Here is a 72,089-nt window from a genome sequence, read left to right as displayed (position 1 = left end):
CCACTTGGATAAGTCTAGTAACTATATGCACAAGTACAATTCAATTTGCAATCGTAGCACTCAAAGACGTTGTCAAACTCTGATCTAATCAATCTTGTCCTTTGGATAAGGGATCATACAGTCCTCTGTTAGATATCATGCTGACAATCCTATGGAATGGTTAGTCAAGCATTTAGGTTTCTCGATCTCTGATTTATTTGACATAGAACTTAATCGAACACATCAATTCAATTCTGATCGGACCCGGCACATAAGTCAAATCAAATCATCGAGCGGCCGAGATATCGCTTTTACCTTCTTAGATAAAAGTTACAGATAAACTTCGACTTATATGCATTTACTTATTTATTAACCAACTATACACAACAATGCGTTATATAACATCGAGTTACTGATGCGTTTTCACATTATCAATGTACAATCAATTAACAAATAACAAACCATATATCTAGGTTTTAAGACTATATGATATTATCGTCTTGCGATCACCCTTTTATATCATATTCCATAAGGTGATTCCAGCAAGCGCGGGTTTGTTCCAATGCTCAAAACTAGTTCATAAGCACTCATGAACATTGCAGCAACCCTTTGCTATGTCTAACACCATTTAGACAATCTACATACCAATTCATGACAATCTTCATTCATATCTACTTCCAACATATGAATGATTGTGGACAATTTGAATAATCCGATTATTCTTAATAAACTCGATTATTTTGGAAGTCAAAACATGCAAAGTGAAACAATAGTTAAACAATTAACATAAGATAGTAACATTACTCATAAATAAAACTCCTTTATTTAATCATCAAATGTTAATTACATTTATCTATTACACGTTTCTAATACTATCTAATCTATGCTAATATCATCCTTCAGCCCAATACTCCTAGCATGCTGCAAGTGCTTAACCCTACTCAGTCCCTTCATAAGCGGATCTGCTGGGTTATCTTCTGATGATATCCTCTTTACTACGAGTTGTCCTTCTTCTACACGATGTCTAATGAAGTGATATTTTCTGTCGATATGTCTAGATCTACCATGATCCCTCGGTTCCTTGGTCAAGGCAACCGCTCTTTCGTTATCACAGAAAATCTCCATGGGCTCCTTTATGGCAGGTACAACTCCAAGATCACCAATGAAGTTCTTCAGCCATATTGCCTCCTTCGACGCTTTGCTCGCTGCAATGTACTCTGATTCGCACGTTGAATCAGCTACGGTTTCCTGCTTGGAACTCTTCCATGTCACTGCTCCTCCATTCAGGGTAAAGACCCAGCCCAACTGCGAACGGTAGTTGTCCCTGTCGGTCTGAAAACTGGCGTCATTATACCCTCGCACCTTCAAGTCATCACTCCCTCCGAGGACTAAGAACCATTCCTTCATCCTCCGAAGGTACTTAAGGATATTCTTCACCGCAATCCAATGGGCTCTGCCAGGATTCCCTTGATATCTGCTAACCATGCTCAAAGCGAAGGCTACATAGGGCGAGTACAAGTCATAGCGTACATGATTGAGCCAACTACGGAAGCGTATGGTACTCGGCTCATTTCCGTTATCTCAGTTTCGGTACTCGGACTTTGAGTCTTACTCAACCTGGCATTACTTTGTATCGGTAATTCTCCCTTCTTCGAGTTTTCCATACTAAAACGTTTTAGTACCTTCTCTAAGTAAGTGCTCTGACTAAGTCCAATTAGTCTCTTACTTCTTTCTCTTACTATCCTTATTCCCAAAATATAAGAAGCCTCTCTGAGGTCCTTCATAGCGAAGCACTTCCCGAGCCAGGACTTAACCTCCTGCAGAGTCGGGATGTCGTTTCCTATGAGTAATATGTCATCGACATATTGAACGAGGAAGCTTACTATACTCCCACTGGCTTTGACATATACACATGATTCATCTTCGCTTCGTACAAATCCAAACTCTTTGACTTTCTCATCGAAGCAAAGATTCCATCTGCGAGATGCTTGCTTAAGTCCATAAATGGACTTCTCAAGCTTACACACTCTATTTGGATGCTTCGGATCCACAAACCCCTCTGGCTGAGCCATGTAAACATCCTCATCCAACTTTCCGTTAAGGAAAGCGGTCTTGACATCCATTTGCCAAATCTCATAATAATGAAATGCGGCAATCGCTAGCATCACTCTAATAGATTTTATTTTCGCAAATGATGAGAAGGTCTCATCATAGTCAACTCCGGGAGTTTGAGTAAAGCCCTTCGCAACCAATCGCGCTTTATATGTGTGTACGTTTCCATCCGCGTCGGTCTTCTTCTTGAAGATCCATTTGCACCCAACAGTCTTACGTCCGGGCACATTATCAAGCAAATTCCAAACTTGGTTTTCATACATGGATTGGATCTCGCTATCCATTGCCTCTTTCCATTTCGCAGACTCCGGGCCTGCCATGGCTTCCTTGTAGCTATTAGGTTCATCAAGATTTATTAGTGTACCATCACTAATATACGTGTCCCCTTCAGTAGTAATATGAAAACCATAAAACTGGGGATGAACTCTAACTCTATCGGAACGTCTAAGAGGTAAGGACTCGTCAATTGGTTCAACCGGAGTTTCCTCCTCGGGTTGAGAGCCAGCGGTAGAGGTTCCTTCATCTATCGACTCTTGAATATCTTCAAGCTCGATTTGCCTCCCACTGTCTCCTTGGCCTATGAGTTCTCGCTCTCGGAAAACTCCTCTCCTCGCAACAAAGACAACATTGTCCTTCGGTCTATAGAAGAGATATCCAAAGAATTTCTGCGGGTAGCCGATGAAAATACATCGCTCACTTCGAGGTTCGAGCTTGTCGTGAGTATCTCGTCTTACGAGAGCCTCGCAACCCCAAACCTTGATATGTGCTAACGAGGGAGCTTTCCCTGTCCACATCTCGTGAGGTGTTTTGGCAACCTTCTTAGTAGGGACTCGGTTAAGGATATGGGCGGCAGTCTCTAAGGCATACCCCCAAAAAGAGATTGATAGTGAAGCACGACTCATCATAGAGCGAACCATATCCAATAAGGTTCGATTATGCCTTTCTGCCACACCATTCAACTGCGGTGTCCTAGGAGGCGTCAATTGCGAAACTATTCCACACTCCTTGAGATAATCGTGGAATTCAAGACTTAGGTACTCTCCTCCTCGATCGGATCGAAGCATCTTGATTTTCCTGCCCAATTGATTCTCCACTTCATTCTTGAACTCTTTGAACGTTTCAAAGGTTTCTGACTTTTGCTTGGTTAAATAGATATACCCATATCTACTATAATCATCGGTAAAGGTCACGTAGAAGCGGTTCCCATCCTTCGTGGTTGATCTAAATGGTCCACATACATCGGTATGTATTAGGTCCAATAGACCCTCACCACTTTCACACGTACTCGTGAAGGGTGATTTGGTCATCTTTCCAAGCAAACAAGATTCGCACGTGTCATCTTCCCTAAGGTCGAATGACTCCAACACTCCATCCTTTTGGAGTTGGGCTATGCGTTTCTTGTTGACATGTTCAAGACGACAATGCCACAAGGATGCTTTATCCATACTAGTGGAAGAATCTATGTTCAAAACATCATTTCCTAAGTTATCAACAATCATAACAGTTTCATAAATTCCACGAAATGAAATGATGTTTCTAGCCATTTCTGGCGAATAGCAACAATTGTTCAAATCTAAACATAAATTATTCCTAAGCACTAAAGAATACACTCCAATCTTGGTCACAGGCAACGATCTTATGTTCCCCATGATTAGATTGATCCTTCCTTGCTCCACATCCCTACTTCTTCTTAGTCCCTGCACATTAGAACAAATGTGGTAACCACAACCAGTATCAAGAACCCAAGAAATAGCATGATTAGAATCATTAGATTTAATTGTGTATGTACCTGCGAAAGATGGCTTGATCTATCCTTCCTTGATGTCTTGCAGGTACTCTGGGCAGCTTCTCTTCCAATGACCTATCTTGTGGCAGTGGTGGCATTCTGCCTCCTTAGGGTTAGGGCAGGGCTTAGCGGGATCAACTTTGGTCCCACTAGAAGAGGCACTATCTCGGGCTTTAACCTTGCAATAGTTCTTAGACGAAGCCTTCCTCTTCTTTCCATTTCCTTGACCAATAGCCAAGACAGGAGTAGCGGGTGGATTGGGAGTTGGTGCAACAGACTTGTCTTTGAAGTTGCTCTCAGCGACCCTCAAGAGACCTTGGAGTTTGCTTAGGGTGACCTCCTCTTTGTTCATGTGGTAGGTCATCCTAAATTGATTGTACATCGGAGGCAAAGAGTGAAGCACCATTTCGATCGCCAAATCTTCCCCAAAGTCAACATTTAACTTGCGAAGGCGGTCGACATACCTTTGCATCTTTTGCAGGTGCACGGTAAGAAATTCTCCATGACCCATCTTAACGGAAATCATGTTGGTGAAAATCTCATAACGCTCTTGTCTCGCGTTTTGGTGGTATCTCTCCAATAAGTCTTGATGCATCTCGTACGGGTACATGTCCTCGTAGGACTTTTGGAATTCAGAGTTCATGGTGGCTATCATGATGCAATGTACCTTCGTTGCATCTCGCTCATGAGTTTCAAAAGCGGTAATTTCAGCCGGAGTAGTGATTTCAGGGTTGATTTTCTCGAGCTTCTCATCGAGGACATACTCCTTATCCTCATAGCGAGCAATGGTGTGATTGTATCTTATCCATTCGCTAAAGTCCGTTCCATCGAAGGTGACCTTTTGGCAAAGGCTCATCAACGTGAAAGAACTAGCAGCAACGTTGTTTGCGTTCGACATCTACAAATAGAAAGGACAAAGATAGATTAGAATATGAATCCCTAATTATCACCCAATAAGAAAAATTAGGGCTAGGATCCAACAACAACATTTACATATTAGAAAAGGGATGTCGTAATCTAACATGCAAATAAGTTGAAGGTAGGTGAATGACAATTCACCAATTCTACACCATAAAAACTAACTATAAGTCATAAATGTATTGAGAATTCCTAGGTTCGGATGAGATTCATTGAAACTATTCAATGGCATGTTTAAATCTCGATATGCCCCTCTTGTTTGTGACTGGGATACCGAGGATCACAAAGCGGGTGTGAATTACCATGCAAATTCACATGGTGCCTTCATTGTAACGATCACCAATTCGATGTGCCGGTAAACCACACACACTCCATCGAACTATGATAAACAATGAATCACCCTTTGCCACCTTTGCTTAGAACCAATTAGTGTGCCGGTAAACCACACACACTCCACTAACTTCTTAGCAAGGGTGCAAAGTGTAATTTCATGGGATTGCATCAATTCACTTTTCCTAAAGTAACTAAGATTGGGAAATTTTTAAAAAGTGTAGTTACTTTGTATTACTTATTATACTTTTAATGAGAGGATGAGGTTGCCCTATCCTACCCGTTCGGCTAACGACCCTCCACCGATCAAGCAAGCGGTGGGTGTGAGTGTACACCCATTAAGTGCCATTTTATAGGCCGCAACCTTATACCCACCTTATAGATCGGCTTCGTGAATGAGGCCTACTAACGGTAAGACTAGCATTTTAGTTATACATATATATTAGTATAGGGTTGTATTTTAAACCTTTTAAAATCTAGGGTTTGAAATTTAAATTGTCTAAATTAAAACTTTTAATCACAAAATATAAATTTCAAAACTTGAGGACAAGTTTTAAACATTTAAAACATGGAGGATCAAATAATAAATAATTTCAATTAACAATTAATTTCCTAATTATCTATATTTGATTTATTCAAGATTTCTTTCAAGATAATTACCAAAATAATCAAAATAATTAATTAATTATCATATAAGGAAATTAAATATTTTATTAGTTGATAAATATCTTTAAATAGATCAAGATAATAGTCATATTTATCAAAAAATCGGATTAAGGTTGATCTAATATGATTAAGGTAAGTTTCCATAAGATAATCATGAAGAAATCCCAAATCTGGCCATTCCTGACGCTTGGACTCGCCGAGTGCACCAAGGGACTAGCCGAGTCAGGCCAACTCGCCGAGTCCACTATGGAACTCGCCGAGTCCATGACTCAGAAACACAAAAATCGAATTTTGCAGTTAAGTTTCAAACAAATAAGCAACAATTTAATGAAAACCAAGCTAGGCTCTGATACCACTGATGGGTTTTAGCCATAAGAACTTTCCTATGTGCGCATGCAAAACCCTAATGCTTGGATCTAGGCTTTCTAATTAAACATGCTTTGAATCCAAGACTCCTAATGACTATTTAGGTATAAGAACAATGTTAAAATAGATCTAGAATCATACCTTTAAATCCCTTGTTTGATCTTGTTGTCTTGGAGCTTCTAGAGTCACAACTGTCACTCCTCTAATGGCTTACAAACACCAAATAGCAAGGAGGATGATTTGGGAGAGAGGAGAGGGGAGGAAATCGGACAGGGATTCTCTACTTTTGATGAAGTGCCGATTTCCCTTTGCCATAAGGTCTATTTATACTTGTAGACTCCTTAAGGGTTACAGCTTAAACCCTAATTGGATAATCCTCTCTTAAAACAATCCAAATCCATTCCTTAGATAACCTTTTGGACGATTTGAAGCTATCCATAGCTTCTAGAATCCGTCCACCTCTATCTAATAAGGATTTACAGTCTACAGTTTAACTATCAAACAATTGACAGTTTATACCCTCTTATTTAATTAATCTCTTTAAGTCACCAAATTAATCCCAATTAATTCTATGACTTATATTAATCAAATAACAATATTATTATTCTTTATATTATTCTCATAATATATTAATAATATTTATTCTCTCTTAATAAATCATCCTATCAAGTTACTATGGTGAAGGCAACCCAAAAGGACCATGCACAACTGGGTCAAATACTTGCCTAATATAGTTGCATCCTTAGACACTATTCCAACATCTTTATCATGTCGGAATGTAGTAACTTCAATTTATCAACCATCTCGGAATCTGGGTTGTCTCGATTGTCTAAGGATCACTTGACTTGAACTAACAATCTCCCCTAAGTGACCTTATCAATCCTCAAGCTTCTAAATCTTTTCTCCCAAGTCGAACACATATGCCTTTTGCAGCCAGCTTCTGACTTCAATCCACCATGTGAGTTGCTCGATCAGCTATTTCTTTACTTCTTCAGATGCTTGAAATTTGGCCAATTTTGAAATGAATTTTTGAAGCACATTAGTATGAACTAGGTGCCCGTGCCTAACTCAGAAGAATTCCTTCTTGGATGAGTTCTTATTCTTGTACATATATCCAAGATTTGGATCTCCAATAGGACCTTCATCAAGCAGATCCATTCCTTACAGCTTTATGTTGATGGGATCAAGGAGCTTCTCATTTTCGAATACCAGAGCAAACTCAACATCTGATCGGTCGAATTCAGCGATATAATCCTTCAAAAAGTTGAGAGTAGCAATGTAAGCTCCGATGCAAAGTTCAGAAGTTTGATTGTCCTTGAGGTGGGCAATAATGAATAAGACATCATCATGATTGATAGTCAGAAAGTCTGCTTCTGAGATCTTGATACTCTTCTGAGTATTCCGAGTGATGAAATATCTATAGAGAATGCAGCCCAAACTGAGTTTTCTTAGCACCTTCATTTCGCAACCATTGATTTTAGTAATTCTTCATTTCAACCATGCTTCTTTCACTAGAAGAGCATTGATGGTGTAGAATGAGATAAGCCTTTATCTTTTAGTACGAAAAAGAATTTCCTATTCATATATGGATGCAATAGAGAGAATTTCACGTAGTATCTACTATATAGAGAGATTGGCGGATCGAGTTGTTTTGAGTCTGAATTCAAAAGTGCATAGCTCACAAATGGGACCATGTGATATTCATATAATCTTCCTTTTGAAAAATATGGAAAAATTCCAGATAGAGGATTGGGAGAATCCTTCAAAGCTTGAACATATAGACTTTCTTTTATTTCCTGTAGATTTCATCTTGCTACCAACCCTCGAACATTCACAACGGCTTCATTAGGATGATCTCATCAAATGTAATTTCATTGCCTCTATCCTTGATTGGAGCTCCAAGAGTGACTTGTATAACTTGTTGAGCAGTTGGAGTCACAATCACTTCCGAAATTGGTAAGATCAATTTAGGAGCAAGAAGACCATCATCAACTTGCATTGGATATCCTTCATTGATTTCCACAAAGTTTACAGTGGGGATTGGAGGCAACACAAGTTGAGTCGCCTAGAAGGCGACAATAGACAGTTTGGTCTTAACCTTTTCTCGCTTCATGTTGTTTTTGAAAGAATAAGGTAGATTTGATGGCCAGGAAGACCAGTTCACTTTCTCTTCATCAGAAATGATTTTTCCGAAAGAAAGTGGCTCTTTATCGAAATGGATTGCTAAGATGGCTTTATCATTCACATTTAACTCATCATCATCTTCTTCTTTAAAGGTTTCATCTCGGAGTTGAAATTCCAAGCTCGATTTCCAGCCAAACACATGGGATATCTGAATCAAACATTAAAGGTTTTCAAGATGCGGCAAACCAATTTGCCCAAAGTTAATCCCATTCTAAACAATGATGATGATGCGGTCTTCTTTGATTTTCCCTCCGATGATGCAAATATCTTTGATACCAATTGTGAGAACAAGGGATATCCGAAGATATCTAGGACAAGTTTCAAAAACTTAAATCTTGATATAAACACAACAATATAGGAAAATAATCTTTTCCAGTCAAGTCTAGATGATGCCAGTCAAGCCTTGAAGAAATAAAACAACAAAGTATTCAAGATAGTAAATAATAACAATATTAAAAGTATGAACAGGAACAAGAACAAAGAGAAAGATTGACTAAATGATTCTTTGATTGATGATTCAAAAGGATGTGTAAAGGTGTGGAAGTACATGGGGTGATGGTCCTATTTATACTAACCTAGAACCAATCACAAAAGGAGACACTTATACTAAAAGTAAATTGCAGATCAACCACTTGACGTATCATTATGGTAGACCTTGTCTCCTACAGACGTTACATCAAACAAGACAAAATACAAACTAACAAAACGTTACTAATCTCGGATTATTCAATCGCCCTTAATACCGGAATCTCTATCACGTCGGAATGTAGTAACTTCGGATTATCAACCATATCGAAATTTGGGTTATCTAGAATTGTCTAAGGATCACTTGACTTGAACTAACAAACCCCTCGACTTTAGCTATCCCAAAAATGTACCCCATTTCATTGTTAATCATAATGCATATTTTCGAATTTCGTATATAAAGAAATGGAATAGAATCCAAACCAAAATCTATTTAATAGTATCACACCCCTTGACCAACATCCTAGCAAGAAACCCTAGCTTCGAGCTTGGAGAATTTTGACCAAACATATTTGTTAGTTTCTTTGGTTTCTTAAACACAAGGGATAAGTCAGCAATGTGATGATTCCCTTTAGGATTTTTGGAGCATCTAATTTTCTTTTTCTTGTCACTATTTATAGGTGTAGACGTTAATGAAAATATTATTATTTTAATGCCTCCAAAAATCCAAATAATAGTATAATAACCTTTTGTTATCATTTCCTTATTTATCCCACTTAATTATTTATTAACTCTTAATAGATTAGTAATCCATTAACCGTTAATTGTTTAATAACATTTAATAAATGATAAACTAATCATATTATTTTTTTAGTTATTTACTAACATCTCAATAAATAATAAACTAATTCCTTTTTATTTTGTTAATTCTTGATTTTCATCTTGGGTCAAGTTGTAACTCATACAGGCTCATGAACTCAATTGTGTCAACAACATTACATAGGTTATGTATTCCTCACAATTGCTTAGATCTTCAGAACCTTTGGGTTTAATCTAGCTCCATGTAAGTAAGAAAACATCATTTTTTCTAGATATTTGTATGAACGTGAGACATGGAATTCGCGTCTAGCTCTTACGTTCAAAATTATGTTTCTCAATTGAGATTCATGGTGACCTAAGGAAAGATTTCATGATTGATTGTCAATCATGTTTGAGTTTAGCTACACATTTACTATCAACAAACAATCAACGAAGGTCTCAAGGACATCATTTCTACCAATGGTCATAAAGAACAAATCAACTTTAACTAACATGCCACACTTGAGCGTACTCAACATTGTTGTAAGTTACGAATAACGTTGGAGGACGTCAACGCATAATAGGTTAAGGTCAAGTTCCATATATCCCCATTTCGGAGAAATAATATATTACCATCTTAGAATTACCAGTGACTAATTTCCATGAAGTGATACTCTAAGTGTGGGTTATTTCAATACTTAATCAATATCAAGTACATGTACGTATTAGCACATTACTATGTCATATCCAACACTATAGATAATCTACTAACACCTTGTGGCAATCTTAGTTCATCACTTACCTCCTTAAAGTATGATCAACTGTGGAGATTTTGAATTTAGGTTAAGTTGTAACTCATACAGGCACATGTAATCAATTGTGTCAACAAGATGTTATGTAGTGGGCATATATACAATAGATTCTCACTTGCATACATCACATCATTTCTATGTTCAAACCTATATCATTACATCGTTTATGTATTATTAACAACTGCTTAGATCTTTAGAACCTTTGGGTTCGATCTAGCCCTAACCAAGTAAGAAAACATCATGTGTTCTAGATATTTGTATGAACGTGAGACATGGAATTATCGTCTAGATCTTACATCTAAAATTATGTTAATTGAGATTCATGGTGACCCAAGGACATACTGCATGATTGACTGTCAATCATGTTTGAGTGTAGCTATAAATTTACTATTAGCACATAATCAACGAAGGCCTCAAGGATATCACTTCTACCAATGGTCATAAAGAACAAATAAACTAGTAATTGGTATTCGGGAATACTCCTTAACAGTGGTGAGTTATATGTCCAAAGTACACAACAATGATTAACATTTGCGTTCTTGTCTCCTGGTGTACATTTGTTCACAACTGGTTGTGGCCATTGGATTTGTTGCATAGTCGGGCCTCCAAAGATGTTTGATGGTATGTATACTTACGAGCCTGGTTGAGACCAATATGCTTGATATTGTGCATATGGAAGTGAAGATGACATCAGTACATAAGGTTGTATGTTATGATTATTTGGCATATTGTTACTGTTAAATGTTATTGCATGATAGGTGGTAAAACTTGCATAACTAGTTTATTATGCTTAGAGGGTGATTTTGAAGGTTGCTTTGACATGTTCGATTGCCTTGTGACTTCTGGTGAAGTTGCTTTCCATTTCGATTGTGGCTGAGTTTGCTTGCCTCATCTTTCTTTTTTCTATCGAAAGCTGAGTATTCATTCCTTTGTCGTTATTTGTATCTTTTGGTGGGGATGTGTATGCAACCAAGTGAGATGGTGTTGTTTTCGGTTGCATCGTTCTTGGTGATGGATTTGACTTTGTTGTGAAGAATGGCTAATAAATAGAAACAACCAAACAGCATCGTTCTTGGTGATGGATTTGACTTTGTTTTTGTATTGAATTCGACCTCAACAATAATGATACGTTCAAATTACACCACCTTCCCGCCCAATGAGTACAATGCAAAACGCAAAGACAAAGGTACATCCAAAAATTCGGATGAGTTGAAAGCGATGGAACCAAAAATCAAGGATTTAAATGCAAGAATAGACAAATTTTTAGATTTCTCCACAATAAGAGAGCGTAAGAAACAAAAAGATAATGACATGAAACTTTTAATGTAAGACACTAGTCACGGGATGAGTGTGAATTGGCTTTAACTGTAAAATTCAAAATTAGAAAAATATACTATAATCTTTTTTTTTGTTTCTCAACACATGTTTGGTTGTTGATTTTTATAAGTTTTTAGGTTTTTTAATTTTGTGTTGTGTTTTGTTTTTGTTTTTGTTTTGTTTTTTTTTTAGACTTTTAATTTATGTTAGTATTTTTAATTTAAATAAATACAATTAATTTTTTTATTTAAACTAAATTGTTTTTAAAAAGTAATAATTAGTTAACACATATCATATTAACCATTTTTTATGTATGACAAGAAACTATAAAAAAAATATAATAAAATAAAAATGGCAACTAACATGATGAACACAAATGTGTCTTAAAAATGGCAGCCCCACTTTCAACCTTAAAAACCTACGTATTTATCTTTTTGTTGAGTAAATTTTTGTTACCGTTGCATTACTTTTAAATAAATCTCGAAGCTTTCAATACTACTTTTATTGGAAAAAAAAGTGGTTGGTTCCCACGTGTAAAATAAATAGTTGATTTTTATTATTTTCGTTGATTATCATTTATTTTTCTCCAAAACTCTTTTCAAAATACTGCTTTTCCATTAATAATGATTTTGTCAATAGCTTTTTTATGTTTTATATTATAAGAATGTCTAAAGTAATATATTTAATAATGTAAGGGATTAAATCTTTAAAATCGAAAAACTAAAAACCTATTTTAGCGATCAACTAAGCATAATGATAAAATTCATTACATAAATATTTAAGCTTTTAAATCAATAAAACGAAAAAATATTTTGTGTTTTTATGTAAGTCATCTATTTTGCTTTCTCTTGAACTTGATTCTCTATGTAAAGGGGTCAATAAAGAACTCAAATAATAGATAAAACTAGATAACTTTTTTTCATATTGATTTTTCAACCAAACCACATGCACTATCAATCTATCGTTTTACAAAAGCACATAATTTAAAAAAAAAAAAATGCACATACACTCGTGTGTATAAAAGCTTTTTTTTCTTTGAATAGATTTTGCATGTAGCCATTAGAAGTGTTTTTTTTTTTTTTGCATATATATATATATATATATATATATATATATATATATATATATATATATATATATATATATATATATATATATATATATATATATATATATATATATATATATATATATATATATATATATATATATATATATATATGCAAATCATGAGGTGTTGAGGGAGAGCAAAGAAAACAGTTACATGTGACTTAATTTCTGGGGGTCTAATTTATGGATGAATATGTAAGGATATGCTTACTAATTTTCTTCTTATTATTATTATACATGTTTGTTCTCGTTGAAAAAATCTATGAAAAAACAAATTTAATCCTTCTAATATATCTCTTTTAAGAACCCATACTTTCTCGCAAACCAATCTTAAAATTCTAACTTTTTTGTATAATAGTTTTTTCAAAAAAATGAGAAAACACCACATTGGTCTTATAGAAACATGTTCGCAAAAAAATCACAAAAAAAAATATACATATACGACATATGCAAAAAAATCACAAAGAAAAATTTGCTGCTTAACGTTTCAGTTTACTGGCATAACTCATCAAAAATGATTCAAGATATGTCGTTTGTTTTACAAAATATTAATTATATACTGTATGATTATGTGTGTATAGGGGAGGTGTTTGATGTGAAAAAAGGCAATAAAAAAACAAGTTAATTAAAAGGTCAGTTAAAATGTGCACTTCTATGCATAAAACTACTATAACCAATAAATAAAAGGGTTGGCCATCCGTCCCGAGATGGAATCTCTAAAGAAGTCGAAGAACCTTATTTTGGGGCAAAGACCTTTGAGTTTGAAATGACAATAATGACTTTACCTGTTTTTTCTCTATCTCACGTTTTTAGTGAGAATATTTCTTTAAACCCTTCAGTTATTGCATTAACTACATAAATTACCCCTTGCATAAAGCAGACTTGCGCTAAATCAGTAAATCCCCTCTAAAATGTGGTATGTAAAATTTCCTTCTGAAACTTCTTTTTTTTTTTTTCTAAAAGTAAAGATGTGCCTTTAAAAACATTATTACAAAATAATCTCCTCTTGTTTTGATAATGGAATGACTTTGCAAATTGTAAAGTATTATCACAACATCATTTTTTTGAGGTATAAATGGTATTACAGGTCAATCCTAACCTAAGAGGTTAGTGTGATTTGTGAAACTTACGGGGCACTTGATAGCATCATATGATCTCTATTTTTACAATATTAGAGAGTCTATGTGGAAATTATTCAACATTTGAAAATATTAATTTTTTTCAGTAGTAGTAATAATAATAATAATAATAATAATAATAATAATAATAATAATAATAATAATTCAATTGAGAATACATTTGAGTTATCATCGTACAACGAATAAGAAAGCAAACGGACAACAAGTTGCGTCGCTAAGCCTTTTTATATGGCAAAGTCAATTCTCTTGAAGACTACATTCATAGATCTAGGAAACCAAACTTATCAAATACAAATGGTATGAACACGTGTTGATTTTTCATGCACGGTTTTCAATGTTTAGTGACCTTGCATATAACAGCTTTTAATGTACCTTGTCCTGTCATGAAACCCCCGACTCTCAAGCCTACAAGAGTGGATACCCCTGTAAGGTCCACACATGTATATTTCCCTCCAACCCATCCAAAAATCAAAACATCAGTCGGTCTAAGGGTTGATCTTCCTTCTGTTGGGTCAGTCAAGAAATTAATAGGAGTCTCTTTCTTGGCGGAAACCTCGGTACGCTTAAATATGTCAACCAAAACATCCCTAACCATATTGTGCATGTATTTAAACCCTGGGAGTTCTTTGCAATGAACTGCATGCTTTCCAAAAGAGTCCAAACATGCATTGCAGCACACCAGACATATCTCGTCGGTTGGGAATATTGGAATCATGAGTTGATATTTGAGGATGGTACGATACTCCACAGGAAACATATGTTGGCCAAGCCCATCTATAGGGATAGCTAGAAGAAAATCTTAAGCATTTGGTGCACATAAACACTAGAAAACTGCTTTCTACCGAACCGTCATGTTGAAATGCCCTTCCATATATTGGGCAATTTTACTAAAAATGGCACTCGCTAGTGTATTCTAGGATTTAGGGGGCGGTGTCCTTAGTAGTAAAACTGCTAAGGTCAATGTCCGGAAGTTTGTTACGAGGAGAGGCTAAGGCACAAGCATAATCAGAATCCATGCCATAAATGTCGCTATCCTGTAAGATGTGGTCTTGAAATACCCAAAATTGGGCCCTTGAGGCAACAAAAGCATATAAGGTAGCCTCTATTGCCGAGTATAAACGCAAACCACCAAACTGAATAAGGTAAGGAAGCAAGTGGCCACTGTATGTCGCCAACGAAAGGGCCACCACAAACCACAATGTCCTCAATCCTCCCGTGCAACCCGTTATCAAAGAACAAAGCCGCCTCCTCCATGTGAACGGGTTGGCATGTCCTCAATACAAAGAAAAGTTTCGCAATACCCATACAAGACCGAAGTAGAAGGAACTCACTCTGCGGATCAAACAAATGTGGAAGAATGTGCATCAAATTACAGGGTTTTCAACTCTCTTTATGGCTAAGCTGCTAATGAAATTAGCATCTCTATTAACAGCTCCCTCGAGAAGTTTCACCCCTAATGGCGGTCTCCCGATGCCAATCGGAAATGACCCCTCAAGCAGCTTCCTACCATCACACGAGGGCCAAAAGAGTTCGTTTTCTTGATATTCAATTGAAGGCCCAATTTTAGGCCCATAACTTTAATAATGTGTAACACTTTAGCCACCTCCTCAAAATAGTGTGCCATCATCAAGGTACCATGCATGGAGAAGAAGCTTGCAATTGTCTTTAATATTATGCAAGAGTGGGTACAATACAAGGTCAAAGAGAAGTGGTCCTAAGGGGTCCCCTTTCTAAACTCCAATAGAAGACCAAATATGTGTGTCTCTTAAATACAACCTTGTTGCTTGACCATATAGGAATTCTACCCACAAAGATATAGAAGGGCACCTCAATCTGACCTCGCAAAGTAATGTGAATCTGTCAACAAGGTTAAAAGCATTGGAGAAGTCCACGATAAGCATGGAAAGAGACCCGTCATTGAGGCGCTCACTCAATGCCCTATTGGTGCTATGTAATACGGCTTTAGCGCTACCAGACACCCCGACCCCGAACTGAAAATCATTGAGATACTTGGCCATTTCTTTACCAACACCTTTCATAGCCAGCTTGGAAACCAAACGTCTCTATATAGTACCTACTACAATAGGTCGTATTCCCTTGTCAGGTTTTAAGAGCGGTGTTAGAGGAGCAGATGCAACAAATTTTGCCAAACTCGAAGGGCATCTTCCCCCTAGCCATAGATTAACCACAGAAGTAATAGCACATAGGAGGTCTTTGGCTATAGCTGAACTTTCTCCACAAAGAGCATCTAAAATGTGTTAAGCTCTCAACCCATTTCTCCCACAAGAGGTTCCTTTAGGGAATGATTTAATGCCCCCAAGGACATTGTCAATATCCACCACAAGGGAAGGTCCTGAACATATGGTACTCGGCATAGATGGTGGTGGCTTGTGGGGATGCTTATACTCCAATGCCTTAGTGGTAGCATCTTTGTATGGAGCAACCCCCGAGGAACATAATACTTTCACTGCTGCTGTGAAATACCCATCTGCAACCTTACGAAGACATTGCCTGACGTTGGTGTCACCCCATGTTCTATCCTCCTGAATGTACTCTTCTTTTTTGTCTTGTTGCTCCAGCATTGCGTTGTCAACCAAGTTTTTAACATGTTTGGCTATACCATCTTTTGTACCCCAAGTAGCTAATGCGCTTAGGATGTTACGATGTTGCAAGGACTTCCTATTCCCATACCTACTTTCTTGCCTATTCTTGGGCCTGAACACCTGAAGAGTACACCTAGGAAGAATTAACAATGTAACCCATGCTTCAACGGATCCGGGATGAGCAGCCACCTTGGATAGGGCTGCTTTCAAAGCCTGAGAGAAAGCCATACGACAATTATGAGGGATGCTTTTGACTGTGGTGATAGGTAGCTTAAACACAAGATCAAGGAGTTGAGCATCCAACACCAACCCCTCATTAAGGTCGGCCTCTGGTACATTGGGTGGCGGCTTTTGAATACCAACAATATGTCCGCTCATGTCATCAACCTCGCCATTAAATTTAACAAGGCCATCTGAGTGGTGACACGAGCGGCTTAGGGCATGTAGACTCATATAATTCCCACATATCCATTGACCAAACTCCTTCAATGTTGTTGCCACTGACATAAACAATCCAAGGTCTAAAGAAATTGCCTCTCGCAACATAGCTCTATGCTCATCTGTAGGGTTGCAAGCTCTTGATATGAGAAATCATACAAGAGATCCCCTTACCGCCCACTTCAACATTGGATTTTTATTGGTATTGAGATTAAAGTAAAGTCTAAAGGATCTAACGAAATTTGTGCTTTGACACTTTGTTAGTTTTAACTACAAAAACATATATAAGTAGACATCTAAAGTTTTCAAGCATGAATGTTGCCTAAACAGTAAAGCATGTGTATTTACAACTCTTTGTTGGGGCTAACCATGAACTAAAATGACCAAACTAACCTTTGAACACCTACTCCACGATAACAAATTTCTTTTTAAGATGGTAAATTTTGTTCAATAACGCAAACATTTGCATTGTGTTTTGTTTTTTGGTTCAAGTGCTAGGGCAAAAAATAAACTTTTTGTATTTTCTTATAATAGTCAATGGTAAAAATTAGATTTATCTAATTTTGTTCAATGTTAAATACATACAACTTAAAGGACTTAAAGAAACTTTAGCATGTCAATTTTAAATTTTCTATACATTATAGGGTCAACATTAACATAAAAAATATTATAGAAGATCGATGTTAGAAAAGTTTTATTCAATCACTTAAAACCTTAACCACTAGTGTGTTTATAGTTTCTAAAACTCGATTTTCAGCATATTCCTATGACAAAAAATTATGTGCTAATGTTGACCAAAAAGATAGAAGATTGTTTGATCAAAGGGGTACACAACGGTCATAGAGCATTGTTGTGTGGTTAAGTCATATAGTTGGAGGACATGATTGTGAAGGGGAACATGGCAGGTTAAGCACAACCTGATTAAGAGCTATTGTCAAGTCCTTTATGAGTCCATGATAAAGCAAAACCATTTGGCATGTGTATTTTGGAATGTTGGTCTCAGTGTCAAAAGGGAGCATAAAGATGTCATACTAGCATGATGACCATAAACACTCAATATGTAACACGTTGTTTCAAAGTTTAATTTGAAAGTGCAAACAGAAAGAAGACATTGCATGGTGGCAGGGGATAAAGTTGTAGTGCTCAAAAGTGGTATGTCAAAAGACAAAACTACAAGTGTTCAAAAAAAGTATGATGTCAAGATTCTCTTTCCAAAGGCCCAGAATTTGATCTACAAGCGTTTCAAACTTTTTCACAATATAATAGTTTAATAGTTTAACTCGAAAGTGCAAATAAAAAGAAGACGTAGCAAGGTGTGAGAAAGATAGAAAGGGGGGGGGGGGGGATAAAGTTATAGTGCTAAAAAAAAAGGGGGTATGACAAAAGACAAAATTTCAAGTGTTCAAAAAAACGTGATGTCAGGATTCTCTTTCCAAATGTTTAATGTGTGAGGGCAGAATTTAATCTGTAAGCATTTCAAACTTTTTCATAATATAAAAAAGTCAAGAGCAATTTTTCTCCTCGAACATGATGACTAGTTGCAAGTAGGGTGTGGGAGATGTCATTTGTTTAGACTAGGGATCAAAGAGAATGCATTAGCCATAAGATATCATTTGTTTAGGCAATGTTATGATCAAGTTGTACAAGTCCTCTGAAGATGACCATAATAGGTTAAGCACGACTTGTCGGTAGTTATCATTGCTTCCTTCATGTGTCATGGGCAAACATATGTGTAAAGGTTGGTTTTGGGATCATATTAGGTAGTTGGCCAGGGTAGCACACATACATTAAGAGAGTGTTTAAATCTCAATTTGTGCTGGTACGCAAACTTAAATGCAACATGTATACAACAACTTTAAGTTCTATGTGTATTTCAATTATTTTTAGATAAGACACGTCGATGCTCGCACCATATCACATGTCTTGTAATTTATAGGTATTATTTTTAGCAACTAGCTTGAGATAAATGATACCACGTGTCATGTAATTTACAGTTATGCTTACATGACAATAATATGTTACAAAAAGAAGTCTTCTGGAACACACCGCTTTCTAGTCAGTTTCATTTACTTTATTTTCGTCATCTGCGGTTTTCAGTCCACAGTTTTCAATGCACGATATCTATGACATCAATGGAAAACTCCCAACAACTTTTATTTATTCTCACTAGTTTTACAAGATTTAGCTTATATACAAAAAAAATAAAAAATAATAATCAGTTACGACAAACTTATTCTACACATAACATCAACGTAAAAGTTAAATAAAAGTGAAATGCCGAAAATAGCCATTCATATTCATAGGTATATGTTTTTACCTTTAGATAATGTAATAAACGAGATTTACCAACTTTTTAGTAATTTCTTTCTACTTACATAATGTAATAAACAATATTAACCAATCCCATATTTTTTAGTCGTATCAACCGCACCAAATTTGCCAACCTAAGTTAAGTTAACATGGATGGCCAAAAGGAACATGAAAGATAAAATAATCAATGACAAAAATGTCACATTCCAACTATAACTAACAATTTATGCAAAATAATTTGGTCCAGATTTAAATAAACTAAAATATTTAGTATTTAATATGATTCTGTAAATAGAGATTTACTCATTATAATCATTAATAGACGGGTAAATACAGTAACATTTTGTCTGTTTTGCAATAAAAACATAGTAAGTTCGATTAAGGGTAGTAAAGTAATTTTCTTTTTAACTTATGGACCTTTGAGGTCCGAAAGGTATTTGACCATGAAGAGTATGCCCCTATGAACAGCAAGACTTGCCCACTGTGTCTCATATACATTAAATTTAATATATTTTTATTTTAATTATTATTATTATTATTATTACTATTATAAATTAGAGATAATTTGGTCTTTGGTCATTTAAAAAACAAATAGTTTTGTTTTTAGATAACGTATCTGTTTGTTTCGAATTTTTATACTTGCTCTTATGAACCGTCTAACATCATGAATATGATTATTGTTTAAATTTGTACCTTGATTAGTAGTTTTATAAGAATCTTTAAGATTTTGCTCAGAGTTATTTATAGATTCTTGGATTTGCTGTATTTTTAAAAGAATATTTCTATTAGGAATACAATTCATCAAGATTTTGTTAGACATAATTAAATGATTTAAGCATGAATTTGATTATTAAAAACGAGTACTATTTTAACAAAAATTTCAAATCTTGTAGAATTAATAGTTAGAATAACTCGAAATGAAATTATCATAGAAAAATAAAAACAACACAACGATAAAATATTTTAGATAATACCTTCTTGAATTAGGCTTGAATTACAATCAGTACATACTTCTGGAGAAAGAATTATTTGAAAATCTAAAGACTTTGAACATCTACTAGTAGAAAGAGAGACTCTTGGGGATTTTTTAGACATGAGATGAACATTTTTTAGAGAATGAATTTTTTTTTCTTCAATTTTAACTAAATGCTCGGTAATACTAGATAAGGTTTCATTTGCATAATTATTTTGGTAAATAATTTTTTGAAGACCCTTTTCAGTAGTTAATTGGTTTGGGGCTTGAACTAAAGGAGTTGCAATAAACATATCGTTAATAATAATTTCTCCTTTTGGTGGAAAATTAGCAATAATTTCTTTATTAGAAATAATATCTTTATATTTTTTCTCAAAAATAGGAGTGATAGAATCATTTTTAAATGGGTAATTTATTTTATGTTTAGGGGCATAAATTAATTCAAACCATTGAAAAAAAGGAGAATGAATTTTATTTGATAAAACATAATCTTCCCAAAGGCCTAAATGGAAAAATCTTAAGTAGTATGAAAAATTTTCTTCATGCCAAACTCTTTTTTTATGGTTATAATCTTTATAATATTCAATATCTTTTAAGTAATCGAAATCAACTTGATATTCTAAATTCGAGAAATTCATTTTAACAGGTTGTTTTTGTTAGGATTGAGGAAATATGCTTTATCGATTCTAAATTATGACTTCTTGATTTTTCATATTTTTTTATGCCTATCTTTAGCCTAGAAATTTTTTCTATTTGTTTATTATATTTATTAGTATATGGAGGTATTTTGAATAAATTATAATTTTCATGAGTTATAGTTTGTTCTAAATGTTGAATGGTTTTGCATATATTAGAATTTATCTTCCAATGCCTTTTTAACATATTAGCCCAAAGCTTATTATTTTGTGAACAATTAATTTGTATTTTAGAACTCATAATTGTTGTTTAAAATTTTGAAGTTCATCAATAAAATCTGATTTAGTAGGACTAGGAAGACTATTTTCACTATTTTGATCATCTTGATATAATGGTTTGGGAGTAGAATTAGTATAGTCAACAGTTTTTAGTTTTAAAGATCTCGACTTTAATAATGAAGATTTTGAAGAGCCTGTTTCTGCGATAAAAGAAGTTGATAATCTGGATGATGAAATATTTAAGGAAGAAAAATTTATATCTACAGAACCATCATTATATTCAATAATATTTGAGATTTGTTTTGAAGAGTCTAACGGTTTTGGATCAATAACATTTTGTAAGTTCCAATTACATGATTGAGTTATATCAGACCATTTTAATCTTTTCGGTGTATGAACTTTGGTATGGTGTATATATATATATATATATATATATATATATATATATATATATATATATATATATATATATATATATATATATATATATATATATATATATATATATATATGCACTGTTTATCTTGTGAGCACTCTCTTGTTTGGTTAAACAAAAATAAATAAAGAGAGAGAAAGAGGAAAGGCTGACTTGGCTCTCGGACATTGACTTGTTCTCCGGCGAATTACACCACCGGAGATGGCGGAGCCAGAGATCGGTGAGCTGAGCTTCACCTGATACATGATTTTACCGATTCTTTCTGATACGTTGCATTTTTTTCTCTCAATTTAATGTTTTTTGCAACGAAAACCCCAAAGAAGTAGGTGTGATTCACATTTTCCACCAACGGGATTCTACTCGGATTTTGTGGGGTTTTAATCCGATTTCTGTAATCAAAATTGAAACCCCCATTTTACAATATTTGGAATTAAATCCTCTAAATTTACTCAGATTTACCAATTATGCTGTTTTCGATTTGGTTGTTTCGATTGACTTACATCTTCTTTCTCTCTCATGTTTTTTCTTGGATTTTTTATGGCAAATTGTTTGCTGATAAGCAAAGCTACCTGGGATTTTCATAAATTAATTTTATCAGTTTTTCCTGGCATTAATTGCTTGCATGCTATTTCTGTTTTGATTCTCATGACTATTAACCATGACTATCTGTAATTGTTATTCAATTGTACATGTTAGGTGAAGGATCATCTCTGTGAGAAAATGCATTTGGGGGTTTTTGGCAGGTTAGCAAGGAATGAGAATTAGGGTTCTTCAATTGGGAATCGGAATCCACACTTCTCTTCAGGTCTCAATAATTCTTCAATTAGGGTATATACAGGCAGAAACGAGTTAAAGTTTCCAAATTTTTCAGTGATCGTTTGAGATCAGGCATGAACTATGGGAGAGGTTCTCCACTCCCTTATTATGAAAAAAGTAATTCATGGACTCCGGCAACAGCAATTCCACCGGAAAACGGAATTGGGCCTCGTAGGGGCTCTTGGACTGCAGCCATGCTTGGAGGACCGATTCCAGGTGTTGGTGGCTTAGGTGAGACTCAAGGAAGAGCAAATCCTGTGGATGATGAGGTTATTTGTGGTAAGGAATCGGAATCATGGATGACGATTCCAAGGGGAAATGGGATTATGGGTCATAGGGATTTGTTGACAACTATCCATCAAAAGAACGGCATTGTGTCAAATGGGCAGAATTGGAATCCGGTTATACCCGGTGGAAGTTCTTGGACTCCGGTGACTCCAGGGAAACCGATCTCTCAAAGATCAAATTTGATTACTGTCAACAAACCCACAAATCAAATTGAACAAAATGAGAATTGGAGGGATTTGGTTGGAATGTACAAAGATTTATTGCGAGAAGAAACACTAAATTTGAATGAAGTTGCTCAAGAAGTTTATCCGATTCAAAACAATGGAAATCAAAATCAAAACCGTGTTTCACAAATGAACTTGATCCCAATTCTAAATTCAACCCCGATTCCAACCCCAAACCCAAACCCAAACCATGATTCCAATCCGGTCTCATACTTCCCTTACGAAGACCGGAATTGGGACAATAATCTTTTGTCAGCTATAGTGAGACCCAAGAAAAGCTCGGAAAATATTCCGTTTATAAACACACCACAAAACAATGGTGTTCATGATCTGAATATAATTCCTGTTTCAGATTCAACTATTCAAGTTCAAAGTAACTTTCTGTTCAAAAATCAGCAATCCCCCACATTTGCTTTGGACATGATCAACGGTTACAACTCAAAGCAATTGCATTCAGGTGATCTATCCTTCTATTTTCTCAAGTTTTTAGTATTTTATTAATTAAATAAATAAATAAAAATTTCAGGTCATCATAATTTAAATCAGGCAGCAGGTTACATATTATTGTAACCGGTATATTACTCAACAATAATAAATAAATAAAATAATAATTTGAAAGTACATTGCTATTTCTTGTATTAAACCATTTTTTCAACAGATGGATTTCCAGTCCCTTACAGGCCCTCTTACAACCTAAACTCACCACCAAGATCAGAACCGGATGCCGCCTCTGGTGTCACGGGCCCGCTTCCATTTGCTCCAATTACTCCAGATACCGGGAGAAAACAAATTGAAAATCAATGGGTACCCGTGAATAATACGCGAGAAAGTCAAAGTCAAAGTCAGAGTCGAAGTCAAAGTCAAAGAAATGAAAACACAGATAACCATGATAGCGAGCTGTTACATAACATTGTGGAATCCACATCATCTGCGGTTTCAACAACACAAAAAGATCCATTACTTTTCGAGGAAGGGGGCGAATTGGGTATCGACTTAAACAAAACACCCAACCAAAAGACGCCAGCAAGGCGGAAAAAGCACCGCCCGAAGGTCATTAGAGAAGCGAAGCCTAAAAAGACTAAAACGCCCAAAGATCCCACCGAGACCCCGGTTAAAAGGAAGTATGTGAGGAAAAAAGCTGTGGATGTTTTGGAAACTCCACAAGGAAATGAGGTTCGTGTTAAAAGAAAGTATGTGAGGAAGAAGGGAGTTGAAAACACAGACAGTAAAAAAACCGATGTGGAAGAAATTACGGGGCCCATTGTCAAAACCCCGGTCAAATCGGTCAAGAAAAAATTGAATTTTGACTTGGAGGAAAGTCAAATGAGAGAGGGAGAACACGGTGGTGGTATTAATTTGAATGTGAATCCACAGGATATAGAACAAGAAAGAAGGATTAACAGTGTACTCGAGAGATCAGCAATGAAAGTAGCACAAAACAATGTTAATGATCCTGCTATTCATATGGCTAAAGCAAGAGACAATGCTTTGAATGTTCTTGCAAGAAATTTGACAATGCAGAATGGATATAATAACAAGGTGGGTCAAATGGTCAACTTGGATGAAAGAAGAGGGATAAAGAGACAGTTTTTTGAGCAAGTAAATCCTCGTATTCTAAATGCAATGGATTCTCTTGTAATGTACCAGAAACTATTGTTAGGGGGCGATGTTCGTGTTGACCATGGTCAAGATTTAGCTAGTATTAATCACTTGGAAAGTCATAAGAAAACCAAGACACAAAATGACGGTTTCGCTCCTGAAGATAACTCAAGAGTTTATCCAAGTGTCCCGGCTTTGCAGTTACTAAATTCTTGCAGTCAAAGAGTAGTCAACCCGCCTTATCACACGATGAATGGTGGTGGCCATTTCCGTCCACCCGTGGCGGAGGTTACGCAAAATTTACAGAAGCATCCGGAAGCTTCTGGAATAACTCAAAGATCGATTCAGGGGGGTAGAGTTAATCCTGTAACCGCAATGGTTAGCTGGAATCGACCGCCTGCTACTCCACCAAAAGATCCCCTTAGATCCGCAGTTGTAACTTACCCTGGTACTATGAAAGATAAAAAGAAGACCACAACACCAAAATCATCCAATAAAATTCAAAGGTCAAATTTGGAAGTTCATCAGCAATCAACAAAGCCAAAAGGTAAACGACTTTTTAAAAAAGTTTAAATAAAAAATTAGTGATTAAAAAGTTAAGCGAAATTTGTTATTATTTGTGCAGGCGGGAGAAAACAGAAGGTTTCAGTTGCGGTTTCGGTTGAGGATGTAACGGGTATGTTAGAAGGGCTTTGTATATATGATGAGAATGAGAAAATGCGGAAAGCAATTGTTCCATTCAGGGGTAGTAATGTCATTGTTCCATTTGAGCCTGTTAAAAAGAGAAAGCCAAGGCCAAAGGTGGATCTTGATCCAGAGTCAGATAGACTTTGGAGACTTTTGATGGGTAAAGAAGGGAGTGAAGCCAATGAGACTTTGGATAAAGATAAAGAAAAATGGTGGGAAAATGAAAGGCGAGTGTTTCGTGGTAGAGCAGACTCCTTTATTGCCCGTATGCATCTTGTTCAAGGTAAAAAAAAATGTATCTTTATATAGTATAAAACTTGAATTATAAGCATGTAAATAACTATAGGATCGTTTATTGGAAAACTCAATCTCAGCCCTTGGATGAAATTGATCTGATGGCTGAGATTTTTAATTGCCTAACTGCTTTGTACAATTTTCAGGAGATAGACGATTCTCACGATGGAAAGGATCTGTGGTTGACTCGGTAATTGGTGTGTTCTTAACACAAAATGTTTCAGATCATCTTTCAAGGTATATTCAAAGTCTATGAGGTGTTTTTTTCTAGATTAAATAAACCATCTGAATGAAACTAAATGACCAATTTACCCTTCACATCTCAAGGGAAACAAATTTCACAATATTTATTGAAATTAACGTTAGATAAGTTAGGAGAAAAAAAAAAAAGACAGATAGGTAATGGGTTAGTGTCTTAATACATTAAGGCATGTTTTTCGCTTAACCCATCAAGTCAAAAAGAAACAGACTCTAATTATCTTAAAAGTAATAAATAAATTAATAATTTTGTTAATTTTCAATGTCTGCAGTTCGGCATTCATGTCTCTTGCAGCAAAATTCCCATTTAAAACAAGCACAGATGAGACACGCTGCCAAAATGGGACCCGCATACTGGTTGAAGAGCCGATTGAATCCATAGTAGAAAAACACAACAGAACATCGGAATCAGTGATTCTATCTCAAGATTCCCTCGATTCTTGTACAATTCAAGCTGTTGATGAAATTAGATCGAGTTCGGGATCAAATTCAGAAGCAGAAGATCAAATAACCGGATTTGAAACCAGTAAAAATCCGATTCAACCAGAGAAAGTTAACATGTTCAATAAACTATTCAGTCATGATAACATGAACACCGCCAGGTCACAATACATACATGATGTTGAAATACCAAAAACACCCCTGAGTGGGTCCCTTGGTTTTGGGTTGTTAGGAGGAGAAAGCATATCTTCATTGCCTTCGATTAAGTCACGATACCATAATACAAGTAATATAAGTTTTCAACAACAAAATGAAGCGAATTCAAAGGAGGTGAATTACACTTCTCCTGAACGTTTAAATACAGCAGCCACAAAAATCTCAAGGGAAAGAAAGGGAGCAATTGAAGATGAAAAGAAGAAGTCGTTTGATTGGGATAGTTTGAGAAGAGATGTGTTATTGAAGTGTGAAAAGGGAGAAAGAAGTAAAGATGCAAAAGATTCACTTGATTATGAAGCGTTGAGATGTGCACATGTGAATCAGATTTCAGATGCTATTAGGGAACGTGGCATGAATAACTTGTTGGCTGACAGAATAAAGGTGATAATAAAATAACAATTGATTAATTTCACATATGAGTTAAATAACAGATAGCATTACAATTGCTTTAAGTTATTATTAATATTAATATAATATAATAAACTATGCAGGATTTTCTTGACCGGCTGGTGAGAGACCATGGGAGTATTGACCTTGAATGGTTGCGAGATGTACCACCAGATAAAGCAAAGTAAGTGGTAGAGAGTAAATTACCATTTTACCCTTACATTCCAACAAACATATTTCACAATATTGAAAAGAAACAACCATTTATAGCTGTATGTCTGAACAAAGTGCTTAACCCAATTAAATCATTAAGTCAAAAAGAAACAACTCCTAAGCCCTCTAATTGCAAGAATTATGACAGATGAGCTATAAAAGTATTCATAAATCTTTATATATTATGTGTTCTGTTATCTATACTAATATAGTAATATATAAAAATGCAGGGATTATTTGCTAAGTATTCGTGGATTGGGGCTGAAAAGTGTGGAGTGTGTGCGTCTATTAACACTTCACCATCTTGCCTTTCCGGTATGTCATCAGTAAAGCAATGAATATAAAATAAATAAATAAATAAAAGAACTTTCGGTATTGGAAGATATTTTATTAAAAAATATATCTTTTTTTCAGGTTGACACAAATGTTGGAAGGATAGCAGTGAGACTGGGGTGGGTCCCACTCCAACCACTACCAGAATCACTCCAGCTTCATCTCTTGGAGATGTAAGTAATACATAGAATATATAAATATAAATATACATATATTGTTTTGTTAAAAATACTTCTAAACTTACTTTTTCACACAGGTATCCCGTGTTGGAGTCGATTCAGAAATATCTCTGGCCTAGACTTTGCAAGCTGGATCAGTTGACATTGTAACCAACCAACCCTACCCTAAATTCATTCCTATTAACAAAACAACATTTAAAACATTAGTTTTATGTATATATCATTTTATGAAAACTTTAAGCTAATTAACATATGCTTAAATAACAGATACGAGCTACACTACCAAATGATCACATTCGGAAAGGTAAGAACCATTCTAATTTTTAACTTCAAGAAAAGAGATATGAAGTTTTTGATGTCTTAATTTATTAAAAAAAAATGCAGGTTTTTTGCACAAAGAGTAAGCCAAACTGTAATGCATGTCCTATGAGAGCAGAGTGTCGTCACTTTGCAAGTGCTTTCGCAAGGTAAAGTAAATATACATATATTCAGGTGCTCTGAATGTGTTCAGATGAGAATCAGGACATTTAACTATAGTGCCACACTTGTATTAAGTTTAAGCAATGAGCATAGTGAAATTGTTTCAAATATTATAATAAAACAAGTGATATCTGAATGATGCAGTGCAAGGCTTGCTCTACCAGGACCTGAAGAAAAGAAAATAGTACCTTCTGTTCCAAATGCAACTGAATCAAATCCAATTCCTCCTCTATTCACAAGGCCAATGTCATTACCTCCATCTGAAAACAACTACACTTCAAATACACAATCTTTTGGGAGACAGTGTGAACCAATCATTGAAGAGCCAACAACTCCAGAACCAGAAACTGCAGAATTATCATTAAGTGACATTGAAGATCAATACTATGATGATGATGGAGATGGAGATGAAATCCCTACTATTAAACTTGACATGAATGAATTCACAATGAACTTACAGAAAATGCAAGAAAGTATGGACATTCAAGGTGATATGTCAAAAGCTTTAGTTGCTTTGAATCCACAAGCTGCTTCTATACCTACACCAAAGCTTAAAAATGTTAGCCGACTGAGAACTGAGCATCAAGTGTAAGCCTTTTATATTCCCATTAAAAAGATTGTGAAACTTAACAACATATATAAATAAATTCAATTTAATTTACTCCATAACTATGATGCAGGTATGAGCTTCCAGACTCTCATCCAATTTTAGAAGGGGTTAGTATTACGACTTTCTTGTACACGTGTCATTATGTTACATATAAACTAAAAAAAATATTTCATTTTTTTCAGTTGGATAGAAGAGAACCGGATGATCCAAGCCCTTACCTCCTTGCAATATGGACGCCAGGTCAGCATGTTTTATTAATCTTGGTAAATTCCAAATTTGCCCTTATGATCTGATAATTGAACATCAACTTCCAGGTGAAACTGCAAATTCCATGCAACCTCCTGAAAGAGGATGTCAGGCGCAAGAAACAGGTGTATTGTGTGATAGGACAACGTGTTTTTCATGCAACTGTATCAAAGAAGCAAATGCACAAAGGGTTAGAGGAACTATTTTGGTGAGAACATTTTTTTTTTACTTTCAAGAAACTGTAAATAACTAAATATTTAATCAACTTATGTTTTACATATGTGGCTACTTTCAGATGCCATGTAGGACAGCAACACGAGGGAGTTTTCCACTCAATGGCACATACTTTCAAGTTAATGAGGTATGTTAGAGTTTTGAAATTTAGTTTTTAAACATGTAATAAGTCCAGATCATGAGATTAGTTGGTGCCATGTCATCGATCTATGTGCAGATGTTTGCTGATCATGCATCAAGTTTGAATCCAATTGATGTTCCAAGGGCATGGATTTGGAATTTGCCAAGACGAACAGTGTACTTTGGGACTTCTGTATCAACAATCTTCAAAGGTATCAGTAATTGGGATATACTTATGCATCTCTATTAGGGTTTGATTGGTATAATGGAATCATGGAATGGAATCACAAGGGAATGGAATGGATCATTACATTCCATTATCATTAGAAAGTAAAAGAAATTACACATCAACATATTCCATCTCATTTGATATATAATATGTATATATTTCAAAAAATCAAAAAACATGTATTCACCACTTTGAAAAAATTGTATACAAAACTAGAAATTTAGATACCATGAAATCTTAGAATAGAACTATAAAGGAAAAAAGCACTTTTAGTTATTTTCTAAAAAAAAGAAAAAGTAATGCTTAGGTCTCCGTACATTTTAATACAAGCAATTAATTAAACTATGAAAACTGGTTCTTGTAGGGCTGACTACTCAAGAAATTCAACAATGCTTTTGGAGAGGTATGTAGTACTTCAATTCATAATGCTTTTCAAATAATATCAATTATTAGCTTAATGATATGACATGGAACATTTGCAGGGTTTGTTTGTGTGAGAGGTTTTGATCAGAAAACGCGGGCCCCAAGGCCTCTAATGGCAAGATTGCATTTTCCAGCAAGTAGACTAGTCAATAAAAAGAACGAAGACAAATAGGTTCTCAAGGGCAAAGAGGTCAATGACTAACAAACTGTTGTACATTCATCTATCCATCATTTAACATGACCCATGGCATCATGCATTTTTGCATGTAACTTAGAGAGGAAAGAAAGAGAGAAAAAGTTGAGTAAAAGTGGTATCATCCACAAACCACCTGCAATTAGTTGATACAAGATTTCTAGTATCATAAAATTTTCGTTTTTCTTATGCTCCAAAACGAGCCATTTTTTATCAGTTAGAACATTACAGAAGAAAGAAGAAAGAGATTAGTTGAGCAGTAGTTATTTTTCTTTTTCTGATTAAGTTATGTATTTTCAAACAGCTTTGAAATAATATGATGATCTATATGAGAAGCCATTGCTTCAAACATTAGTCACCATATACATGTTTTGGAAATGAAAGAAAATGACATATTTTTGGTTGAATTACAGAATATCTAGTTTTTCACTTTTTTGTTAGGTCATCAATTCATTAAAGATGATATCATTCACTAAAAGACTTAAAAGTTGTAGGACCATTAAAAAAAGGGGGGAAGTACTTTCTACTATTATTGTGGTCCAAGAATTTGACTTGCTTTCATAAAAAAATACCAAAAAACTATTTGGTTAAAAAGAAAATAAACAAGTCAAATCATGAAAACTGAAGTCAAAAAGAATCATCCTACTAGATAGTTTTGTCATTTTCATAAATGATAGTTTTTTTGTGTGTTTAACAAAAAGAATGAACTTATAAAGAACAACTTTTCCCATTACGATCATCAGATCTGTGCAATATAAAATCTACTCATCACCATTATGAGACAACTGCCACATGGAAGTTAATTGTTTATTATTCATCCCATCACGTTTTGTTTACCCCATCTCCACACTGTTCCACCACCCTCAATCGATCGCCTTATGCTTGAATGAATGTGAGCAAGATAAAAGTAATACACATCATTAGAAAGCCTAAATATATACACGCAAGGCTAAACAAAGAATGAAGAATACGATCCTGAAAACAGATATACGGTGACTTTTCAAACTATTAAACACGGTGAACCACCAATATGATCAACAAAATAGCGATTGCGATCAATCAAATCGATTCAAATATAAACTATACAATAATTTGTAATTAAGTAATCACAGAATATGGAGAATTTACCTTATAAGCATTACAAAGAAGAACCAAATTCTGCAGAAAGATCCAAATCTGGACACGAGAGAAAAAGTTGGATTTAGTATGTATTTGGATTTTGGGTTGCCGCCTTTTAGGTTTCCTCCCTGTTTCCGCGCAGGTTTATATAGTCTTTAGATATTTACATTAACACCCATTGATTATGGTATAGTGACAAGTTTCCCTTAATGTTAATGTATTTTCAAAAAAGTTTAATTATATTTTAATAAAAATGGACACCAATACAAGTTTTGATATAATGTAAGCATGTTAGTAAACATTATTGTCTTTCTGTTTCATTTAAACTAATAGTCCTTTTAAATTTTGAGATTTATATTATAAATTTTAGTTAAATTGAAGTGAAAACGATTTCATTTATGTATTGAGTATATTTTCCATAAGTGCCTAGTTTAAAAAATAAATAAATAGTAAATAAGAAAAATGCAGTAGTATATCTATTTATTTTGTCATTTTATGGAAAATCAGTAGCACGGAAATATACCAACATATTTATTTATTTCATTTCAGTTGAATCAGGATTGTCGACATCCATATCCTCCTACCTTACTCCAATGGAATTGTTGTTCTTGTTGGCTGCGGTGGTGGTGTATGTATATCGTCGTATCCAAACAAACGTAGTTTCGTCTTGCTACGGGCATACTCGCTTTACAGCTTGTACGCTAAGCCTACCGAGTGGTACGTTCCGCGTACTGCCTAAGCACCAAAATGCAAACTTTTCAATAACAAAGGCAAAATAAGAAATATACCAAGATTCAAGTGTTACATATTTATTGAATAACACATAAGTTTAACGATAAATCCTATAAAAAAATAACAAGATGGTTGAATATCTACAAAAAAAAATAGTTAATTACTTGATAAAATAATTTTCCTTTAACTATTTTATGTCGAGCGGTCATTAAGTTCCAAAAAAAAATTATAACATTATACTAAAGGTGTGTACGTGGCGGTTTGGTTCGGTTATAGGCTAAAAACCGAAACATAACCATTACATTTGGTTAATATATTTTGGCAGTCATTGGGTATCGGTTAATATTGGTTATGGTTAATGTTTTTAATTGGTTAATGGTTAATATCGGTTAACCATAATGAAAAAAATGATATCGAAATTCAAAATACATTGATATAAATAATTAAAAAAACATATAGTTATTGCAGTAATCGAATACATGAATGAAAAGCTAATATACTATAAATTGATAAACTCAATGGAAGAGCAAAAACTTAATAAACATTTAAATGGTAATGTTTCTGGTGATAAGAAATGTCAAGAAATGCGACGTAAATGTGTAAATTTTAACAAACTCAAAAACACAGGTTTTCCAATTTGAGATTTCAACAAAATATGAAATATATAGAACTCAAACCTCCAACCATACATGTGAACTTCCAAGTTCAAGTTAATTTTTTTAACTCGACCAATTAAGTATTAGACATGATTGGAAAACATTTAGCTTTAGCTACACCGCTCTTAAAACCTGATAAAGGAATACGACCTATTACAGTAGGCAATATATGGAGACGTTTGGTTTCCAATCCGGCTATCAAAAGGTGTTGGTAAAGAAATTGTCAAATATCTCAATGATTTTCAGTCGGGGTTGGGGTGTCGGGTGGCGCTGAAGCCGTATTATATAGCGCCAACAAGGTGTTGAGTGAGCGCCACAGTGTCAGGTCTTTTTCCATGCTTACCGTGGACTTCTCTAATGTCTTTAATCTTGTTGATAGATCCAAATTACTTAATGAGGTCAGATTGAGGTGTCTTGCTATATCATTGCGGGTAGAATGCCTATATGGTCAAGCAACAATGTTGTATCTAGGAGACACACATATTTTGTCTACTACTGGAGTTCAGCAAGGAGATCCCTTAGGACCACATCTATGTGCCCTTGTGTTGCACCCACTCTTGCATAATATTATAGACAATTGAAAACTTCTTCTCCGTGCATATTACCTTGATGATGGCACACTTGTTGGAGATTCGGAGGAGGTGGACAAAGTGTTAGACATCATTAAGGTTATTGGCCCAAAATTGGGTATTCAGTTGAATATCAAGAAAACCGAGCTCTTTTGGCCCTCGTGTGATGGTAGGAAGTTGCGTGAGGGGCTATTCCCAGTTGCCACCGGGAGGCCGCCATTTAGGGCGAAACTTCTTGGGGAGGAGTTGTTAGTAGAGATGTTAGTTTCATTAGCAGTTTAGCTATAAAGAGAGCTGAAAACGTTGTGAATTTGATGCGCCTTCTTCCACAATTGTATGACCCGCAGAGTGAACTCCTTCTACTTCGGTCTTGTAAAGGTATTGCTAAACTTTTCTTTGGGCTGAGGACGTGCCAACCCGTTCACGTGAGGAGGCGACGTTGGTCTTTGACAATGGGTTGCGCAGGGCGATTGAGGACATTGTGGTTTGTAATGGCCCTTTCTTTAGTGACATACAGTAGCAAATTGCTTCCCTACCCATTAAGTTTAGTGGTTTGGGTTTATACTCAGTAGTAGAGGCTACCTCATATGCTTTTGTTTGGGTATTACAAGACCACATCTTACAGGATAGCAACAAATATAGTATGGATTCTAATTATGCTTGTGCCTTGGCTTCCCTTCGTAACAAGCTTCCAGACATTGACCTTCGTAGTTTTACTACTAAGAACACCCCCCCCCCCCCCAAATCCTATAATACATTGGCGAGTGCCCTTTTTAGTAAAATTTTCCAAGATATGGAAGTGCATTTCAACATGACGGCTCGACAGAAAGCAGTTTTCCAGTGTTTACGTGCACCACATGCTCAAGATTCTCTTTTAGCTATCGCTATAGATAGGTTTGGCCAACATATGTCTCCTGTAGAGTATCATACCATCCTCAAATAGTCAAATATTGACTAATGATTCCAATATTCTCAGCTGACGAGATATGTATGGTGTGCCGCAAGGCATGTTTGCACTCTTTTGGAGAGCACGGAGTTCATTGCAAATAACACCCAGGGTTCAAATACAGCCACGATATGGATACAGATGTTTTGGTCGACATATTTAAGCATGCCGGGGTTTCCATCCAGAAAAGAGGCTCCTATAAATTTATTGACTGGTCCCACAGAAGGAAGGTCAACCATTAGACTGACTAACATTTTGATTTTTGGATGGGTTGGAGGGAAACACACATGTGTGAACCTTACAACGATATCCCCTCTCACAGGCTTGAGGGCCGGGAATTTCACGGCGAGACAGGTTGTATTAAAAGTTGCTATATGCGAGGTCACCAAATATGAGAAATCGTGCATGGAAAATCAACACATGTTCATACCATTTGTATTTGATACATTTGGTTTTCTTGCTCCGGATGCGGTGAAGCTTCTTAATAGAGTATAATAGATCATGCATACCAATATTATATCCCATATATCTATGGATGTAGTATTCAATATAACTGATTTTACCATACAAAAAGGTTTAGCGGCGCAACTTATTGATTGTTTGCCTTCTCATTCGTTGTACGATGATAACTATGATGTTAATTGGTTTTCAAAAAAAAAGTTTTATAAATTTTTTTGGTACATTATATATATATATATATATATATATATATATATATATATATATATATATATATATATATATAGGTTGAAATGATTCCAACAAGTATTGTGCGCCTCTAACAACCAATAAGAATTAAGAAAAAATAAATTCAATAATAAATAATAAAAATGGTATAATAGTAATATTGACAACATTTAATTATGGTAAATATTTAAAACATTTAATATCCTTTAAACTAGGGGAATTAGTTTCTCAACCCTACAAAAACACCGAACCCTCGTCACCATTAACACACGTCAGTTTTCACCCCACAAACATCCATTATCGTCTTCTTCATCACATACACCATGTCTCCATCTTATATCCCTGAATTCCGAACTAATATAGATCATCCCTTGCTGCAAATTTGGGTTTTATACTCTTCTTCATATGCTATTCTTCATGTGTGTTTTCTTGAAATAGCTAAAAGGATAAGATGTCGGCGGTCCATAGATTGACGTAAAAAAACAAGGGACGCAAGATGATTCATGAATAAAAGTTTGACATCGTGTGGATATTTTCTCAAAAGTTTACATCAAGTAAGTTTTGTTTCTTTTGATTCTATCTTTCAAAAGCATATTCTAATAATATATATATATATATATATATATATATATATATATATATATATATATATTAAAATTGTTGTCCCTTAGCTACGGTAAACTTGGTGCCTTTTGCCATCTTTGATCCATTTCTTTTTTCGATTTATGGTTTTGTCCCTATAATTGTCTCTTTTTTTAGGGGGTCATTTTGTGCATTTTTTTTTTGTATAAACATGTAGTTTTCATTTTGTTTCACCCTTTTGTCGACCAATCAGGTTTCCTATTCTGTCACCGTCTTCCATCCTTCGAGACCTCTCTCTCTATTCCTCCGGTATAGTCTACTATACACAAAAATCCACCGCCTTATCTCGATCATTCATCAATCCTCTATGACCGTTTCCTCTTCTACCACCTCCTTCCTCCGCTCAAGAAATCTCCATTAATACCCGTTTCTTCTTCTTCTGACCTCAACCAACTCCTACCCTACAAAGTGGCTTTCAAATCGTCGGAAGAAACTTCCATCGGCTACACGTTTGATTACTCTGTAAATCGGAAGAACGCTGCAACTATTCTCAATTTTCTCCAAGCCCACATCACACTCTACTGGCGATACGGTTGTTCGTCTGGTATCCGACGTAAACAATTTCGTCTCCATCGACGACGACGTTGTCGATTACTGATCGGGTCTCATTCCAAATAAACATCAGTTCTCTGTCAAGTTCTTAGCTTACCGTCCATGGATTTCTCCACTCACCGCTACTCAAAATCTTCGTCGATGGCGTCATTGAATATAGAGGACGTTCGGTTCTCAGATTCTAATCATGTTGTTAGCGGGCAGCATATTTTACCTTCTCAACAATCATTAACATTCGTAAAAAACATTCACCATTACACCGCCTCTTTAGAGGACGATCTGCGATTTCCAAATAATACGCATTTATTTCCAATTTGAAGTAAGGTACGGTTTGATTTCGGTGTAAATTCTTTCCTGTTTTTTAGTTTTGGAGTCGTGAAGGTATTAGATTCAATTTTAAAGTTTTATTAAAGGCTTAATTTGGGGGTTTTTATTGTTGGATACCGATAATCACTTTCACATGCTAATATTTTGGTTGGTACTAAATTTTTACAGCTATGTGATTTATCATGTATATGTAAGGTCTTGTGTCACACCCCCAAACCAAGGATGGCGGAAACGTCCGGGGGTGGCGGACTTCATGTATAGTATCACAACAACGAGTATAATATTGCTCGAAGTAAATGTTGGAATAGTGTCTAAGGCTGTAACTATATTAGAGAAGTATTTGATCCGGTTGTGCATGGTCCTTTTGGGTTGCCTTCACCATAGCAACTTGATAGGATGATTTATTAAGAGAGAGTAAATATTATTAATATATTATGAGAATAATATAATGAATAATATATTTGTTATTTAATTAATATAAGTCATAGAATTAATTAGAATTAATTTGGTGACTTAAAGAGATTAATTAAATAAAGGGGTATAAACTGTCAATTGTTTGATAGTTAAGCTTTAGACTGTAAATCCATTGGGATATGGTATGGACGAATTCTAAGAGCTTTAGGATAGCTAAAATCATCCATATGCTTATCTATGGAATGGATTTGGATAGCCTTAAGAGAAGATTATCCAATTAGGGTTTAGGTTGTAACCCTTAAGGAGTCTACAAGTATAAATAGACCCTATGGCTGATGGAATTCGATACTTGACCAAAAATTAAGGAACCTCTGGTCGAAATTCCTCCCCTCTCCTCTCTCCTAAATCATTCTTCTTGCTTTGGTGTTTGTAAGCCATTAGAGGAGTGACACTTGTGACTCTAGAAGCTCCAAGACCTCAAGATCAACAAGGAACTCAAAGGTATGATTCTAGATCTGTTTCAATGTTGTTATTTAACCTAATTAGTCATTAGAAGACTTGGATTCAAAACATGTTTATTAGAAAGCCTAGATCCGAGCAATAGGGTTTTGCATGCGCACATAGGAAAGTTCTTATGGCTAAAACCCATCAGTGGTATCAGAGCCTAGCTTGGTTTTCTTTAAATTGTTGCTTGATTAACTGAAACAAACCTGCAAAATTCGATTTTTAGGTTTCTGAGTCACTGACTCGGCGAGTCCCAAGGTGGACTCGGCGAGTAGGCCTGACTCGGCGAGTCCCCTTGTGCACTCGGCGAGTCAAAGCGTCAGGAATGGCCAGATTCGGGATTTCTTTGTATTTATCTTATCTAAACTTTCCATAAACTAATTAGATCAATGTTAATTCGTTTTTCTGATAAATATAACAGCAATCTTGATCTAATTAAAGATATTTATCTTATAATAAAATATTTAATTTCCTTATATGATAATTAATTAATTATTTTGATTATTTTGATAATTATCTTCAAAGAAATCTTGAATAAATCAAATATAGATAATTAGGATATTAATTGTTAATTGGAATTATTTGTTATTTGATCCTCCATGTTTTAAATGTTTAAAACTTGCCTTTAAGTTTTGAAATTTATATTTGTGATTAAAAGTTTTAATTTAGACAACTTAAATTTCAAACCCTAGATTTTAAAAGGTTTAAAATACAACCCTATACTAATATGATACTAGAATAATATATATATATATATATATATATATATATATATATATATATATATATATATATATGTATAACTAAATGCTAGTCTTACCGTTAGTAGGCCTCATTCACGAAGCCGATCTATAAGGTGGGTATAAGGTTGCGGCCTATAAAATGGCGCTTAATAGGTGTACACTCACACCCACCGCTTGCTTGATTGGTGGAGGGTCGTTAGCCGAACGGGTAGGATAGGGCAACCTCATCCTCTCATTAAAAGTATAATAAGAAATATAAAGTAACTACACATACTTTTAAAATTTCCCAATCCTAGTTACTTTAGGAAAAGTGAATTGATGCAATCCCATGAAATTACACTTTGCACCTTGCTAAGATGTTAGTGGAGCATGTGTGGTTTACCGGCACACTAATTGGTTCTAAGCGAAGGTGGCAAAGGGTGATTCATTGTTTATCATAGTTCGATGGAGCGTGTGTGGTTTACCGGCACATCGAATAGGTGATCGTTACAATGAAGGCACCATGTGAATTTGCATGGTAATTCACACCCGCTTTGTGATCCTCGGTATTCCAGTCACAAACAAGAGGGGCATATCGAGATTTAAACATGCCATTGAATAGTTTCAATGAATCTCATCCGAACCTAGGAATTCTCAAAAACACTTAGGACTAATAGTTTAGGTTTTGTGATGGAGAATTAGTGAATCGTCATTCACTTACCTTCAATTTATTTGCATGTTAGATTACGGCATCCCTTTTCTAATATGTAAATGTCATTGTTGGATCCTAGCCCTAATTTTCTTATTGGGTGATAATTAGGGATTCATATTCTAATCTATCTTTGTCCTTTTCTAATTATAGATGTCGAACGCAAACAACGCTGCTGCTAGTTCATTCACGTTGATGAGCCTTTGCCAAAAGGTCACCTTCGATGGAACGAACTTTAGCGAATGGATAAGATACATTCGCATCATTGCTCGCTATGAGGACAAGGAGTATGTCCTCGATGAGAAGCTCGAGAAAATCAACACCGAAATCGCTACTCCAGCCGAAATCACCGCCTTTGAAACTCATGAGCGAGATGCAACGAAGGTACATTGCATAATGATCGCCACCATGAACTCCGAATTCCAAAAGTCCTACGAGGACATGTACCCGTACGAGATGCACCAAGACTTATTGGAGAGGTACCACCAAAACGCGAGACAAGAGCGGTATGAGATTTTCACCGACATGATTTCCGCGAAGATGGGTCATGGAGAATCTCTTACCGTGTACTTGCAAAAGATGCAAAGGTATGTCGACCGCCTTCGCAAGTTAAATGTTGACTTCGGTGAAGACTTGGCGATCGACATGGTGCTTCACTCATTACCTCCGATGTACAACCAATTTAGGATGACCTACCACATGAACCAAGAAGAGGTCACCCTAAGCAAACTCCAAGGTCTCTTGAGAGTCGCTGAGATCAACTTCAAGGACAAGTCTGTTGCACCTACTCCCAATCCGCCCGCTGCTCCTGTCTTGGCTATTGGTCAAGGAAAGGGAAAGAAGAGGAAAGCTTCATCGAAGAACTATCGCAAGGTGAAAGCCCGAGATGGTGCCTCTTCTAGTGGGACCAAAGTTGATCCCGCTAAGCCCTGTCCTAACCCGAAGGAGGCAGAGTGCCACCACTGCCACAAGATAGGACATTGGAAGAGAAGCTGCCCGGATTACCTGCAAGCAATCAAAGAGGGAAAGATCAAGCCATCTTTCGCAGGTATATACACAATCAAATCTAACGATTCTAATCATGCTATTTCTTGGGTTCTTGATACCGGTTGTGGTTATCACATTTGTTCTAATGTGCAGGGACTAAGAAGAAGTAGGGATGTGGAGCAAGGAAGGATCAATCTAATCATGGGGAACAGAAGATCGTCGCCTGTGACCAAGATTGGAGTGTATTCTTAGTGCTTAGGAATAGTTTGGTTTTAGATTTGAACAATTGTTGCTATTCGCCAGAAATGGCTAGAAACATCATTTCATTTCATGGTTTATATAGACAAGGATTTAGATTTTCTTTTAATAATGAGAATGGTTCTATTTTGGCTTTATCTAAATGGTGTCTTTTACTTTGAAGCTATACCATGTAATGGAATATATGAAACTGTTATGATTGTTGATAACTTAGGAAATGATGTTTTGAATATTGATTCTTCCACTAGTATGGATAAAGCATCCTTGTGGCATTGTCGTCTTGGACATGTCAACAAGAAACGCATAGCCCAACTCCAAAAGGATGGAGTGTTGGAGTCATTCGACCTTAGGGAAGATGACACATGCGAGTCTTGTTTACTTGGAAAGATGACTAAGTCACCCTTCACAAGTACATGTGAAAGGGGCGATGGTCTATTGGACCTAATACATACCGATGTATGTGGATCGTTTAGATCAACCACGAAGGATGGAAACCGCTTCTATGTGACTTTTACCGATGACTATAGTAGATATGGGTATATCTACTTAATCAAGCAAAAGTCAGACACCTTTGAAAAGTTCAAAGAATTCAAGAGTGAAGTGGAGAATCAGTTGGGTAGGAAAATCAAGATGCTTCGATCCGATCGAGGAGGAGAGTACCTAAGTCTTGAATTCCACGATTATCTCAAGGAGTGTGGAATAGTTTCACAATTGACGCCTCCTAGGACACCGCAGTTGAATGGTGTGGCAGAAAGGCGTAATCGAACTTTATTGGATATGGTTCGCTCTATGATGAGTCGTGCTTCACTACCAATCTCTTTTTGGGGCTATGCCTTAGAGACTGCCGCCCATATCCTTAACCGAGTCCCTACCAAGAAGGTTGCCAAAACACCTCACGAGATGTGGACAGGGAAAGCTCCCTCGTTGGCACATATCAAGGTTTGGGGTTGCGAGGCTTTCGTAAGACGAGATACTCACGACAAGCTTGAACCTCGAAGTGAGCGATGTATTTTCATCGGCTACCCGCAGACATCCTTTGGATATCTCTTCTATAGACCGAAGGAAAATGTGGTCTTCGTTGCGAGGAGAGGAGTTTTCCAAGAGCGAGAACTCATAAGCCAAGGAGACAGTGGGAGGCAAATCGAGCTTGAAGAGATTCAAGAGTCGATAGATGAAGGAACCTCTACCGCTGGCACTCAACCCGAGGAGGAAACTCCGGTTGAACCGATTGACGAATCCTTACCTCTTAGACGTTCCGATAGAGTTAGAGTTCTACACCAGTTTTATGGTTTTCATATTACTACCGAAGGGGACACGTATATTAGTGATGGTACACTAATAAATCTTGATAAACCTAATAGCTATAAGGAAGCCATGGCAGGCCCGGAGTCTGTAAAGTGGAAAGAGGCAATGGATAGCGAGATCCAATCCATGTATGATAACCAAGTTTGGAATTTGGTTGATAACGTGCCCGGACGTAAGACCGTTGGGTGCAAATGGATCTTCAAGAAGAAGACCGACGTGGATGGGAACGTACACACATACAAAGCGTGATTGGTCGCGAAGGGCTTTACTCAAACTCCCGGAGTTGACTATGATGAGACCTTCTCACCAGTTGCAAAGATTAAATCTATTAGAGTGATGCTAGCGATTGCCGCATTTCATGATTATGAGATTTGGCAAATGGATGTCAAGACCGCTTTCCTTAACGGAAAGTTGGCTGAGGATGTTTACATGGCTCAGCCAGAGGGGTTTGTGGATCCGAAGCATCTGAATAGAGTGTGTAAGCTTGAGAAGTCCTTTATGGACTTAAGCAAGCATCTCGCAGATGGAATCTTTGCTTCGATGAGAAAGTCAAAGAGTTTGGATTTGTACGAAGCGAAGACGAATCTTGTGTATATGTCAAAGCCAGTGGGAGTATAGTAAGCTTCCTCGTTCTATATGTCGATGACATATTACTCATAGGAAACGACATCCCGACTCTGCAGGAGGTTAAGTCCTGGCTCGGGAAGTGCTTCACTATGAAGGACCTCGGAGAGGCTTCTTACATTTTGGGAATAAGGATAGTAAGAGAAAGAAGTAACAGACTAATTGGACTTAGTCAGAATACTTACTTAGAGAAGGTACTAAAACGTTTTAGTATGGAAAACTCAAAGAAGGGAGAACTACCGATACAAAGTAATGCCAAATTGAGTAAGACTCAAAGTCCGAGTACTGAAGCTGAGATAGCGGAAATGAGCCGAGTACCATACGCTTCCGCAGTTGGCTCAATCATGTACGCTATGACTTGTACTCGCCCTGATGTAGCCTTCCCTTTGAGCATGGTTAGCAGATATCAAGGGAATCCTGGCAGAGCCCATTGGATTGCGGTGAAGAATATCCTTAAGTACCTTCGGAGGATGAAGGAATGGTTCTTAGTCCTCGGAGGGAGTGATGACTTGAAGGTGCGAGGGTATAGTGACGCCAGTTTTCAGACCGACAGGGACAACTACCATTCGCAGTCGGGCTGGGTCTTTACCCTGAATGGAGGAGCAGTGACATGGAAGAGTTCCAAGCAAGAAACCGTAGCTGATTCAACGTGCGAATCAGAGTACATTGCAGCGAGCGAAGCATCGAAGGAGGCAATATGGCTAAAGAACTTCATCGGTGATCTTGGAGTTGTACATGCCATAAAGGAGCCATTGGAGATTTTCTGTGATAACGAAGGTGCGGTTGCCTTGACCAAGGAACCGAGGGATCATGGTAGATCAAGACATATCGACAGAAAGTATCACTTCATTAGACATCGTATAGAAGAAGGACAACTCGTAGTGAAGAGGATATCATCAGAAGATAACCCAGCAGATCCGCTTACGAAGGGACTGAGTAGGGTTAAGCACTTGCAGCATGCTAGGAGTATTGGGCTGAAGGATGATATTAGCATAGATTAGATAATATTAGAAACGTGTAATAGATAAATGTAATTGACATTTGATGATTAAATAAAGGAGTTTTATTTATGAGTAAGGTTACTATCTCATGTTAATTGTTTAACTATTGTTTCACTTTGCATGTTTTGACTTCCAGAATAATTGAGTTTATTAGGAATAATAGAATTGTTCAAATGGTCCACAATCGTTCATATGTTGGGAGTAGATATGAATGAAGATTGTCATGAATTGGTGTGTAGATTGTCTAAATGGTGTTAGACATAGCAAAGGGTTGCTGCAACGTTCATGAATGCTTATGAACTAGTTTTGAGCATTGGAACAAACCCGCACTTGCTGGAATCACCTTATGGAATAAGATATAAAAGGGTGATCGCAAGACGATAACATCATATAGTCTTAAAACCTAGATATATGGTTTATTATTTGTTAGTTGATTGTACATTGATAATACGAAAATGCATCAGTAACTTGGTGTTATAAAACGTATTGTTGTGTATAGATGGTTAATGAATTAGTAAATGCATATAAGTCAAAGTTTATCTGTAACTTTTATCTAAGAAGGTAAAAGCGATATCTCGGTCGCTCGATGATTTGATTTGACTTATGTGCCGGGCCCGGTCAGAACTAAATTGATGTGTTCGATTAAGTTCTATGTCAAATATATCAGAGATCGAGAAACCTAAATGCTTGACTAACCATTCCATAGAATTGTCAGCATGATATCTAACAGAGGACTGTACGTTCCCTTATCTAAAGGACAAGATTGATTAGATCAGAGTTGACAGCGTCTTTGAGAGCTACGATTGCAAACCGAATTGTACTTGTATAGTTACTAGACTTATCCAAGTGGGAGACTGTTGGAATAGTGTCTAAGGTTGTAACTATATTAGAGAAGTATTTGATCCGGTTGTGCATGGTCCTTTTGGGTTGCCTTCACCATAGCAACTTGATAGGATGATTTATTAAGAGAGAGTAAATATTATTAATATATTATGAGAATAATATAATGAATAATATATTTGTTATTTGATTAATATAAGTCATAGAATTAATTAGAATTAATTTGGTGACTTAAAGAGATTAATTAAATAAAGGGGTATAAACTGTCAATTGTTTGATAGTTAAGCTTTAGACTGTAAATCCATTGGGATATGGTATGGACGAATTCTAAGAGCTTTAGGATAGCTAAAATCGTCCATATGCTTATCTATGGAATGGATTTGGATAGCCTTAAGAGAAGATTATCCAATTAGGGTTTAGGTTGTAACCCTTAAGGAGTCTACAAGTATAAATAGACCCTATGGCTGATGGAATTCGATACTTGACCAAAAAGTAAGGAACCTCTGGTCGAAATTCCTCCCATCTCCTCTCTCCTAAATTGTAACGCCCGGGTTTCAGGGCTAAGCATTTTTGTCAATGTAATAGTCTAGGTCAACTCTTGTAACTCTTTTTTTTTTGAAGTAATAAAAATGAAATATTTGAGTATTATGTGTATTTATGTGCTTATAATTTAATTATAAATGTATAATTAATAAATAATAAAAATAAGCGTCAAAATTAAAGTATAAGATAATCCCGATATCTCTACATAAAGTTGTAGAATATGTCTCAAGGTTTTCGTACATATAAAGAATGCCGAAATCCGAGTTATAACGAAGAAGTTATGACCCGTCGAAGTTTTACGGCAAAACCGGCACGGCACCGGGAAGCGTAAATAGTGAATTTACGATAGAGCGAGATTTAGCCTTAGCAATCTAAACAAAAGTTGTAGAATATGTTAAACTAAGAGCGTCGATAAAAAGAACGCCCAAATCTGACTTCGTATGAGGAAGTTATGATTTTTCTAAGATTCGACTTAGCAGTGCACGACCCGAAACTCGAATTTTAGTTCGAGCGGTTTTTGGCCTACGCAACCTAAATGAGAGTTGAAGATCTCATTAATAGGAACTCAACGGTAAAAAGATGGACGAAAACGGAGTTCGTATGAAGGAGTTACGAATTCTTCGCGGTCATTTAACAGTCTAAAGGCCTCCTACTGTTAAATTTGAGATCGGTCAAGAATTAGCTGACGGAGTCTAAACGAAAGTTGTAGAGTACGTCTTCACCTACGCGTGGATATAAAGAACGTCAAAAACGGAGTTCGTATGAACGAGTTACAAATTATAATAACATATTTACGTATTAAAATAAAGTATAAATCATGTATACGTACACATATATATACATATGTATATATCATTAGAAAGGTATCGACGATGCGGTCATTATAAGACTAATGTTGAGTTCTTTCGACATTAGTTTAGTACAAATATCATTAAATCCATTTATAATAGTATTATAGAGGGGTGTTTAGTTGTTTATATAACTAAAAGGTCATTAAGTAATTATGGAGGGTAGTTTTTGAAAATTCAATTAGTATAAATAAGAGCCTTGGGTTCTCATATTTCTTGCACCATTCTCTTGATTCAAGAGTCTTTCTCTCCTTATCCCCCGAGCATTTCGGTCCCTCGTGATTCGACTTCTCTTTCTGTAGCTTAGTATAGTAAGGTGAGCGCTGAAGCGCTGCACGAATCTTTCTTAGAAAGATTCAGCGACGAAGTTCTGCCCCTGCAGAGCCCGACTCCTAGCTAAAACCCCCTTGTAAGTAAGTTATGCTTACCTTATTTTAATATAGCTTATATTTAAAATTAGTATTGTTATTATGAACTTATAATAAATATTTGAGCTATTATTATAACTTATATAAGTGTCGGTATAATATTTTTTTTTAACTACTCGCGGTACGGGGAATCTGGTTTAAAGGGCCGCATAGGGTTGTTGGATTTCAGAAGTGCTATATGCCAAAATGGTCATGCCCTCCGGTGTTTTATGTCTGGCCCCTGTCTGTACATAGTGGTTGGAAAATATTGTTTAACGCTTATATAATAATAATAATAATACTAAGACTAATAGTTGGTCACGGTAAATATTAGACTAAAATTTAGCGATAATAATGTTAGGTTTCGTCGAAGGAAAATAGAATCGTTAGAAGCAAGCGCTGCCCGATTTTGGAATCATCACCTTAACAAGTGAGTGCATAGTTACTTTCAACTTACACATAGATATGAAGTATTTTATATAAATTACGTGTTATGTGTGCATATTATCTGAATACTTGCTATCTATGCTAGATGAACATTGTTATACATGTTTTCAATGATTTAAACTGTATATATATTTTATATCTACGAAAATGTTGGGGTAAAACATGGGTAGATGTAATAGCTGATGTGTGATAAAATGATGAGAGGCCTCGATGTTGATGTTGTTGATTCTGTCATCTAGCGGAGTATGGATGACGACCACAGACTCTTCTAGACAGTCCAGTGGAACACTAGCAGGCTCGCAACCTGTAGGTGTTTGTGAACGATATGTTCACCGGTGTACTCCATCCCCCACATGGTTGCCTTTAGGACATTTATTGCTGAGGAATCCCCTTAGCAGTAGTGTCCGTCCCGATGATGATCCTTAGGCTAGGTCCCTTATGATAGGTGTTTAGGGACGTAAAGTGAGGATAACGGGAACGGGTAATCGGGTTATTGTTGATTGAATTAATAAACTTATTTATTGTGGGTTGAAAACCCTATGTGCTCACCAGGCTCCCAAGCCTGACCCACTCAGTTTTATGTATTACAGGTAGTGGCGCATGAGCATAGGTGTGATGTTTTGGACGAGGGATTACGGATATAGGCCTGTAGATATGAAATAATGTAGTAAGGCTTATATTGTATTGTTTATGCTTTTGATCTGTACGAACATGACATCCCGAGTCTTTTAATGAAATACATTTCTATGGAAATGCTTTTGATAAATCTTTATCATATTTTTGTTTTGGGACAAATTCCGCAACACTTTCATTTAAAATGTAACTCTGATTTTTAAACAAAGCATAAACAAACCGGTCTTTTGTGGTCGTGATTTTGGGGATGTCACATAAATCATTCTTCTTGCTTTGGTGTTTGTAAGCCATTAGAGGAGTGACACTTGTGACTCTAGAAGCTCAAAGACCTCAAGATCAACAAGGAACTCAAAGGTATGATTCTAGATCTGTTTCAATGTTGTTATTTAACCTAATTAGTCATTAGAATATTTGGATTCAAAGCATGTTTATTAGAAAGCCTAGATCCGAGCAATAGGGTTTTGCATGCGCACATAGGAAAGTTCTTATGGCTAAAACCCATCAGTAAATACAACCAATCATAAATATAATCAGAAAAGAATTACATGGTTTCAAGTATTACATATTTCAATGGTTGATCACGGTATGATATAAAAATAGTTGTTCAACGCCGTAGCGTTCCATCCTCAAAAGCTTGTGGTTACTTGGTTTCGTTGACTTCCTGAGAATACAAGTAGTTTTGAAAAAGTGTCAACAATTAAGTTGATGAGTTCATAAGCTTTTTAGATAAAGAGTTTGAAAACCGTTCTTTGTAATGTGTTGTATGTTACCAAGAAAAATCCAATATTTTCCTTATAAAGGTTATGTGATCCTAAATACCAGGACCGAGAATAAACAAGTATTTGTCATACTTAAAGATATAAAAGTGATTTTAAATCGGCATAAAACCCTTTTTAATTTGAGAAAAATCCCGTAATTAATGATGTGTAGTCTTAAATACCAAGACCAAAAGTGTACAGTAATATTCGTACTTATTGATATAAAAAGTGATTTTAAATCGACATAAAACCCCTTTTGATTTATAAAAATCCCCGTAATGAATGATGTGTAGTCTTAAATACCAAGACCGAAAGTGTACAATAATATCTGTACTTATTGATATAAAAGTGATTTTAAATCGACATAAAACCCCTTTTGATTTATAAAAATCCTCGTAAACTTTATGTGTTGTTAACTCCCTATGTGAGTCGCTATAACCATACTATGACTGAATGAACCTGCCACGACATTTCTCAGGCGTCGAAAATGTTATGACACTTGTCACCCGGAGACCTGCAGGTCCCACTGTAGCTAGCAACAAGGTGTGGATGTCAAACCCAATATATATCTATACACAACTATCACGTTCTCCCTACAAGAGACTTTGGTTATAACTACCAGGAATTTTAACCCGTACTCTAGGAGTACTGAGAAGAATGTATCACAATTTAAGTTAACAAGTTTACGTGTGGTGTGTGTGAGTGTAAAACCTTTTTCTGTGGGAATAAAACCTTCCGAAATGTGTTTGTTGTGTTAATGGAAACATAAACCATACCTATTATAGTTTATCAAAACGTTTAAATGTAATGGTTATAACTTTGTTTACTATGGTTAACTATTGAATTTGTGAAGGTAAAAACCCTTTTGTTTACCGATATGTATATATAGCTTTTACTAAAGTGAAATAACATGCAATATAACAACTAATTAATTACCATACTTATGAAGGTAAAAATCCATTTGTTTTCTGATGTATGCCAATACACTAAGACGAATGACATGTAATATAAAAACATATATTCACATAACAATACACACCTTTCTCATCAAGTTACAAGGTGCAAATGAAGTTGATAGCATTTTTCTAGTGTTAACATTTCTATTACTGTTCTTAGAAAATTTATAGAAAAATCATCAAAGGTCCAAATCAGAATCCGTAAATTTTGAGAGTTTGGGAAATGAGTCTAGTTTGTTCATAAATTTTATTATGATTTTTAATGACCTCCAACTTGTGTGAAAAAGTCCATAATCACAGCCTGGTCCGGATTTGCTCTTGAAATGATATGCAGTTTTGTAAAAATCACCATAAATTGTAGAAAAATCATATGGAGGTGTGCAAGTAGTCATTTTAAAGCTAAGAACTGGAACTACTTTCACCTAAAACAGTTTTGAAAACTAAAATGGTTAAGTGGATCAAAACAGTTCGTGAATGGAGTTAAACTTTTCTAATGAAAGCTGTTGGATGGGTTTAGTTATGTTCTTGGTGTTTTAACTTGTATCCCCCCTCCCCCCCTTTAAAACTTAATAAAAACATGAAAAGATAGGGGGTATGAACTCACCTTGAGTGATTTCAGTAGATGGATGATGGAGAAAGGTAATGTTCCACTCAAGAACACTAAGAAGATGTCTTGAAGGTTCGAAGATCTAACACTAATGTGATGGAATTTGTGTAAGCAATCTATGATTTTGAGTAAAAGGAAGTGAAATAATTATATGGAGGATGAATATACTTACCAAAAGTGGGAGAAAAGCTTGGAAGAAGGCCCTTGAATCTCGAATTTTAGTGAGATGATTGAGAAAGAAAAATGTGTTTAATCTTTGGTGGAAGAATGAGAAAATGAGAGAGTGTGTTAGGAAAGATGATAGATTTCAGCCTTGACCAAGAATATGGTTGGTCAAATGGTGGGGAAAGTACTCTTGAATGACCAGGTATGGTGGAAGGACAATAGCTGGTCATGGAGTGGGCATGGGAGTGGTTGCTTATGTTACACACTAAGGTAAAGTCAACACTCCACCTCAAATATTCACCCACTAAATTTTATTATTGAATAAATATTTCCATAAAAAATATGTTTAAATTATGAATATTTAGGGTCTTATATGTTAAAATATGATTTTTGGAGAAAATACCGCGATAAAAATAATTAAAAACAGGCTTAAAACGGAGTCGTGGTCGAAAATCGGGTGAAAAGTGGCAAATCCGAAGTCAGGAGGGTGACTCCGGCCTTAACAACATTAGATCCGAAGTGGGGTTAGGCCGCTGAGGTGGATCCGAAGGGAAAAGGGGTTGCGGTCCGAGGAGGGTCCGAAGCAAAGGTGGCTGCGGTGCTCCGGTTTGATGATTGCGGCTCGCTGGCTGCGGCTAGCTTGATGCGGTTAGACCAGAGGACTTCGGGCTTGGTCCTTGGGGCTTCGACTCAAGAAGAACTTGGTCCTCATAGAGGGACTTCGGTCCAAAAGGCAAATTTTCCGAGGAATCTTCCCATTTCGAGTGGTTTTTCACCAAGTCAAGTGTCGGGATGCCCCAAGTGATTAAAATAAATCAAAAGGGGTTTTGGGAGAGATTTGACATACTTGGAGAGATTTCACATACGGAGAGAGATTTGGGAGAGATTCCACATTCTTGGAGAGATTTGGGAGAGATTTGACACACTTGGAGAGATTTCACATACAGAGAGAGATTTGGGAGAGATTCCACATTCTTGGAGAGATTTGGGAGAGATTTGACACACTTGGAGAGAGATTTAGGAGAGATTCCACTTATGACCTTTTTGAGCATCTGACTTCGCAACGCAAGGTCCGTAAACCCCGTTAAGTCATGTTTTAGTATCCTACACACTCCCGATGAGTGTGATATAGTGTTTTATCGCTTTGGTTCATTGCTTACCATAATTTTAGGTTAAGGAAATCTAGATACACGAACTTTTCAATTGATGATTTCTCATTAGAATAGCGAGTTGTATAGCAATTACCTAACGAAGCCCTAGTACACAAGGGTTAGTTGAGTCAACCGGTTTGACTTGTTGACTTTAGTTGACTTTGATTTGACCGGAAATTAACGGTTGTCACATCTTGGAACTCTAAAACAGCTAAAATCTGAACCCACATCTCGCGTGGTCATTGTCACTACCTGATCAATTTGGCTTCGACAAAACAGAAGGAACATAATTCATGTGTGTATTAGACATATTTCAAAGGTAAGTCTTATTTCTTTAACCATCATTACCAGTTTTATATATAGGTGGTCCTTCAATTTTAATTGTTTCATCCGCCACAAAATTAGTTGTTTTTTATGCACACTAGGTGTTTGATTAACTGCTTGAGCCAAAATACATATTATTACGCTCCTGTACCAGGTACGGTAGGTTTCATCGTGTTATTTTTGAAAGATAACTAATAATCATGTTTTGAAGATGATGTATATATTGTTTTTGTCAAATTGATGCCTTCAAGGTTATATTAGTCATTATTTTATTTTTTTTACAATTTTATGTGTATTCTGTATGCATTTTTTTTATCTGTTTCTGTACAAATGGATTTGTAAAAATAAGTTTTTAAAAATTCCAAAAAAGAAATTATCCAAAATCCAAAAAATTTTAAAAATACAAGTGGATTTGTAAAAATAAGTTTCTAATTCGTAAGAAAACATTTGGATTTTTTTTTCGAAAATGACGTAATACTTGGAGTAAATTACTAAAAATGGGCCCTAATCTTTCTTGTTTTTACCGTGTTCAGTCTAAAATTGAAACATTTTCCGGTTTTGGTCCATGGAATCTTGAAATAAGGAGCAAAACTGGAAAAAAAAGGTTTGAATCTTGAACTAAACATGTCAGAAAGCATAAGGACTATTTCTATAGTTTATTCTAATGGATTATGTTTCTTTTTGGACAAAACTTTCTTGATTGGATATCGCAGGTAGAATAATTTGTTAAATGACCAAAATACCCTTTAATAAGGGTTTGTAAGGACAATTTGATTTGGGAGAATGGAATTCAAATCCGTCTTCCATTCCTAGAAATGATGAAATCCCTTCATATATGGATTTTGGCATATTCCATCAGAATTAACTCAATTCAATTGCGTCAATTGGGCGACCCAGAAATTGGAATATATGATTCTATTACATTGTGTTTTTCTCTATTAGATTTATATGGATTTCTGTTGATACGTATGTGTTTTAGCTCATGAATTGCAGCTTAGTCCAAGGTAATCTAATTGAATGTGTTTTAGCTCATGGATTACCACTTTGGCATATATGATTCTATTCCATTGTGTTTTTCTCTATTAGATTTATATGGATTTCTGTTTATACTTATATTGCTTTAAAAGCCACTTTATTGATCATCGTTCTTATATAATTCAGGAACTTTGGGCTTTGTTTAACTTTTGTTGTCCAGAGCTTTTGAGAGACAAGAAATGGTAAGATTTCATTTTTTTTCTTTTTCTTCTTATTGTTATGTTATTTACTTATTTATATCTATTTTCTTTTTAGTTTTAAGGAAAAATATGAGTCAGCAATCCTACGTGGAAATGACAAAAATGCATCTGATAGAGATAAGTGCATTGGTTCAGGTGTTCCACGGGTTATTAGTTATATTTCCCTAAATGACAAAATAGTTCATAAATATTAAGGCAATAACCTTTTGCTATGATTAAAACTATAAAAAAAAAACATTTATCCAAACTTACAAACATGATTTAAGAAATTGCATTCAACCCTATTTTCTTAGGCGTTTGAAAACCGAAGTTTTTCGTGATAATGATGCTACAAACACTGCCAAGCTTTCTAAAAAGAATGAGATTATTGTTTGGTTAAGATTATCCAAATGTCACGTGCTTACATTAACTGTTTTTATATTCTTTATTTTATAAATACTCAACTTACATTCTTTTTATCTTTTTTAAATTATAGAGACAACTATACGAAGGCTTTTTGAACAATAAGATTGTTCTTTCAGCCTTCGATGGTTCACCTTTAGCTGCTCTCACGGTATTGTAGTCTTTTATGAGAAGGATATTTCTGTCTTTTGCACGTAAGAGAGATCAACAATGCAATTTTTTTGTTCTATTAACATCACTCTTAGTTTTTGGTGGACTTTTCCTTTAGTGAAAATTAATGTTTATGATTTACATTTAATAGATATTGAAAAAATATGTGATCATCCAGTTGTATTAACAAAAAGAGTTGCTGAAGATCTTCTAGAAGGAATGGAAACAGGGCTAAATGAGGAAGATCAAGGAATTGCTGAAAAATTAGCAATGCATATAGCACATACTGCAGAGAAATATGACATTGGGGAAACTCATGACAAGCTTTCTTGCAAGATCTTCTTTATTATGTCTTTACTGGTTAGAATATTACATATTACATACATACCCTTAGACCCTTATTTTTTTGTTATATTTTAATACCATTTGGATAAATAATGTTTAAAAAAGATATGAGAAAATCAACCTAAACTTTTTTTTTAATCATCCATTACAGGAAAAACTGATTCCGGAAGGTCATAAAGTTCTTATCTTTTCCCAGACACGCAAAATGGTTAATCTTATTCAGGTTTAGATTTTTTCCAAAGGTTTCCTGAAATTTATATTCAACCTGCACAAGAAATGGGTTTTACGTTTTTGCTATATTTTTCATTGCAACATCTACCTATTATAACTCTTATATATATATATATATATATATATATATATATATATATATATATATATATATATATATATATATATATATATATATATATATATATATCTACTTACTAGTTCTATAAGGTCATAAAGTTCTTTTTCATTGCAACATCTACCTATTCTAACTCTTATATATATCTAGCAGTTTGTTGTGGCAGCAGATGCAGTGTCTGATGGTGAAAGTAAGGTGGCAGATTGTGTGAAGTGAAGCAAATTTGAAGGTAATAGAGAAGAAGAGCTAAAGATGCTGTGGAGTTTACATATGAAAGACATGCTCCTCAAGAACCCAACTGCTAGGAAATGTGTTTGCTGCCACCTCTAGAAATCGAATTTCAGTCTGAATTATTGCGTTCTTCTGTCTACTACTGGAGCATACATACACATACAAAGGAGACGGACGCCTATAACGGATCCTCTTCCAATCCTCTTGGCTCTTACAATAAAAAGGGTTTTGGTGGTGTTGATGGTATAAATGAAACATCTAACCCCCGCAACGCGGGGGCCACTTTACTAGTTGTTATTATTATTATTATTTTAATGGATGTTGAGTAATGTCCATGACTTTTTGTAGAAGAAACTTTAGAATCAAGACCTATTAGACACAAACTACAAAAAAGTATAAATTGAAGATTTATGCAACATAATGTGTTTTGACTGTTGTTTCACTTTGTTAATATTAAATGGTTTTATAAATAATCATAAAAGTTTAGTGTTTTGCAAATTACATATTAGTAATTTCCTTACACAATTTCATGTTTTGAAAATTCTAAATTTCAAATTGTAAAAATGTATTTTGGTATTATAGAATGTATTATGATAATACCTAACAAGTGTTTGTTGAAATGTCTGAAAGAGAAGCTAAAGAATTTAACTTTGTGGTATGCATTATGTCAGAATTACTGACAACACATGTTTTATGTAATTGTTTAAAAATGTAATTAATTTGTCAGTGTATTATTTTGGTTCAATTTTTGATATTGAATTCCAAATTGTATTGTCCCTCGTTATTATATATTTGGAATATAAAATTATATTAATAGTAAATACGATGCTTTTGAATGTATTTTATGTATTTTGTCAGAATGTTTCTTCAATAATATTTTAATAGAATAAAATTCTGAAAGAACATCATTGTAACAAAAAAAATATTCTAACAGAATAAAATCAATTATGTAATTACTTTAGAATTAAAATTGAATTAATTAAAAAAATTCAAATTTTAAAAATTAGACAAAATTAATTATCCCTAAAATACGAAAAATTCCTTTTATAAATGCAGTTAATTGTCCAGAATACCCTTTTGTTAAAATTTGTGTGATTATATGATACATGTTATCCCATTGTAATACCATACACTCTCAAATCATGTTCAATGATTATTTGATAATGGATCGGTTACATTATAAAACCAAAATCGAATCGCTTTCTATCTGTTAACAAAAAATCGAAAACGAACCAATGGTTTTAAAAATTGTTCGATTTTCGGTTAATTTGATTATTGTTTGGTTTTTTGATTAAACAAAACTGCAAAAATGGTCCCTATGGTATGCATTTTTTTGGGGTTTTAGTCCAAACCCCGACTTTTTTTGGCTTCGTGGTCCTTTTGGTCATGTTTGTACATAAATTTGGTCCCTCTTAAAATTGAAATGACTGTAATGCCCTTTTGATCTATATTTTATGTTTTTCTATTTAATTTAAATGATAAATAAATAATTAATTAATTTGGGCCAACATCTCTCTCTCTCTCTCTCTCTCTCCCTCTCTCTCTCTCGGATGGAAATCCATTGCTTTTGTTGTTGAATTATCATCTCCTGGACTTTCTTCATGAACTCTTCTTGTTTTGTTCTTCCTCTTTAATTGTTGCAGATTCATGAGTTAATGTGCTAAATACAAGAAATTTATAAAAGGTACAAGTGTTGTAACTTATAAGTGAACTTTCTTCATGAACTGTGAGGTAGCCTTGAGTGTTAGTCTTTTCCATCTACTGCCTCCAAAACTTGAAGATGATGAATCCGTTTCTTCTGCTTTAACAGAAATTTCACAGCAGAGTTTTTAGATGATGATCAACCAACCTCCCATGGCTGCCATCAAGTGATGAACACAGCCATAGATTTTCTGTAGTAAGTAAGAGATCAGATGGGTTGAATGAAGTAAAAAAGAATCGTCTTTCAAGATTGTTGTTTGTCTGATCTCCGAGTTCATCCTCATTTGAATTTGGTAATGTGAGAATATTCTCGAAGGCCTTGACCAAATGCAAAACTCTTCCAGATCCAGGTTTAGGAATTGTCTTTCTTGCTTCATCCAACAATTTCTCCTTTCTCATCTTATCACCGGACATCTCAAAAACGTCATCTTCTTCGGATTTTCCTTGAAGACCTACAGGTAAACTAGGGTTTTCTTCTTGAACAGAAACTTCACTCCGATTGAAAAACCCTTCCTGAGAAGCCTTAAGAGTATCATAAGCAACACACAAACATTTTTCTGAATTACCACTAGCCTTACACTTACAATCGATTGAAATCGGGGTTTTATCGTTGTCTCTCTTCGAATTCTTCTTCGCCACCACAAACCTACTCTCCCGAATCTTGTTCTTGGGAGAAGGCGAAGAGATATGATTAGGTTTCTTCATCGCCGATTTATGGACTTTAGTCGCTGATTTGAGTAATGGGGAATTCAAGGCTTTCAGATTAGGGCTAGTAACGTTAGGGTTTATATTCTTTGGTAGCTTTGACTTGTTGGAATGCTTCGACTTCGATGGTGTCAGTGGCACTGCTCCGGCGTTCTTGCCGTTCGGTTCCATCGGAAAATCATCGGAATAAGGAGGAGATTAGTTGTAGAAAGAGATGATGGGGCTTGTGGGATTCAGTTTATCCGGGGGGGGGGGGGGAGTATGTGGGCCCTTATTTTTATTTTTTATATATAAATATTTATAGGAAAAAAATGAAAAATAAATAAAATAAGGACAATTTAGTCTTTTCAGTTTACCGAATAACCAAAATCACAAGCAAACTACCTCAAAATGACCACTAATCTTTTCATTATTATTCTCACCCTTACATTGAATTGGAATGGCATGGTTTCCATAACACTCAAAATGACCACTAATCTTTTCATTATTATTCTCACCCTTACATTGAATTGGAATGACATAAAAAAAGACGACCACAGTGGGAGTCGAACCCACGACCTTTTGATCCGAAGTCAAACGCGCTAATCCACTGCGCTATGCGGTCTTATATGAATTGTCATCCTTGAAAATCTATATTTACTATTTCTACTAGAGATTAGCAGTCCAATTCTTTGCAGTATTTTGTTATAACCCAAACCCAATCACGTTAATTTATTCATACAAATTGTCATTTAATAATATAATTCTTAGTTTGGATAAAAGAAAACATTTGAATAAGAATTTGTTAAACATCTCAACTGTTTAATAATAGTTTCAATAAAATATGACAAGTTACATAAAAAATACGTAATTTATATAATTATAGAAATAAGTCCGTATAATTAAGAAGTATATATATATATATATATATATATATATATATATATATATATATATATATATATATATATATATATATATATATATATATATATATATATATATATATATATATATATAGGTTATTTTGTTTTTACTAACTATTGTGTGCCATAATGCATAAATCTAGACCAATAGATGGAATTAATCAATGTACATGTTTTGAGGGTGTATGATATTACAATGGGATAACATGTACTATATAATCACACAAATTTTAGCAAAAGGGTATTTTGGACAATTAACTACATTTATAAAAGGAAATTTTTGGATTTTTAGGGATGATTAAATCTCCTAATTTTAAAAATCTGATTTTTTTTAATTAATTCAATTTTAATTCTAACGTGATTTGTATACATAACCGATTTTATTCTGTTAGAATATTTTTTTGTTAGAATAATGTTATTTCATAGTTTTATTCTATTAGAATATTATTGAAAAATAACAACATTCTTGAATCCGAGGTTGAAAAATAACAACATTCTAATATATATATTCTTATACATCTGAAGTTAAATGCAAATTCATACATATTCCTACAGATTAAAAGCCTTATACATTTTAATATAATTATACATATTCTAAAAGAATATCAACAAAAATGAATAAAAATCTTAAAAATTATCAACATTATAAAATTGTGAATATGATCAAACATTATTCATTCTTCAAGTTATTCCTATTAGGTCTTCAACGCAATGATAGCAACTAATGCAGCCCCATTCATCTTGTCAAACGGTTTGAATAAATGCACTTAATCTTCTTCAATGGTCCAAAGAATCAACTTGATTCCAACTATTCTTACGAAAATGTGATGTATTATCGTAAGAATGTAATTCTTCAACCCATTCTTCCAACCATTCCTATCACAAATAAAACAAAAACTAAGAATGGTTAAAAGCATGTTACTTGCAATCTCCATCACTTAATATATTCTGGAAGAATACATAAAATATGATAGAATACATTCTGGCAGAATACATAGAATAAATTCTGACAGAATACATAGAGTACATACAACTATTTTCTTATTCCGGTAACATACTAAGCAACACACATATTCAAAATCCACTGAAATTTGAAATCAAAATCCACTTTGCCAAAACTCAATCAAATAATATTGAATCGTGCAGGAACAACAAATGCAAAATCTATCTAATCTAATTTAATACCAACAATAAAAGAGCAGTGAAACGGGATTGAAGAATCGAATGTAATTCCAAACTTAATCCAAATCAACTAGCATCAACCTATTATTATGAAAAAAGCATCCAATTCAATCTAAATTAAGTTATATATTTCTGAAAAGAATAAGGAACATAACGAAGTTAAAAAATTAAAGATTATTAACTATTATTTCATTGAGGCATTTTATCGAACACATGGAGGCCATAACAGAATCATATTAAGCAAATCAGACTAGTACTGGATATGGACTATCTAATCAATACCACTACTCTGTAACAGAAAAAAGAAGACAAAAAGAATTTCAAATCGTACAAGATTATGTATATAACCCAATGAAAATCATGGTAACAGTTTCATGTTTCTGTCATGTCATTGTCACAGCCATGGACACAAATCAAAGTTGACGAAAACTATCTAATTAAATTGTTATTTCTCTTGTTCGTCATTGATTCATTACAATCAGATTTGTTCTGAGATTCAAGCTGTAATTAGTGAAGGAAGAAACAGATGTTTTGACGTTCTTTTTGAAGTAAAAAAACCCTAACATTAAAATAATTTGGAGATTACTAGATTAGTGACAAACCTCATTGTTAGACTCGTCCTTGACTCGTTCAGTAGTTGATTCACCACAGCGAGATTCGGAAATTGTAGTATGAAAAAGACCTAATCCAGCCAAAGCTTCCGCCGCCTCCAAATATAGAGGAATATGGTTTTGAGAAGGGATACATGATTGCAATTTTTGTAGTGTTTATTCCCTTATTTTAGGATATATTAATTGAATTATTCATTTACCATAATTAAATATACTAAGATTACCATTATACCCTTTTATTATTTATTAGTGATTTAATAATTTCCTGAATTCTCATTGGTGCATTTAGGCACACAATATTTGCTAAAAACATTTGAACCTAGCTCTCTCTCTCTCTCTCTCTATATATATATATATATATATATATATATATATATATATATATATATATTATTGTACGTAGTAACATAGTTTTTGTTATTATGTGTAACAGGAATGAGTTCTATGGAAAACAAATAACTAGGGCAACATCTACCGGAACCAATAATCAAATGACACGTATCCATTTCTTTCTTCACAAGTAATGTATTGTGGAAGTTATTGTGGAAGTGATGTGTTGTCATGTTTTCATTGGTTCAAATATGTGTTGCCCTAATTATTCATTTTCCATATAACTCTTCCCATGTGTAACATATTTAATTATTTCTAAAATTCTAAATGAAGTAACCAAAAACAAGCTTTTGTCTCCATCGTACTAAAATCAATGTTTTAAAAACCGGTTTTTTAATTGAACCGGTCGGGTGACGTTTTCCGGTTCAACCGGTTTAACCGGACGGTTAAACCGGTTCTATATTTTTATATGTTTTTAATTATCTTGCATACATTGATTACAAAACTTGTCATCTTTTTAGTATTACAAACGTAAATAGAATCCAACATATAAAAACAATCATTATAAAAGTCAAAATTAAACAAAGAAGCCCAAAACAAACACAAAAATCCAAGAATGTTCGATTCAACCCGGTCCATTCCGGTTCAATTCAGCCGGTTGAACCGGTTTTTTACCAAAACTGGCCGGTTCAATCCGGTCAGGAAATCATTATAAAACCGGTCCAAATTGAACCGTCCTCACCTCCGGTTCCCGGTTCGATCGGTTCGAACCAGTTTTTAAAACACTGACTAAAATAATATCAAACAAAACTCATTATACATATTCTCTAGTTTATACAAGCTAACCGGATAATTGTTAGAGTAGGTTGAAACCATCAGTCCAAAGGCGGGCGAGCACCCACGGTATCGATCTTTTTAGTTATTTTGAATTTACTTGTATATTGGTCCGACTCTATAGTTGGTAGGCTTACGGTTATAAGTAAACGAAGTTAAGGATTTAAATATATAACTTTGAAAACAATTCAGTAATAGAAGACTTGCGTAACAATAATAATATATACTAGATAATGTGGGCCGAAAGAAGTATATATATATATATATATATATATATATATATATATATATATATATATATATATATATATATATATATATATATATATATATATATATATATATATATATATATATATATATATATATATATATATATATATATATTCTTTCACCATCAAAGTATAGAATTACATTGGTATTTTATCAGTTTTATCATAAGTTAATAGCGTCCTTTGTTGGGGTAAAACATACTTTTAATTCGATCTTTAACATTTTTGTAACAAATCGTTTACGCTTTACAAAGTAAAAACTTTAGAGTTCGAACAATCCTACAAGAAACCCAACTCAAAAGGTGTAACAAATAAATGTTAAACATTGTGTGTCTCTGTGTTAGTGGGAATTCGAACTGTCAAAACATGCATGTACAATCAAGCAACAGAGAGTGAATAGAGGACAAAATACACACACACATGCACATTCACAGTTGATCGGTTTGATCATGCAGACAAGCAGACAGCTTCTGGAGTAAGCTATCAGGCTCAGATTCCGTACATATCTTACCGTCCTCCACGTCTTCTCAATCATAAGGTCACCTCATGTCTCGTATCCATAACGACATAAAACGCTATCGGCTTGGGTGTCGGCACACGTAAGGTCAAGAAACGAAAATCTGTAACATGATATATTGATTATTGATATTAAAGCATCCATGAAAAGTTTTTCTAAATTTTTCCAAACCAATAATCTTTTGAAAACAATAGTTATTGAAAGAGCTTATTCAAGATAAAAATACGCGTTATATTCATTTTTTGATATCTTTTATTTAAGATTATCACCTCAGCCTCACTTTTATGAGTTTATCCTTCATGTTTCATCCTCCGGCTTTGATTTATCTTTGAATGTATCTTCACACATTTTTTTATCATGAAAGTCCTTCTATTTTAAGTTAAATGTTAAACATACTCCCCGTAGTAGTTTTAGTGTAGTATTTTTATATACTTTATGCCTAATTATTTGAAGATAAACATATTCATCCACATCAGTACTCACAAAACAATAAAATAAATCTTCATAGGTAAGGAGTACAAAAAATAGTTAGGGGAAGTGATAATAGAATCATCATTTTAAGTTGAATTGGTGGTGTATATGATAGTCATCACGACTCATTGCATTGTAAAAATATTTGCAACGTGGTTCCAAAAATGAGTAGCAGTTTGTGTGTTATCGATTACATTGTCCTCTGAGATGTCGATCTATGCACTTGTCAATACGGCTTCCTATAGGGGCGGAGTTAGAATTTTAGGATAAAGGGGGCTTATTTATCGGTGTTACTAGTAAGCAGTGATTAGAAGGTGAAGATGTGGTCGAGTGGTTAGGGTTTTTGATTCTAGAATTTTTCTTATTTAGAATTTTGTGGCTTTTAGCGTCTTAAAAAATAGTTGTGTATTTTTCTTGGTTCAAAGTATTTTAATTTTTTGATAGAATTAGATTTGATCACAATTTTAGAATTTAGAATTTCAAATTTAGATCATCTTTAGTGAGAATTTTTTAAATGAGCACATCTTATGTTGTTATGTTATAATCTATTTCGAACAATTGGATTTTTTTTTCATTTTGAAAAGTGAGAACCCACAAAATGGGACCATGCAAGTATTATACGAAGAGAGGGTATATTATTTGATATTTAAAGTAAAAGTTTAAAAGGACAGGGTAGAAGTGGTTTAAGTTAACTAGCATCCAATCAAATATAATATGAGCTACTAGTATTTACAATTCATGAATTGAAAATGTTGGGGTGGCCAAGCACCGACTAGTCCCCATACTAGCTCCGCCGCTGGCTTCCTAGGTCGTAGTCCATGTTTTGAGCGGGAGCATGGCCAAAACGAGCATGAGTTATTGTTTTTTAGATCTTTTAACATGTTGAAATGGTTCGGGTTACGTTTCGAGTTAGGGCGTGTCATCATCATCATGGACTGGGGTTGGGATACATGAAATTGATTCTGTGAAGTTTGAACCGGATAATACAAATGGTTTATAAGAACCAGTGGAGGTTGATTACACAAAGAAATTTAAAATTATAGCTGTGAAAATATGGGATCAAATCGCGGATAGTTCCGTGTTGCCGTGTTGGTGAAGAATTGAGATGGAAAACATTTTTTTTGATGATGGTGCATTTGAACTAGTTAGCCGAGGGTTATTACGACTAGATGTTGGGATGGTGTAATTTGACAGATTGTGTGGGACCATTATATGTAAAAATAAATGAAGATAATAACATTGAAGATTGTATTAATAAAAGAGATACATAGAATACTTGTGCAAAAATATTATAAATTAAATGAGAAGGTTATAGGAGAGTAAAAAACAATACATTTTATTTTTTTACGTAAATGGTCAAAATCCATAGGGAAAAGAAAAAGGACCGTAGGACGGTAGTCATGAAAGGATCACGGCCGAACCATTGGACGCAATGCTCGTGTACGATGTAACGTCTCAAATTTTAACCCAAACTTTTAAATTTTTAAATAAAAGTAATCAACCAAAATCCATTTCCCAAAGTATATCAAAACAACAATTTGTTCCAAAGCATGTCACATAGTTTTCAAAATCATAATAATAATAATAATAATAATAATAAAAGTAGTGAAATAAGACCAAGAAGTCTCCAAAAACAAATCCATGTATGTGATACAGTCAGACCATGTCCTTCACTTTGCTACCATAACAATATGAAAACATTTAAATGTAATGAGTAAGCACAAATTTTGGTGTGTTTCCAAAGAGACCAAATACACAAATGAATGCTATAGTCAAGTGTAGTTGTTGCTATTGTAATCCAACTATAGTTTTGCTTACTATTGTCTAACTATAGTCTTTCCTTTTATAGTCCAATTACATTGTTTCCTGTTATAGTCTAACTATAGTCTTGACTACTATAATTAAATTATAGTCTTGACCGCTATAGTTGTTAGATGCATTTTATATGCATCTTTTAGCATGTTTTTCTCGGTATTTTATTATAAAAAGTTAACTAACTCCCAAATATTTTTTACGTATTGCATGTTCCCTAATTATTTTATAGAATGTCCATACTATTCAAGTTTGTTATGATTTTCAAGGCAATTTGGAGTACATGGACGAATACGTAAGTTCGAGATGCGTTATTGGATACTTTGGAGTTCAATCGGAGAAAAAACTAAGGAAGGATGTTGATGAATGATCAAGAATAGCTTGGAAGGAAGAATTGCGACCAAAAAGAGACAAAATAGGCAATATACGATCGCATATGCTATTTATGCGATCGAATTATTTGTATATGCGATCAATGGTAAAATCTCAGATGAGCTTCGAGGATTTTTCGTGCCAATAATTGAGATTGAAAAAAAAAGATTTTATGTGATTGCATATAACCAAACCTGCAATCGCATATTTGCCAAAAAGCCTCATAATTGCAATGTACTTCATTAAACTGGCAGGATACGTGTTTTCATGAAAATATGTGATCACATATACGACTGTTTTTCTATTGGACGTATAAAAAGCTTCTAAAAAGATCCCATTAACCTTATTCGTGAATCCAGACGACTGAGAGACGATTTTCAGAGGTTTTCAAGTGTCAAACACAGATCTGAAGAACACGATTCGAGTTTTATTTTCGTTTAGTAGGATTAGTCAATTAGATTTTGTTTCTGCTTCTTGTAATTCGTTTTTAGCCATGTCAGGCTAAAAACCCTAGATTTTAGTTTCGCAAAGGACTCGACTTTTTGTGCAAGTAATCATCACACACGATTTTTGGCTATGTTTACTGTTTAGTTTGATCAGTTTTATGCTTGATTGCAAGTTTAATTTTGATTGAGTTTTTGTTTGCCACTTTAATTATTAATGAATCATTCCAGTTATCTGATTTGTTTAGATTCGTAATTGTCTTTATTAATCAGTGAAAGTAACAAATATTAGATTAATCTATGTTAGGGTTCACTCTAATATAAACTGATTTGTTTAGATTCGTAATTGTCTTTATTAATCAGTAAAAGTAACAAATATTAGATTAATTCTATGTTAGGGTTAACTCTAATATAAACTGATCAAACAAGTCTTTACACTTCCGAGCGTGTGAGAAATATTGGACTTTACTGGGATTTTTACATTGTGTCTAATGCTACTTTTATAAATTAACTGAGAGCTTATTTGGTTAATTCAGTAAAAAGTAAGGTTTAATTTAAATAGCTTGTTTTGGTTAAACATTTTAGTAAAAGAAAATTGTTAGAGCTTGTTAACGGTTTTCAATACCAGTTTAAATAATACACAGTTCAAGTATCGTGTTGAAGGTTATTCATATGATTAAGAGAATCACCGCGAAATTGAAATTGCTTTTTACTTTCTAAATTTTATTCCAGTATTTAAGTTGCATTTATTTTTTTTCTGTTATAAACTTTTGTCAAAATTAGATTTAATAGTCAACAAATCCCCGCATTTTAATTTATGATAAATTTGTGAGTGCCTTACGCAAGAGAGTCATAAACCTTAGGACGTGACCCTGTGGATTTGACTCTGCTTTATTAGAACAACATGCTAGATTAGGACTAAGGATCTAGGAATGATGCCTTATATGCCTGTTATATGTGTTTCAACTTTATGAGAACTGAATGCTAAGTACAAAACTGACAGTATGATAGCCTGAGTAGTATATGCTTGATTATGTGTACTTGATGTCCGAATACTGCTTGCTTTGTGCTTTTAGGAGTTTTAGTTGTCTTTCACTAACTAGTAAATGAATATGTTACGTTACATATCGCGAGGATTAAATAATTTTAGAAGGTTAGGTCTAGCTCTATTTCACAGCTCTTGTTTGAGTCCAACCGTTGTAGGGTAGGATCTCTCATTCGAAGAATGATCTAGTTTGAGTAATATGTAATAGTATTCGCGGGCTAGTTAGGGGAAGAAAACAGGGACTTCTTATGAAGCTGATGGCGGAGAGTGGGTTGGTGATTTCAAGGCAGTTTTTGAGGAAAGTACGGATAGATGTGGAAGGTAGTATGGGCCCATACTACTGAAAGCAGAGGATTCGTACTCGAATCAAGGAAGGCTGAGATAAGACCAGTGGACTTATAGTGTGTGAGATCCCTCGAGTTTATATGAGTATTGTGATGTTAGTGATGGTATATTACCCAGTATAGTGACGCTACGTGGTAGACCAGATGGTAGTTCTGGAGTCGACGAGGGATCAGGCTCGGACTCTGTAGTCGGGCAGCTCGATAATCAGATGAGGGAGTTCATTCCATCTGAGATTACATGCAGTGTCATTGACCAGACTCTTGTGATCCTCAATATGATCAAGGAGGGCATTATAGAGATTTGTGATGAGAGGGCGAGTGCAATCTGCACTGAGATAGCAGTCATGATAGGGACCTGAACGTTGATGTTCGGGAATTCAGAGTTTGTGAGGCTTCAGACTGTCATGGGGGTTAGGGGCCCCATTGTTAGCAGTAGATGGTTGGCAGATGTCACCAACACTTTTCGTACCAGACGTTGTCTTGAAAGGAGACAAGATCCAACTTACTTCATGCCTCCTGTAGGACAGATCATGTGATTGATGAAAAGAGGTTAGTAGCGAGTTGGGTGATGTTGTAGTTGATGTTATGTCGTGGGATGACTTTTCGACCAGATAAAGGGGCACAGTGTGCCCAGGCGATTGAGGCACAACAGTTGGCACAAGAGTTGTTAGATCTTCACCAGATGACTGAGACTGTGGCAGAGATCACTGCCAAGTCTCGAGAAAGAGCTTATATGGTACCCAGTATGCAGCAGATGAGGAAAAGAAGAAGGTAAGTTATCAGAACATACTGTAGAATGATAGCAGGTAGATCGTGAGTATCTCGGGGCGCAAGACCCTAAATGATATGACCTCTTGAGCTTGAGAACGAGATATTGACTTGGAGCACATTGGTAAGAGGGAACCATATCAGTTGCATATATTGAAGGGTCTCGGGAGGAGACCCTAGATTTAGGATTAGCATTCAAGAGACCAGCAAGACCAGGTTCAGTGTAGCACTTACGGGAAACTGCACAATGGAGCCTTTCATTCCAAGGGTTATGAGTAAGTGTGACTCTGGGTTATCCTCTTTTTGTGTTTGAATTATACTTCCAAGAAATGGCATATGCCAATTGCATACCGAGAATTATTAGCGGATAGTGAAAGATCATTTCCCAAATTGCAGATTGGGAGAGTACAGTGTCATCTTGGTTTATTCAAAGGCTGAGGAGCAACACGAGAAGCACCAGAGGGAGGTGCTAGAGACTTTGAGGAAGGAGAGACTTTTGCAAGGTACTCCAAATGTGAGTTCTGGTTGCGCGGGGTGCAATTTCTTATGCACCTTGTTAATCAGAAGGGTATTCTAGTCGATCTGGCCAAGATAGAGGCTGTGATGCAGTGGGAGATTACGAGGTCTCCAATTCAGATTCAGAGCTTCCTGGGTCTAGCGGGTTATTACCGGAGATTTATTCGGGTTCTTGGAGGTGGTGTAATCTTTTGGACTGGCTAGTATTGAAGCACTAGCAATAGTAAGTATTGGTTGTCTGCAGATCGACCATTAGATGGAGAAAAGGATTGAGAATCCTTTTCAAGCTGTAAGTTGTAAGGAGCTAGTGGAATCAAAGTGGGGGAGAATCACCCGAGTGGTCAGAAGCAGAAGTAAGTGCGAGAATGGATTAGGTTTGCATCATTGTTGAGGAGGAAACCAAGTGGTTGTTTGGATGGAAGAGCACGTGAGCAGGGAGTTAGGGAAAACTTCCTGAAGTTGAGTTTGTGTATGCACGATTAGCTGATGACTGGTTGGGAAACTAGGCTAGAGATCTTTCTGTCAGAACGGGAGACGGTCGAGGGGTCGTCTTGATTGAGGATTGGATAAGATGGGAGTTCAGAAAACGTTCCAACAATTGGTTTACGCTTTTCCTTGTCTTTGGGAAGCAGGTTTCAGGAACCAGGTTAGAGCCCCAGTTAAGACTCAAGTGTAGTTGAGTGTTAGGCTGAGTGTGTGTTCGACACAATGTTAGAGTGTTGTAAGTCTGTGGGTGTAACCATAGCATTCATTAGCAGCCAGATAGTGTTAGAGTGTTGTAAGTCTGCGGGTGTAGCCGTAGCATTCACTAGTAGCCAAATAGTATTAGAGTGTTGTAAGTCTGTGGGTGTGGCCGTAGCATTCACCAGTAGGTATACAGGGTGGGAAGTGTAGTGAGGCAACGAGATGACCACAGTATTCACGTTAGTTGAAGGCTGGTTTAGAAAACCAGGTTGGAGGATTGCCAGTAGGACTCGAGTGAGTCAGGATGCAGATTGAGTGAAAGTCGGGCACGGGATGTTTCCGTATTAGTAGTCAGTGTAGAGACAACATGGGGAGTGTGGTAAGACTGTGGGATAGCTGCAACATTTGTTAGTAGAAAGTTAGAGGAGTATGGGAGGGGGCCTATATCTCCTAGATAGAGGAGTGTGGGCGAGGTCCCGTATCTCTTAGTTAGCGGAGTGTGGGCGATGCCCGTATCTCCTAGTCAGCCTGATAAAGATCAAGAAAGGATAGTTCGTTGAGGATTCAGGATGGTTTAGGACCCGCATAACCCTAGATAGATGAGACTGGGGCAGGGTTGCTCAGTAGTATGGTTTGGGTAGGACCCATGGGCGAGACCCTTGCGATAGTAGCAAGACAAGTGAGACTTGGGGGAGAGACCGCTCTGAGATATAGATTGGGTGACCCGTGGGCGAGGCCCGTGAGATTTTATCAGCGCAGGTGGGACCTGATAGAGACCTTAGAGTCAAGATAGGGGATCAAGGATCCCAAGACTTATGGAGCCAGAGTGGTAAGGTATATAGAGCAGTTTTACTTAGCCGAATTTTTCTTCGGAAGTCGCTGAGAGCGACTGAGCGATTGAGCTTGGGTGCAGTAACCGATGGGAGTCTGGTAACCCAAATTATGGAAGATTGGTTGGGACCAGGGTGGTCCTGGTTCGTCTGGAAGCGGATAGGAGATAGCAGGACCTTCAGTCGGGGACAACGATAAGAGAATTCCTGGTGGAGCAGCTAGTTGACTGAGAGGTGCTACGTCACTCACAGAAGGGTTGAATAATCTCAGAGGGAAAGGTTTGACCCTGTTTCGTAGATCTCATATGAGTCTAACCGTTGCAGGGATGAATCTTTTACTCGAAGGATTATCTGATCCATTCACTGGGTTGGGTGTTCAGCACTGAGATATAGTAAGAGGAAGCATTTAGTGGGTATCAGTGAAGCGATCAGCACTGGGAGTGGCTGGAAATGTAGATACAACGAAGATTATGTCCTTCACAAAGATAGGAAAAGGATTTTATTGGGTATCGTTGCCTTGGGAAGTTCGTAGCGGCGCAGAGTAAAAGGGTGAGCCCATTGGATGCCAAGTGAAAGTACTCGGGGAATACTGGAGGGGATGTCGGCTGTATGAGAGCTATGTTCTCAGGATTGCTGGTGATCAGAGTGCTCTCGAGGTGTTTATCTTTAAGGATTAGTTTTGGTTGAATGACCGAGCGGAAGGTCAATTGAAGTGATCCCTCAAGGATCAGACTCAGTAAGAGATGTATTCACCGGGAAGAAATGTTGTGAGCAGATTGCAGGATAGTTGGCCTTACCGGACTTCGAGGACGAAGTCTAGTTTAAGTGGGGGAGATTTGTAACAGCCCTAATCCAGCAGACCAAGAAACGAAAGGAAAACCCTAAGTCAAGGAGTTAACTCGTCGAGTCCAAGGAAGAACTCGACGAGTAGGAGCAAGTTTCGTGTTGGGGATTAAGTGGTCGACTCGGCGAGTCGGGGGACTAACTCAACGAGTCTGGTCTGGGTTGGGAAACCCTAATTTCGGGACTTGGTGCCCTATTTAAGCCTTATATTATAATCCCCCCAGCCTCATCTTCAGCCCCCAAACCCCAAACCCTCACCCACGAAACCTTAGTGCCTTTCTTGTGATTGTGAGCCATTTTTGGAGTGTGTGTGGTCTACTTGGAAGCTTGAAGAAGGAGAAGAGCTTGGAGGAATCAAGAAGGGGATTGTAGATCCAGAAGTAGCTTCTCAATCTCATCACTTTCTGGTAATCAAGTCTTGAACTTGCTCATCAACCTCTTAGATCTCCTCGTGTCCCTTTTGTTTGAGTTTTGGTTCAAAGCTAGATCTATGGGGACAAGGACGTCCCAAGCTTAGATCCATTCAGATCTGGAGCCCCTAGGTGTGGATAAGGAATAAAGGTGCAAGCTTTATGCCATTAGTATGTCCCATGCAAGCTTAAAGAGATTATCATGGCCTTTTGCAACCCTAAAGGCCATGCAAGGAAGTAAAGTCCAGCACTTTACATGGTTATTAGATGTCTAGAGCCTAGATCTTGATTTCCCTGTTTTGGTTTGGAGTAATAAGGGTTTTGGATAATGGAGTTATGTTTTAATGAGCTAGGGTTTTGTCTAAACCCATTAAGAAGGACTTAGGATGGGTAAAGATAGAAACTTTACCCTTAATAAGTCATTTCCACATTGTTTATGAAGAATGGAGTTCAGATCTGAAGTATAAGGGCTTAATCCTTTAAGATTGTCCAACAGACCGAGGAACTCTACGAGTCCAAGGATGGACTCGACAAGTATAAGCGAGTTGTCCCGTTTTCTGGTTATTGGTGAACTCGGCGAGTCAGGGGAATGACTCGGTTTGTCACGAGTCTGGTTAGCCAGGGAACTCGGCGAGTCAGGGGCAGACTCGATGAGTTGGTTCGCGATTGTAGGATTCTTACTTTTGAACTCGGCGAGTTGATGGAGCAACTCGGCGAGTCAAGTCAACCTGGAAATGTTAACTTTGACCATCGACTGTTGAATTTGACTTTGACCAGAGTTGACTTTGTTTGACTCCTGGAGAGCATTTTAGGACTAAGTGTTATGTTGGTATAGGTAGCTCGGGGAGCCAGGGGAGCAGCAGTTCGGGGAATTGTCGAATAGCAGCCAGAGATTTCAGCCTGTCTTCAGTTGTGCGAGGTGAGTCCTCTTCCAGTAGGAACGGGTCTAAGGCCACAATGCCGGCCCGTTTAAGTAGTTGTAGTATGTTGGGGTAAGCCCGACGTAGTTTATATGTTTCCGGACTTCGGTCCGATGTCGGGGCGGTCCCGAGAAGTAGTTAAGTATGCATTATGTCTTTGTGATTCATGTAGGTTATATGATATGTGCTATGTGTTTCGGACTTCGGTCCGATGCCGGGGCAAGCCCGATGTATGTTAATTTACATGTTGTGTGTTATGTGTTCTGGGGTAAGCCCGATGTTTGTTAGTTATTATGCCATGTGCTATGTGTTCCAGGGCAAGCCTGATGTATGCTAGTTATATGGTATATGTTATATGTTCCGGGCTTCGGTCAGATGCCGGGGCAAGCCCGATGCAGATTATGTGATTACGTTATGTGATATATGTTGTGTTGTGTATGTGCCAGGGTAAGCTCGATGCCCGAGCAAGCCCGATGCCCGATGCGGTTGGATGTCGGGCAGGAGTCCGATGTCGGGTAATCTGATGTCGGGATTCGTCCCGATGCAGTTGGGAGTAGTCACAGAGTTATATTTATGTTATGTGTTTATGTTATATGCATTGTGGATATGTTTATATGTGTACTGGATTACGGTCCGATGCCGGGTAGGGCCCAATGCAGTGGGCTAGGCCCAAGTTATGTGATTATGTGTATGGTATGTGGTAGTTTGGAGAGACTCACTAAGCATTGTGCTTACAGTTTTCAGTTTTGGGTTCAGGTACTCAGTTTTCAAAAGAGGAGCTCGGGAAGATTGCAATGCACACACCATTTGTTCAGCCTGAGATGTTTATACTCTGATATACATGACAGTTGTTATAGTATTATGAGATACATTGTTTATGATTTTTCTATGACGTATGATGTTTATGGTTTTTGTTATTAAATTAAAACGAAATTTTTGGCTTGTATTTTTGGGATGTTTCATGGAGAGTGAGGAGGAGTAGAGTCTTGAAAGTAGTCATCAGTGAGGGGAACCGATTCAAGCGTTGAAAAAGTTACCTCTGGATTCATAGGTATTGGCTCCGAAACTTGGGGTTGTGAAGTCGCAGCGGTGTCATCTTGTTCGTGCCGGACTTGCTATTCTATGCGAATCTCATATATAGTGTTGGATTGTAAGTCCTCCTCATCACTTGGGTGGGAGTTCATGGCTTGCGAGCGACTCGCTTCACTTTCTTCTTCAGAGTCTGGGTAGGTTCTGATGGACCAGCCTTCGCCTTGTATTTACCCCCTTCTTTGTCTTATCAGCGTCGTCAAGAACCTTTCGTATTTCGTCAGTCATTGGCCTTGGACCAGAAGCCGGTAGACTTTGATAAGCTTGAAGAACTTCACTCGTAGCTGGGATGTTACAAAGCATTGATTCCAGGATTGAACCGATGAAGGTGAATCTGGAGATGTCTAATAGAATGATGTTGGTGGTGTGGAAAACTTGAATGTTGGCCATAATTGAACCCTCGATAATCGGAATGTTGAGGCGATCGATAACCCTCTGTACAGCGAGAGTCCAGAATCGCGCATAGGAGATTTCATTATGCCTTATTGTAGAAATTGTACTTTGAACGAGTTGAGCCCAAAGCACCGACCCATAGTCGAGATTAACTCCTGAGTAAACACCATACATGATGGTCATGAACATCTTCCTCGCACAGTCTGAGCCTGTTACCCTCTCAGAAAAGCTTTCGAAAAGCATGGTAAACAGAGCATTCCATACAGGTGGAAGATTAGGCTTCTTGAATTTGGAGACAGTGGCCAAATACTCCCTTTAACCCACTTGATAGAACATATCCAAGAGAACAGAGTTGGAGATGGACTATGGATCGACTAGGTTACGACCGTGAGGAAGTCCTAGGAGGTTGCAGAACCTAGAATTGGTGATCTAGGTTTTCATTTTGTCGACTTCGAAAGCGATCCTCTATTCTCCTTATTGGTAGCTAGTAGTTGAATATGCCTTGGACAGATGAACCAAGGGCACATTCTTAATTTTTGTTAGGGTTTCCAGTGGTGAATAGCGTAAGCACTCGATGAGAGGTTGAAGAAAGACGTCATACTTGGTGGGTTCAAGGTCCATAATGAGATTCTGGTTTGCCTTGATGTTCAGCAGTGTTGATTGTGCCATCTGTTCAGTGACTGAAGGGGTTACAGAAGAGACTACCATTATTGCTTGGTAAAGAAAATGATGAACAATAGAGAGAAAAATCGCCAGGTGAATTTTGGAAGCTTTTGAAAGTGGTAATGAATAATGAATCGTCGATATTCGTTTATACGATT

The 72,089-nt window shown here is 35.8% G+C and overlaps 2 protein-coding genes and 1 non-coding gene across 3 annotated transcripts; 1 reads left to right on the top strand and 2 right to left on the bottom strand.

The window, feature by feature from the left end:
* The first annotated feature begins 21,746 nt into the window (after window positions 1-21,746).
* On the top strand, window positions 21,747-30,533 carry LOC145072843 (DNA glycosylase/AP lyase ROS1-like). Its single transcript, XM_079019320.1, has 20 exons — window positions 21,747-21,876; window positions 22,353-23,441; window positions 23,643-25,130; window positions 25,209-25,553; window positions 25,711-25,801; window positions 26,095-26,860; window positions 26,971-27,050; window positions 27,310-27,394; window positions 27,494-27,585; window positions 27,669-27,737; window positions 27,859-27,895; window positions 27,976-28,058; window positions 28,216-28,659; window positions 28,752-28,788; window positions 28,864-28,921; window positions 28,996-29,135; window positions 29,223-29,288; window positions 29,379-29,493; window positions 29,875-29,913; window positions 29,993-30,533. Exons 2-20 carry the CDS (start codon window positions 22,547-22,549, stop codon window positions 30,103-30,105), a joined length of 5,043 nt encoding a protein of 1,680 aa, XP_078875446.1. The 5' UTR covers window positions 21,747-21,876; window positions 22,353-22,546; the 3' UTR covers window positions 30,106-30,533.
* A 24,553-nt stretch (window positions 30,534-55,086) lies between these two features.
* LOC145075730 (microtubule-destabilizing protein 60-like) lies at window positions 55,087-55,848 on the bottom strand. Its single transcript, XM_079021863.1, has one exon. The coding sequence runs from the start codon at window positions 55,846-55,848 to the stop codon at window positions 55,087-55,089; it is 762 nt and encodes a 253-aa protein (XP_078877989.1).
* A 359-nt stretch (window positions 55,849-56,207) lies between these two features.
* On the bottom strand, window positions 56,208-56,281 carry TRNAR-UCG (transfer RNA arginine (anticodon UCG)). Its single transcript has one exon. It is a non-coding gene; the product is annotated as a tRNA-Arg (tRNA).
* Between the last annotated feature and the right edge of the window lie 15,808 nt (window positions 56,282-72,089).

Source organism: Lactuca serriola, chromosome 9 (assembly GCF_051521515.1).
Source record: "Lactuca serriola cultivar US96UC23 chromosome 9, Lser_US96UC23_V15, whole genome shotgun sequence".
NCBI lineage: Eukaryota > Viridiplantae > Streptophyta > Magnoliopsida > Asterales > Asteraceae > Lactuca > Lactuca serriola.
This window is presented reverse-complemented; position numbering and strand designations above follow the sequence as displayed.

What these genes read in the sequence shown, in the direction of transcription:
- LOC145072843 (XM_079019320.1), top strand. Translation starts at nt 22,547, where the DNA reads ATGAACTATGGGAGAGGTTCTCCACTCCCTTATTATGAAAAAAGTAAT. An exon ending in CTCATCCAATTTTAGAAGGG is followed by an intron (nt 28,789 to 28,863) that starts GTTAGTATTACG and finishes CATTTTTTTCAG; the next exon opens with TTGGATAGAAGAGAACCGGA. An exon ending in TGTATCAACAATCTTCAAAG is followed by an intron (nt 29,494 to 29,874) that starts GTATCAGTAATT and finishes TGGTTCTTGTAG; the next exon opens with GGCTGACTACTCAAGAAATT.
- LOC145075730 (XM_079021863.1), bottom strand. Translation starts at nt 55,848, where the DNA reads ATGGAACCGAACGGCAAGAACGCCGGAGCAGTGCCACTGACACCATCG.